This window comes from Dreissena polymorpha, chromosome 16 (assembly GCF_020536995.1).
Source record: "Dreissena polymorpha isolate Duluth1 chromosome 16, UMN_Dpol_1.0, whole genome shotgun sequence".
NCBI classification, from domain to species: Eukaryota; Metazoa; Mollusca; class Bivalvia; order Myida; family Dreissenidae; genus Dreissena; species Dreissena polymorpha.
The window spans coordinates 13,263,917-13,324,679 of NC_068370.1; the positions used below are offsets into that span (position 1 = coordinate 13,263,917).

General features: G+C 34.0%; 1 protein-coding gene and 1 pseudogene across 1 annotated transcript; one reads left to right on the top strand and one right to left on the bottom strand.

Moving 5' to 3' along the window:
• Window positions 1-17,659: 17,659 nt before the first annotated feature.
• On the bottom strand, window positions 17,660-19,840 carry LOC127861919 (zinc finger protein 2-like). The gene is made up of 3 exons (XM_052400651.1): window positions 19,773-19,840; window positions 18,941-19,095; window positions 17,660-18,172 (listed from the first exon to the last, which is right to left on the bottom strand). The coding sequence occupies exons 1-3, from the start codon at window positions 19,794-19,796 to the stop codon at window positions 17,893-17,895; spliced, it is 459 nt and encodes a 152-aa protein (XP_052256611.1). The 5' UTR covers window positions 19,797-19,840; the 3' UTR covers window positions 17,660-17,892.
• Window positions 19,841-23,865: 4,025 nt separating this feature from the next.
• On the top strand, window positions 23,866-43,146 carry LOC127861668 (uncharacterized; annotated as a pseudogene).
• The last annotated feature ends 17,617 nt before the right edge of the window (window positions 43,147-60,763 follow it).

Sequence of the window (60,763 nt, forward strand, 5' to 3'; positions counted from 1 at the left end):
CGGTGCTTTGATGCGAGTTCGAGCCAACCGGAAATTCGAGCCAAGCGAGTTCGAGCCATCGGGTTTCGACTGTATATCAAAGATATTCATTGCTTTCAATTAAACAATCAATTAAACTAAAATGTTTAAAACGTAAGATAAACGGATACTCATGTCATAAAAAGACACATGTACAAAATTGTACATAAAGATTTGACGTGTTTTTTTTAATAAAAAAACACATAGTTTTTTACATAGGGTTACACTTATGAAAAAAGTTCAAATACTGGTACTAAAAAATGTAAAGCCATTTATTTTATGGAAAACATCTCAAAAGCTGCAATTGCACTAATCTTAATCAATTACAATCAATTAAAGTGATATTATGGACATCTAACAGTTTATAGGTGTCTATCGCAACCGTTCTTCATTTTTGGTGTTTTCATTTCATATACATTTATAATTGTTAATGCAGCATCAACATACTAAAACAATATCCCGGAAAGAGAAAAATAATGCATTTGAATACCAACCGTACTTTCGTTTGACAACTGATCATGCATGTACGATGTGATACTAAATTTAGTTTTAATGCAGATTCGTTCATACGACACAAAGACACAATTTTGTTTAACAGATCAATTCGGCTTACAGGACTGGGTGGGTCACGTAAGATATCGAATATAAAATATTTTTTTTTTAAACAACTGGTAGAAAGATGAGGTGCAGATAATTGGTCAGTAACCACATTTTAACTAACTCTTTTGACCTGTAAATTCTTTTCAGCTCAATTCGACAGTGAAAAAATCCCATAATATCACTTTTACATTTTATTTGAAAAACAATTTATAATCTTTTTTTAGAATTAAAGGTATCTTATCACAGTTTGGTAAATTGACAAAATTGAAAAAAGTTGTTTCAGATTCGCAAATTTTCGTTTTAGTTATGAAATTTGTGAGAGAATAGTATTACTCAACATTTACCATAGTCTAATATAGTCATTATATGCATCTTTTGACGATATAAAAACCTAAAAATTATAAAGCGTTGCAACGCGAAACGATTGAATAATTTGGAGAGTTCTGTTGTTGTCGTTAAAATTTACGAAACTACGAAGATTGCTTATACATGTATAAGGTATTAAATACGTCCTGCATGAACACTCGACAGAATGCGTTTTTACTCCAGGACTCCGGGGGTCACTGGTGCGAGCTACATTTTTTTTCTTTTTTTTAAATTTTATTTTTGATTTTTCATTGGAGCTTTTAAGATCCAATGTTTACATTTATCAAAAATAAAGCATTTAATGACTAATTTCAAAATAGGCCAAAATCTGTGAAAAGGCCCCTTTAAGAAATCAGATCCCATTATAGACATTCCTGGACAAAGATGTCTTTTTAAATAAGAAGTGAACATGCTTATAATTTCTATTACATGTTAGAAATGGCAACAACCTATCTTCATTGACAAAAATATTGAAACATAAAAAAGTGTTAATAACAAGAAATTTGGATTATTAGCAATTGTGGAATTTTGAATTTTACAACTTTATAGATGTCTTTGATGGCTTTTTGTTTTCAAGTGTTTTGTGAAATGGTCTTTTCGTTTGAAGGTTGTTTCACAAACTTCGCATTTGTAGGTTTTGGCCCTGTAAATTACTGTCACATGCGTGCGAAGCGACGATTCATATTTGATACAGATTTCACACATTACTCTTCTGGGTACCGTTTTACTTACAATACTTAAGTATTGCGTAAGTATTGGCGTAAGTTGACAAGTTACGAATAACGTACGCATTTCGTAAGTGCGTTTTACTAACATTGCGTTAATTTGACATCGTACGTACGTGAAAAAAAATGATCGTAACTCTCCAACTTGGAGGTAACATGTAAACAAACAACAACTCTGACGGTTAAACTATACTATTTTTACTTTGTTGTTTTATGTAACCCATCTGCTTTTGTACGTGTGTTGTCACCTAGTGTCGTCTTCACTTGTTTAAGTTGTTACTTTTCACAATGGCTGCGGTAACGCTTAATGAGAAGAAAAAGAGAAAAAAGGAAATCGAATTGGACAAAAATAGAAACGGAGATGTTAGCAGCTGCTTACATCGAGCAGCATGCGTTGATTAGCGGAAATGTTTCATCCACATTATCTGGAAAAGATAAGGATCTTGCGTGGGGAAAGAATACAGAACAGTGAGTATCATATAGCGCACTATTTTATTTTCTTTGAAACTTAAATATGAACGCAATTTTAGATTAAAAAAAAAAACACAACGTTACATTTACTTACTGTTGTTTAAACGCTCAAAAACACCATATTAAGGATAGAGCTCATTAAAATGCCACTACAGCTGTAGCATGCTAAACGTATGTAAACATAATCTCATACAGAATAAACGCACTGGGAGCTGAAGAGAGGACAGTAGAAGAGGTCCGAAAAAAGGTTTCAGACACGAAAACAAAACTACGAAAGAAAGAAAGACAACGGCGCCTATCGATGAAACAAACTGGAGGGGGTCCATCAATCACACTGGAGCAGTGGGAGGAGAAAGTAAATGCATTTGTATTCACGACTTTACAAACAGAAAGCTATATCAAAGCATATCTCCATTTGATGAGTGACCTCAGATTATCGTTTTTAATTCATAACAAATGTTATCAAATGTAAATTACTGTATATGACTGATGGCTGTGATGAAATTAATTATGAAATGCAGTGTATCATTAGAATCAAATCAATAACAATATAATTCCTACCGTAGAAATCTAAAACATAATTTATTGATTAATTAATGGGTTTCATAAGTGTCTTTTCATATAATTTAGAATTAAAGTGTTTTGTACTCTTAATGCGTAAAAAAGTTGTGTTTTACTTCCGCTAACATCGCCAAAAATCAAAAAAGTAGGTCGTCGTAACTTTTTCATTGAACTTCTGTTTGACTTGTACGTGTTTTGTTCCACTAACAGGGTAATTCAATTGACAAGTCTTCAAAACATCACTGCAAACATCATTTATTATAATTCTAAGATTGCACAATCATTATTTCGATAAAATATTCCAGTTTAACAAATTTAATCAAAAACTGATTTTTTTGCTGTAAACTTGACTTTAAATGGCAAAACAAAATTTTAGGGTCGGTACAAAAAGTTTGAGTCGGTCGGGTTAGCGGAAACATACAACTTCTTTTGGCCTAAGTTTGATGCAAATTATATTATAGATGATAGAGGTTATTGGCGAAGGGTCGATTGTGGGGTTCGGCGGTGTGGATACGTTTGCAGTGCAACGTGAGTAACATACCTTTTTGCAATGACCAAATAGAAAAGTAATCTTTACTTAATGTCTTTAACTATATTATTTACCATACCGTTCCATTACAACAGCCGCCGTTGTGACAGTTAATGACACCCCGCTGCTATCGCTAAATGTACTTGTGCTTCTAATTCTCATGTTTTGAAATGCACTTTAGTTGAAGACACATTTTGTCTGTTTTCAGTAATGACAGGAACACAACAGCCGATGATTGAAGAGCAACATGGTCAATCATCCTGTACAATGTGTGAAGAGCCCACGGTAGCTTTAGAACCCCAGGTGGTAGGAGGAGTCGCAACTCCAAAGCAAAAACCAAAAATGTATGTGCAGTGCGTTATAACTAATTCTTTTTATTTCATCTATTTTTTTGCAAGAGTGTGTACTCAGCAAAGCAGTTAGAACATATAAATACTTTACAAAAATATGCTATTAGTATAAATACGATACATTCACTTATGTTAAACTGAAACAAGATAACTAGTTACTTTGGAAAACATTTCAACGGTATAATAAATATTATTAATATCCACACAATTCCTGTAATAAAAATGTAATTATTGCCAATTGATATAAGGTTTGTTTGTGTTTTTCCAATTATTATATCGGTAACAATCGTGTAACAATTCAATTCAATGAATGTTAATTTGAATGATTACAGGAGTCCAAGCACGAATATCAAAAGGCAGAAGACAAGTGAAGATAGTAATATATCAAGAAATAAACTGTTGAATTATGTAAATTTATTTAAATTTCGCAGTCATGTTGTTTTTCTATTGGTATTGTAACCATTAGCCCAATTAACAAGGGGCGAGTCGTTATGAGGCGAGTCGTTAATGGGGCGAGTCGTTACCTATTCCTACCTTTGTTAAAGTCCATTGTGCTTGAATTTTTTTCTATTACTAAAAATAAACCTTTTTTTAAAATGACCATGAAGAAGTCTTGCAACTTTTGAGACAGCAAAATGAAACACTCGATGCAATTTTATTAGAGCAACGAAGAACCAGAGAACTTCTTGCAAAACTGTTTTCATTTCCGCTTAATGAACAATAAATAATCGTTGTTTAAAGCCACACACCTTGAAATGAAATACATGGCATAGTAAGTTTAAGGATAAATGAGAAACATATTTGATCTATCCCAATAAGAATATATCTGGTGGTTACAAGGCAGTCATCTGTCTCTTTTGCGCTTTAAAACTTAAAAATAATTGCGTTTGTCAAAATGTATGTATATGTATGGAAATCCTACTTTTGGTTTTAAAATTAAAAAAAATAAATAAATAACTTGCTAACAAGGCTAGAGATTTAATGACAATTTTGCACATTTTGAAATTGCATATATATGTATTTATTAACATGATATGAATCACCGTTGAATAGGAAATAACAGAAATTGTTTTTTTCAACAAAAGGAATGTTTGTACACAAAAGTACATTGTATTATTGCTCACTCTCATAAATACATGTTATATAATGATTATTAACAATCTTTATACAAGATTATCTTACTAAACAATTACTAAAGTGTGTGTACTTTATTTTATGCTTTCCGGTGGTTTATAGAAAAATATCAGTGAATTAAAACTGATAATTTCACTGTTTCAATCAGTGAAAATTAACAGTGAAAATAATCGATAATTTTCACGGTTTACTTTTTTTGACAAAATGATGTCATTATCCCAGCAAAATTCTTTAGTTAAACTCTTTAACAATGTATATAAACTGTAATCAAATGCATAAAATAAAAAGAAAATTTATTGGATTCGGTTAAATATCGATTTTGATTCACTCGCGAAAATATTATTTTCTATGATCACTTGTGAACTAAAATCGATAATGCACAGAATCCAACAAATATCCTCTATAACATACATGTTAATGTACATAAATGGTTTGTCAATGGTGATGAAAAATTACCTTTGGAGTAAGAAGATATGGCTTCAGACCATAGCCGGAGTCTCCTAGTAGCCATCCTTTGCTGCCATCCACCAGCCAGTCCTTCAAGCTACAGTTCTCAAAGATTACACTGTCATGTGTGGACCCTGGCCACTTTGCCACAATGTTAGTTAATCTACAAAAAAAGTTTTCCGCTTTTTTTTTCAAACGTATAAAATCAGAAAACATGAATCATAAAATGGTATGTACACTGTAGTGTTGTGTTTAAATGAGCAGAGATTAGCAGAGTAAAGGATTAACAAAAATAAATTGTTGCGTTGCTTTATAATCTTTCTTAAGATTTAAAATTTGTTTCGTCTCTTGACATGATATTATATGCATTATAATTCAAATAATTTACAAAAGTGAAACATTTATTGTCAGTTTTATTTTATTCCACAAAATAGTTACTGAGAAACATCTACTGTCAGAACAGTGATACAGACAGATAAACAGTCGAACAGACAGAAAACACAAAAACAACATCCCTCCACCTTTGGAGATAATCATTGGATATGCCTTTTTTGTCATTTCTTTCACAAACTTATACAAAGAGAAAAAGAGTAACCTCATGTTTGCATCGACAACAGCTTGGACAATACAATTACATGTATGATTATAACGGATAGAGTAGGATTTTATACTTTACATATTTAAAAACATATCTTAACCATACCAATTCAATTGCTGTACACAGAATCAAACCATTCTGCACTAATTCCATTGCATTGTGAAATCCTCTTTGTTGGATGCCACAACAAGCTACACTATTAACATGCCATTATCTGATAAAATAACCTTAATGCATTTTGTAAAATTGATCAAAGAAATCAATTTCTTTTCAACAAGGTTTTATACCAAACACTGGCATATTCCATAGGTAACTTGTCAAAGAATGTTTTCCAAACAGATGCGAATGAGATTCACTATTCGGATACAGATTTCGGATGAAAATCCTTTTCACAGTAATAGCTCCTTATATCCAGTTAATATTGCGTTCTAACAACTCAGTAACACTCGAAAATCATAGATTTTACAAAATTAAAGAATACTTGTGTATTTAATATCGTTATCAGTTCCAAAAAGAAAAAACGCATTATTTAATGTTCATAAAAAGTTGACAATATCAAGGACGCCACAAGGGGAAGCAAGCGCTATTGACACGTACTTTTTCTAAATGCATAGGCAAACTGTCACTCTAACAAGTTGTCATTTCAAATGATACAACAAAATCAAAATATGTGTATCTATATTACCTTCGTCATTGACGACAATGGATGACTTCTGCTACAATGCGGCGAGACGTCGTCCTTAATTAATTCATGCACTGTGTAGATTTGTGTTTTTGACAGTCTATACTTTCGCTGTAATTCTTGCTCTGTCAGAACATCTAGATAGTTTGGTCGATCTCTAAAAATCCTTGGATTCTCTTTCGAGCGTTCCTTCTCGGAAATAACGCGGCCATATTTACGAAAATACTGAATGCTTACGCATGCTTTTTTTGTTCGTAAAGTTGCGTTAAAACTTACGTTAAGCTTACGTACGCATTTTTTAGTAAAACGCATTTGCGCAAAAATTTCAAACGTACGCAAGGAATTACGAAAATCGTAGACATACGCTAGCGTAACTCTGTTAGTTAAATGGTCCCCTGTTGCTCTGGTTGTTGCAAACCTTCTGATGAATGTTGAAATTGCACTTTATTTGAAATCTTTTCTGACATTTGTCACATTCAAAGGTGTCCTTTTCATGATTCTTCCACATATAAATGAACAAGATACATTCAGTTGTTATTCATGTTTAAAAGTTTAACTGCAGTCTCTACAATAAAAAGGCTTTGCATGGAAGTGCCTTGAGCAAATCCATCTTTCTTTGAATTCTTTACAGAGCATGAGTATCGGTTATTTTTTTCCTCCATCTTATTGCATCTTTTGATGTGGCGCAAGATCATAGATGTATGCCTTCGAAAACACCTTTCCGCTATGTTCAGAGGCTTTACGTTTTCTCTTGCTTTCCATTTTCTGAAAGAACAGTTACAAAACAAAAATTAATTTAACCGTTTGTATGTATTATCATCAATTATTGAAAGTTCTACACAATACCCCCAATCAACTGGTAACGCTTACTGAGTTTACAATAGAAACACCTAGTATTAAGAACGGGTACTTCAAGCCACCAGCTGAACCCCTACGACTGGAGGAACCTTGTTTAAACCCATTTATGTTAGCTTCTTTGCATTTACAGCCTAATACTTATTGAGAGATTCTCAAGTCTGTTTTCTGAGAAGATAAAGTCAGTCAGTCAGTCACACTTGTCTGGATCCTGCGATAACTTTAAAAGTTCTTAATATTTTTTAATGAAACTTGAAACATATATAGATGGCAATATGGACATTATGCACGTCATTTCATTTTGTTCCTACGTCAAAAATTATGGTTGCTATGACAACAAATAGACTAGAATTACTGCTTAAAATGGTGGTTTTCTGTATACTGCGATAACTTTAAAAGTTCTTAAAAAAAATTCATGAAACTTGAAACATGGATGGATGGCAATATGGACATTATGCACGTTATTTCATTTTGTTCCTACTTCAAAAATTCTGCTTACTATGGCAACAACAAAAATTCTGACAATGGTGGAATGTCTGACAATGGTGGAGCCGGTAGGGGACTATATTGCTTGGCAATAGTCTTGTTTCTTAAGAAATATATTTCAAGAGACGACCGAAAATAATTATCTTAATATTAAACTTGTTTTTAAGTGGTAAATTGAGATTAAGAGAATTGAAAATACAACGCATCATGTGGATCACTGCGACTGTGTTCAATTGAACTTATAGCAGACATCTAGATAAGGGGTCTTAAAGCGGCCAATACACCTCATAAAATCCTTTATCATCGTTGCTCATTAGATACGCATCATGAAGACGATACTAATGCGTAGCCACACAATTCAAAAGAGATTGGAAAACTCCCTTTATATTGAGCTATACTTACAGGAAGCACTTCCCTTGACACTTCTTTTTCCTTTTTATTCTTCCTTTTCCTTTTATTATCATATTCCAAAGGGATGAGAACATGTTTCGGTAATTCGTTTTTAATTTACGTCAGTGCATACATATGTATTTATTGCCTGCTTACTATAGCAGTATTCCATAGCGAATTCTGCATTTCTGATTCACTAAATAGAATGTGTTATATCTGGTACAAATTGTCGAGTTATCTGGAAACAAAGTGCCATTGTCTTTGAGATGATCGGTAAAAGAAGTGTCCATGAAAATTTGGCATCCGACTCTAAAAACATGTGAATTTCCCCAAATACGTTATTTAACTAAAATGTAACATGTTGTAACATTAATGGAAATATTGATCGTTTATTTCAATTAGTTGGCACGTTCTTGATTTATTTCCAATTATTTTTATTTTGTTGAAATACGTACTGATCCTCGAATTCATGATGATTATCGATGAAATTTTATCTCTTTGTAATAATCCACTGTTGTTGTTTTTTCACGAATTTCTTGCTCCGCAATACGAAGTATTATACCATTAATCGACCAAACAATGTTACGTGTCTGAAAACCAAATGAACAGAACATAAATGCAAAAAAAGCTGAAGAACTCAACTCTCGCGCGTGGCTTTTGTTGTTAACTGGTTTCGAAGTACCATCTGTTATCAAAGTATTCGCATACCGGCTTGTATTTGTTGAGAGTTAAACACTCGCTCATACACAACTATAAAAGTTAGGAGTTAGAAGGAACATTGACGCAAAGGATGTCGCAAAGTCGTTTGCATTGAACATCAGTGTCCGCAAATGACAAGAGATAGAAATAAACATATTATTTCGTATTGTTTTAATTGCCAGATGTCAATAGATCTGATAAATATGTGTGTAAACTAATAAGAATAAAAACACATATGCTATGACGCCAGTTAATATTCTTTATAAATGACCACCAATAATGACAAGAGTTAGGAAACATCGCTTAAATAAACTTTTAGGTCGACATAAGTCATTATACTGTGTTTATTTATAGTGTCCTAAGACTCCAGCTGGCAATATTCTACATATATGCATATCCAAAATAGCACGAACAATAAAACATATGCTTCAATAAAGTGTCAGGTCTCCAGGAGTCAATGATTGTACACTTGTGTGCGTGTGTGTGTTTGTGCGCGCGTGTGTGCGTGTGTGTTTGTACAGCTATCAAGGTGGAGACTCGGACTAAACTGCACACCAACGTGGCGAGGACTTACCTACAGTGCGAGGACTTACACCCTAGTCCTAACAATGTTTTCATTTATTTACGTTAGTTTTGTTGTTCTACTTCAGTTAAATACAACACTACATGGTCCTCACGATTACGGCTACCTATGGAACTCACTCAGATAACGCACACTTTACTTCAGTCACCTTACCGAAAAGTGTAAAGTCGACTAATATCCGTTTTTCCCGCCTTTATCGTTATTTCCGCTACAGTTTGGTATCCCGCTTCAACATGTGCTCGAAAGGTGCGCGTCGTCATTTCCGCTATCAATCTCCATGCAGAGTTGTCTTTCCTTGCTTTGCTGGTTTCAGTCACATGTCTGCGCGGAGGTTGTTCCGCTATAGTCATGCACCATGCTCGAAACTTGTGCTCGGCAGATCATGTCCTCACTAAGATAATTTTTATATGAAATCTTAGATTCACGATCATGCCGACAGTCACCTGGGCTGAAGGTTTTATCATATTAAAAAAGGCTGGCAAATGTGTCTTTGAAATACTTTTTGTATTGACAAAAACATTTAATTCAACGTGGACGAATCGTATACAAGGCTTTATTTATTCAATCTTAGTGATATAAAATAAGTCGCCAACTTCGTCGTAGTGAGCCGGTTTAAAGCGATTGTTGTGAACATATTGTAAGTTTTCTTTTTATTATTTTCGAGCTATTTTTTTTTGATACACGATATTTAATGTCATGTTTTTGTTTGCATTTGAAAATGTGTTAATGGTGAAATAATGTGTGTCATACTAAACATGGACTGCTTGAAGTTGCTTACATTCTTCATTGTGGCTGTAAGTAGAACTCCTAGCATTTTTTCGAATGAAAATACTGGGAACGATCTGTACCCCAACGCCTTCTTTACATCATCTTATCTCAACTTGTGATGTCGTTTGATCAGTGACTCAGTATGCTTTTACCTGAACTTTGTGAGAATATTTTTGTTTTACAATCAACTGATGTTTTGACATGGAAAAATGTGTAATTGTACATGCTGTTTTTCACAGTTAGTAGTTCTTTTTTTTCAGATGCTAAAAATGAGATTAACTAAAAGAAACAAATCAAGGAGCGGCGGAAGTCAACTGAGAGAACTTGCACACTTATTTGTTAAGATCAGCACAGTGAAAGCTATATTGAGCCTGCTTGAATGTACACTTGTTGACATCCTAAATCTGACAGTGTGCTCAAGTAGAACCTGACACTTGACTACAAAATCATTTCTATGACTGAGCTATTCTTTCTTTAATTAAGCATATGAAATTTCCCTGTGTTTTAGTATTTACTTATTTTCATTGATTACTTTTAAACTTTTTTGTATCCAGCGTAATGTTGGCATATAGATGCGAGGAATAATTAGAGCACAGAGCATTACTAGGTTGCTATATACGTGATGAAAATCATGTCATTTGTTAGCGTCTTATACCCACGCGTAAGCATTACATGTTACTCCAGTTTTATGATGAATGGAGTAACGGAATGGCTGAAGATACCCGGTGTCTAAAGATGTGATTTGCTAAAAAGCTTATCATATCAGTTTTTAATTTAGCTCAATTGTATTAAAAATATTAATGAGTTGGCATTGTTTCTCCTGACCCTTGAATGCAACTCACCTTTATTTTACGTTTAAGCGCTAATATACGTTTGATTATTTTTTGCATTTTAACACTCAAACGTTCAGTATCTTTAACTGGATATTTATTCACAGGCAGATGTGTAAATACTAGTAAACGAATTAATAAATTTGACTGTTAACGGAAATATGAATGATATCTTTTCTCTGAAGAGCCACAGGGAGACGATACACACATATTTGAATTCAAATGGAAAGGAAACACATACTGGTAGGTAACTGTACACTGGGTAATGTTTGTGTCTGGACAATTTCTGTTATATGGCATATTATGTTTGTCAAATAATGATGAAAAATTGGGTGAAATATTTGGGTTTTCTTTATGTACAAAATATTGACAAGTATATCAGTGGCGAGTGTGCATGACGGTCAAAAGATTAAATATTTGGACCTGGTGTATGTTTAACAACAAAGGGGGAACGATGCTGTTGACACAAGCCTTAGGCTGTATTTGCATTATTTATTATTTGTATCACAACGCTGATTAGCGTGTACATACTTGAATAGTTACTTCATCAATCCTAGGTTGTAATTCAGCCAATCAAAAATAAACACGCATAGAACACTGACCAATGGGATTCATAACAGAGTTTCACTGGGCAGATGTTAGAGGGAAACAAGGAGTTAGCGTTTAGACTTGGAGGCGTACGGATCGAGAAAGATACGATCATGTAGCTATCAGACTGTATTTGTATAACCGAAAATATAAAGTATGTTAGACATTAAATTGGACTAGAAACTGATATGTGTTGTTGAATATTTCATCCTACATTATGCAGAGAAATGAACATAAAGAGAGATTGGTCGACTTGTCCCATGCGTGACACGAGAAAATGGTAGTTAATGCAAATCTCGTCATCTTGGCAATATGCGCATGACGAGATATCGAATGATAGGCTACACACCGGTAATTTAAGAGTAATGAACATTGCTAGTAACTATGTGTCGTCCATGAATTATGAACGATTACGGGACACAGGACGTTAAATGGTGCTCGTGAGCCAAGGATTCGAACAAAGAAATACTTCCACTTACGATTACGAAGCCATGAAAAACAACGCGAGGAAACTCCGTTTCGGCAACTTCTGTAACCAGTAACAACGAACGTGAGCCGGGAACAACGACATCAGACCGCACATATTCTGCAACTTCCGGTGAGTGACTGTTTTATTTCCTAACGCTTGTATCAAAATGGCAAATCAAATAATCCATGAGTTATTTCAAAATTTGAATAAAAAAATTAAAGATGTTAAAACGGCAATAAGCACTCAGACTATTTCACAGGTTGTACAATCATTTGATGGAAATTCAAAAGAATTTAAAAATTGGATTAAAAATGTAGAAAAATATGGAACGCTTACCAATTTAGATGAGAATAAATTAAAATTTGTTGCTTACCAATCTAGTAAAGGGCTTGTTAGTGATTACATACATCGTTTTTTGACTGATGATCCGACAGGGACGTGGACAGATTTAAAGGAACAGCTTAGATTAAGATTTGCAGAAATTCAAGACCCACAATACGCTTTCTCATTATTAAAGACGACTAAACAAAAGACCGACGAAAATGTTCAAATATACGCTGAGCGACTTTTATCTCTTCCGACTGATGCATACGAAAATATTGAAGGTAATTTAGACTATATAGAAAAACAGTTAGCAGAAATTTTTATCGACCAATTATCGCACGATTATTTGAGACTTAAATTAATGCGCGAAAATCATGCAACCCTATCAAATGCTTTAAAAAGCGCTATACAGGAGCAAAGTGTCAGAGCTAGATTTGAGTTGCTATCACAGGTAAATAGACTTAATAACATTACGACCGATAATATTCAGACATATATCGATTATATAAGGTCATCTATTGTTTGCACATATTGCAAGAAACACGGTCATTCTATTGAAATCTGTCGCCGTAGGCAACGCGAGATAAGTGCATATACGGTAGGGCGGAACGGTCATACGATAGATCAAAACGGTAACAGGCGCAAGAACGAATATGACATAAATTGGAAAGATAAAATTGATTGTTGAAATTGTGGTAAATTAGGACACTTTAGTAGAGAATGTACTCAAAGAAAAACGTACATTAATCGAAAAAACTAGGAAATTCTTACCAAAAAGGGGTCTATGGTAAGAATGAAAAAGTCGAGACATATAATATCGCTTTGTGTGGTAGTCCAAATTCTTGTGTTATTTCAACAGGTGGGTTTCAATTTAGAAGCCTGATAGACTCCGGTGCTGAAGTTAGCATCGTGAGTAAACGTACTTATGATATGTTAAAACACAAACCAGCACTGATAATGAAAAAAGTAAATCTTAAGTCGGTAAATGGAAATTCATTACATGTCCACGGAAGTGTAAAATTGAGATTTAAAATAGGGAGCATATAAAAAGAGCACATGTTTTTTGTAGTAAGTAACATAAATAGAAATGTTATTTTAGGAAGAGACTTTTTACAAGATAATGGTGTCCGTTTATACTTTGATTTAGGATGTTTGAGGATTGATAACTGTTATGTACCTCTAGAAGAAGATGTACACCTTTCAACGATAGCGAGATTAACTAGACATACTGTGTTAAAATTACAAACTGCATATAGACTCTTTGCTCAAGCTTAAAGAAACTGCCTACGTTCAAATACAAATTATGAATTCAATGGGATAAGCAATTCTTTCTATGATAATGAACCTGGTTTAACAATTGTTAATTCAGTAGTCAAGACAACGCGTGATAGACAATTTCCCATTTTAATTATAAACAATACGCACAAAACAATAAGGCTTAGACGACACTGTGCCATAGGGCGAATAAAATCGGTAAATGATAATGAAATATGCTCAGTACAAGAAGTTATCAAAAATAATCAGCCGAAATCAGGTTTATCTAAAGATGAATTCTTATCAGATTTACGTGTAGATGAAAATCAAAAAGAAAATATTCTACCGGTACTCTTAAAACACAGAACTCTCTTCGCAAGAAATAATTTAGAATTAACACAAACTTCAGCGATAGAATTTACCATAGATACAGGGGATCATCCGCCCATTAAATTGAAACCGTATCGAACACCATTAAACAATAAGGTATTCATAGATAAAGCCATCGACGAAATGCTAGCCGCAAACATAATAAGTCCATCAAGAAGTCCGTGGAGCTTCCCTATTGTTTTAGTAGATAAAAAGAAAAATAACCATGACTCAAACAAAGATAATAAAGACGAGAAAAGGTTTTGCGTCGATTTCAGACAGCTTAATAAAATTACAAAACCAATTGCTTATCCATTACCATTATTAGATGATATATTGGCGTTATTAGGTAAAAGTAAATATTTCACCAGTTTAGATCTGATATCGGGGTATTGGCAAATACCAATAAAAGAAGAGGACAGAGAAAAAACGGCTTTCGCTTCGGGATTCAGGAGTCTATTTCAATTTAACGTTAGTTGGTTGAAAGTCGCTAAACAGAAGAAAACGAACTTATCGCAAATAATGGTTGAAGAAATTACAGATCCAATGTCGGCTGCTATTGCAACTACCCATTTCTGTGAGGTAGTTGAAGTTCAAATGATACGGAATGGAGATTTGCTTGCTGCCGCTCTTTGCCGAGATGTACGAAACTGGTGGAAATCCGAAGACCAGGGCGGGATAAGTGCCGTAAATCGAATCAAAATGCGGGAGCCTCTGAGAGACAGACTGCTGTCGCATATTAATCTTAATAGGTAAACTATAATTTGATGTTGTTTCTTTTCATAGTAATCGATTGGATATGACTAATTCGTTTTATAAGCACTGATGAAAATGATGATTATGAAAATGATGATAATTGTGATGATAATGATATTGGTGATGACTATCGAACATGATGATGAATATGGTAATTTTTTTTAACTTGACCTTGAAGGATGATCTTGACCTTTAACCATTCAAAATGTGCAGCTCTATGAGATGCACATGCATGCCAAATATCAAGTTGCTATCTTCAATATTGCAAAAGTTATGGCAAATGTTAAAGTTTTCGGACGCCCGGACGACGCGGACGGCGGACGAGCTGGCTATGACAATGCCTCGGGTTTTCTTCGAAAACAGCCGAGCTAATTATCATGCTTATAGTTATAATGATAATTATTATAATGATGGCGATGATGTGATGAAACCGATACATATAAATTATACGTTATTTCAGATTCCCACCTGCGGGCCAATACGTCGGCGGGTGGCCACAACAGCTGTGGGAAGCCACTCTAGCTAATATAGATGCCAAGGCGTACCTGTATGGTCTCGTGCATGGTGGGACTTACAATGTTCGCGCGTTCAGCTCTTTGATCGGGGAGACGTTCTTTTCGGAACTAACCCTGAATGACAAAAGAGGTCACGGAACAGTATCATCAAAAGAATTCGGAGAATTCATCGGTAGATCTATCGAACAGCTGCAAGTGCGACTTGATCCCGAAAGGTACTTCAACGCCAATTTGACTCGACTAATATGAACATCGATTACGATAAGTTACGAGTTAACGTATGTCTGAATTTGTTTAGTATCCGACTGATAATAAGACTGTTGAATGCGGTAAAACAAACCAATAAACACATAATTAAATAATTCTTTTTTAAAACAAGATTATATTTTATGAACTGGTATTTTATATGTGTGATTTATTTGAAAGTATATGTATGATTATGTAAAAACATATCGACATATATTTGCAGGACGTTTTGCTTCTGCACGTCCAAGAAAAAGGTTTACGATACAGTGGACGAGGCATTCGATGAGCAAGAGCTCGTCTGCAGTCTGATGAATGGCTCCTCTAGACCGGCAAGCGATCTTCCAAATGCAATTTCGACAATGTAATTAAAACGTATTGCTTGTGGTATATAACAGACATAGTATATTAACATTGGTAGCGTATCTTTTATTCTGTACTAAACGGTCATATGACGGCAGTCAGTTTAAATATTCACAATTTTTCTGGGTAAGCGTGTTTACCAGTACTAAGCGCATATTCTCATTACATAACGTAGAACTACTGAACATGCATGAGAGATGATTTACCGTTAAACGGCTTGATCTCGGGATGTATTGCCGAGCTGGATCAAACCCGCATCCTTGACCTGTTGTCCATCAGTCCATCAAATGAGCTAACCGGCCCGGACAATGCGAATTGTATAAAAAGGATTTAAACATACATTTTAATATATTTTGTTAAAGTAATGATTCTTCAGCCTACCAATACCGGTACATTAACATTGTTTATCTAAGCTTTCTGAAATATTCTTACATGAGTAGACAATAATGTAAGTGTTGCATATGTCATTCATTTTATTTACCTCATAATTAATCCCTATTTTAACTTATAATGAATTAATCCCTATTTTAACTTATAATGACAGTGACCACGCGTTCGATTTGCCTGGAAGGAAGCGATTGCCCGGGCGTAAAAGAATTGACCATGTCGCCACAGAAAGAAACGCTGTTCAGAAAGGGGCGCTTGGGGTGCGTTGGGAGAAGGCCCGAACTAACTGCAGCAAAATGCTACCAACCAAAAGAATGGGCATCGAGTAAAACTGGCTGTGCCAATATTTAGACTTTCCGGTGGAAAGCCTTAAAAAAGTGTGCATTATTTTTGCACCGCCCTACATGTACAATGTTTCATTACACTATTCCATGTCCAATTGTCACTGCAGTTTTATGTATATGTTAGGTTGATCATATTAACAAAAATAGTATTAGTCCCACATTGTAAAATATGTTTACCAACTTTCATATCCAAATCTGTTTTTATTGTAAACACTAGTTAAGTACTTTATTATTTGGTATTTACCATCTGTGTTAAATTGAGGAGGTCAATTTAGAATGTCTCTGTATAAACTACGAACGATTGTACTTTCTGATAATAACTGTAGTATGTCTGCTCAAAGTGTTAAATAATTATGAATTTGATAGGTTTGTTTAGAACTGTCAAACCCATCGTCAATGTTGTTCTTCTATCCGCCAAAAAAATGAAACGTCCATAATACCTTCTCCCTTTGGTTAATGATGTGCTTGTTTTAACTTATAACTTCGTGGGTATACTTCACCTGATATTAACAAAACTTATTCATATGTGATATTTTTATTTCAAAGAGGACAGGAATAACATCGAACCATTTACTTCAAATTTGTGTACGTGTTAAGTGTTAAAGCAGTGTAAATTAGCATTCACCTTATCTTTATTAATTTTATTAATTGTGTCCTTTGCTAAATTATAAATATGTATAAGTATATTCAATAATGCATATTGTTATCAGCCTGTGTTAGTTATATATCAGGAAAAAAGTCAGTATGTTTATTATTTCAATTCGTTTCTTTAATCACAACATATTATCATATATTTCAAATAACATGATATAAAACGGGTAGTAATTCAGAAACATGTAACATAATATAATTCTCAATAACAAACTGACAAGAAGTTTTTTAAACATCCGACATATTATTGTAAATTTTTGTAATACGACCCCAAACAATATTTGAGTATTATTGGTTTTCAATTGCACAATATAACAGTAAATCACAGTTTCAAATCACATAAATCAATATATAAATGAGATTAACTTTAAATCACAGCTTTAAATCACATAAATCAATATATACGAGATCAACTATAAATCACGGTTTTCAATAACATTAAACAATATATATGATATCGATTAATGTAGAGGCAGTTTACATTAATTAACATAAAATGAAGAAACATAGCTTGTACTGTCTAGACACATTATATGTTTAGTGTTTTGTTGATTTTTTATGCCTGTAAAGGTTTGTGGCGTGTCGGTATTCTTTACCGCAATGGCAGGCATGCGCTGCCCGACCCTCGTGCTGACTAGCAGTGTGATCCTGGAGACCCTGCTTTGACGTGTAATTCGCACCACACGTGTCGCAAGTAAAGTTTTCGGAATTTGCGTTGTGCACAACAGCCATATGTTTTGTTACCTGTTGTCGGGTCGCAAAGAGTTTCCCACACTGGAAACATGCCTCGCGAGCCGCCTCTCCGTGAATATGATTTCTGTAAAAACAATAATATAGAGCGTTAGATGTGACGTGTTAGATATAGTCAGATTTTCAACAAGTCGCTTATTTAGCGTGTGCGCCAGCTATTTACATTTGTTACAACTGTTTGCTTGGAATTGACTAGTCGCCAAATGCGCGATCGCTCCGCCCACTAAGTTGTGTTTTCATAAAACGCTTATTCCATTACTCCGACAGTCTTTGTTTGTCGGACCATGTGGTCGCAATAAACGAAATCTGATTGATTATTATATGAATTTGATTGACAGCTGGCGAGTGGTCAATACCACTCACTGTACTCAAATGTGGCGTGTTCTGAGAAAACTGGGCAAAATGCTTGTGCGTAAAGTGTCATCCCAGATAAGCCTGTGCAGTCCGCACAGGCTAATCCGGGACGACACTTTCCGCCTAAACTGAATTTTCGCAAAACAGAGACATCATTTAAACCGAAAATTCCATAAAAGCGGAAATTGTCGTCCCTGATTAGCCTGTGCGGACTACACAGGCTAATCTGGGATGACAATTTACGCACAAGCATTTTGCCCAGTTTTCTCAGAACACGCCACAAATAATAATCGATTATGAAATATGAATGTAAAACCCACAAGTTTATAGACATTTAACAACGAAAAAATATCGATATTCATCGTACATTATATTCCCAAGAGGTACACGTAATACTATTTATAGAGTTGGTAGCAACTTGTCTTATGTATAAAAACACACCAACACATCGAGAGCTATTTCACAAGATGGTTTTAAATACCTGTGCATTTTTAGTTTATCCTTGTCAAAAAACATCTTCCCGCAACATCGGTATGGGGCTTGTCCTTTGTGCTGTCTCATATGGCGGCTGTGGCCACTCCTGGACTGAAACTGTCGGCCAAACTCAGTACAAAGACGCGTCGATTCCATATTCACCTGAAAATTTCGGTTTGATAGTTGAAAACACATTTTGTTCATTATTCATTTACGCGTTTGCATGCTAATATTACATGAAAAGTTGTAGCAACACATAGCAAGAGGAATCAACAACTATGGGTGACATTTCAATGTTGCCATACTTTACGTCTTATACGTATGCCTAAATACCCACACATTTACACAAATGCACACTCGCATATAAAGCTGCAACCTGTGTGATTACCGTGACGTACATGAGCTCATCAAAGATAAGTATCAAATGAGGAGTCCTGTTTTCCTATTAACGGGAACCCTTTGTGATCATCTCAAAAGCGGGACCCATTTAGATCATACACAATTTTGGTTCATAAAACTGTTTAAGACAAGTTTTAGATGTCTTCTTTATACAAGACCGCTGTATAAACATCAAACGAATACTCGGTTACAGATTTTAAATATAAATATGTCTCTTTTTGTATGCGGGAGAGTTATTCAATAAGTGAAACCCAGCAAACATCACAAATTACATGGCGAACAGCTCCCGCTAAGAAATTTGTTACCTGGTAAACTCGAGATTTAGAGCGAATTTTACTACGAAATAAACACTAATCACTTTCTTGCTGATATGGCTGGAAACAGAGCGGCATTTAATAATTAAATACAAGTAATAAAGGGTATAAAACGGCGAAAAATACCTGTTTCGGCATTGACGTCGCCATCTTGATTGCCTTTAGATCATCACGTGATTACCTCCTCTGATATATAGTTCACCCCTTTGAAAACATACTATCCACCACACGTATCATTTTCACTTACTGCTGTTGAAACGATGCTTCTCGTAGTTGTGCCTAGACAAACCTATATGGTTCACCAATAACGAGAGCAAGTATTGCATTTTCTTGCATTGAAAAATTATCTGCCTTCTGTTTTGCCATTTTGATTTACGATCGTCTGCTTTAACTTCCGGGTTTTTCCAAATTTGTAAATGTTTATTGTTGTTGAAACAAGGTCGACGAGAAAAAAATGGTATCGATTCAGAAATGATTTATCGATTTCTTCGTATGTCAGTATTGTTATAATACATAACTGCCGTACTTGGTAATCCATCCCTTCCGGCCCGTCCAGTTTCCTGAAAGTACTTTTCGATGAAAGTTGGTGGCTTTTCTTTAAAATAGCATTTAAATAATGGAATCTCCCATCCATCATTTTACGGAGATGTTTTGAAGCGTGTCCGCAAATTAAAATATGTTAAACCAAATGTTCATATTAAACTTTTCAATTTAATTAACTTGTTTTTATTGAAAGGATACGATGCTTAAGTACTTACAAACACGTGCTTGATGGTTTTCGATTCACTATATCTTTCTTCCCTTAAAATTTGGAATCATTAGTGATATTATAGGCATTTTTCACTGTTGAATAAAATTGTGTCATTGTGTCGTATGAACAAATCTGCATGAAAACTACATTATAGGCATTTTTCACTGTTGAATAAAATTGTGTCATTGTGTCGTATGAACAAATCTGCATGAAAACTACATTTGGACTCAAATCGTACATCAAATCATTTCTGTCTTCAGTTGTCAAAACACCTATATACTGTTTGATTCCAATAATGTCGCTTTAATGGAATTACCATTTTTATTCATTTGCTTCTTAATATTAAATCACTTAACTTGTTTTATTAGTAGCACAGCCCCATTAATATTTTTATTTAGTACTGCCCCTGGAATTTGTTCACGTCATTATGTCATTATGGATTATTGTGACGTCATACGACCGACTTTCCCAGTTGTAATCTACATGCATAGGTCATTGGGTTTATAACGTTCCATTTTATTTATATTTTCTCTCTGATAGGCGTTTCTTGTTTGATTTAATTATTTTTATTTTTTTATAAACAACCAAGCTATGTACTATGGAATTTTTACACCCATTATTGCTGCTTCTTCCTGTATTTGCGCGATGATTATCTGAGATATTAACTCCATGACGCTATATTCTCAAATCTTTTTCTATAAAGAAGGAATGTAGTTGACATTTGTTAATATTTTTATTTGATCGTTCGTCAAAAAGTTGTAACTCTGTTACTCTTGTATCTTCAATGCAATTGAGTAATTAAATAGTAATTAAATTGAATGCGTTTTAATTCCCTTTTATTATTGTTTAATTTGAGTTACAATGCTATGACGTTAAATTTTATTTACACTTAAATGTATTATGAATATTGCTGGGCCAAGTGTGAGGTTGAGCGCTCTATAACCAGGTTTAAACCCCCAATGCTTTGCATTGACCGTTCCAAGGCGGTGACCCCAACTTTATTCATATTTTGTGTTTGTGTTGGTTTGTATTGTGCTGTTTTGTACTGTTTGGGCAATCGGTCACTTGCCTTAAATAAAGGACCAACTAATTGTTTTTAATGAAAATTCAATACTGCTCCAGCAGCTGGAGTTTCACTTCTTTATATTATATTGTAATGAATAACAATTCTGATATTTGATGCATAATGTCTCATTCCAAGGGCTCTAGTTGCAAATATGAGTCTGATCTTCGAATTTTCTTTGCATATCTCTTTGACTGTGTGTTGTTTCATTTTTTCTGAGTATGTTTGGTGGTACTGAGCAAAAAGTCTGTTCTCCGGCACGGCATCTCCCACATACTGAACGTCACCAATTTTTTCCTCAAAGAAAGCATAGGCATAGATTATTACATATGTGTCCGTGTACATGATAGTAAGTAGATATTGATGTTTTTCTTTGATAAGCTGTTCAACCATAGTAGTAAGGATCTCATCCAGATGGTCTTGTGTGTTTTAAGAAGACGGTCGTTCAGTTTTAATACATTTAATGTTTGATCTATCAGGATTCGATGATATTATCTTTGGACTTTTAAGTTTATCACTGAATTAGTCACATTTTATGCCCAATCTATGTAACTTTGTCAAAATGTTTGTCTTAATGACATGTTGGTTGAGTTCAAAAGTGGTTGCGGTTCCGTTGAAAAACATGGCCGCCAGTGAACGGGGCAGTTTTCCTTATTTGGCTATAGAGAAACATTGTAAACACTCTATAAGTCACAATTTGTGCCCAATCATCATGAAAATTGGTCAAAACATTGGTTTTATTGATATCTCGGACGAGTTCGAAAATGGTCCAGATCGGTGAAAAAACATGGCCACCAGGGGACGGGGCAGTTTTCGCTATATGTATATAGTGAAAACATGTTAACACTCTAGAAATCACATTTTTGGTCCAATCTTCATGAAACTTTTTTATAACATTTGTTTCCTAGATACGTGAGTCAAGTTCGAAAATGGTTCCGGTCCGTTGAAAAACATTGCTGCCAGTGGGACGGTGCAGTTTTCCTTATATTCATATAGTAAAAAAGGCTTGTGAACAGTCAATAAGTCACATTTTTTGCCCAATCATCATGGTCAATACATAAGTTTTATTGATATCTCGGACGAGTTCGAAAATGGTCCAGATCGGTGAAAAAACATGGCCTCCAGTGGGCGGGACAGTTTTCTATATATGTATATAGTGAAAACATGTGAACACTCTAGAAGTCAAATGTGTTGGCCCAGTTTTCATGAAATTTGGTCAGAACATTTGTTTCCTCGATACGAGAGTTGAATTCAAAAATGGTTCCGGTCCGTTGAAAAACATGGCTGCCGGGGGAGGCGCATTTTCTAGCATTTATATAGAAAAAAGGCTCGTGAACACTCTAGAAGTCACATTTTTTGTCCCATCATCATGCAACTTGGTGACAAAATTTATATCTCAGATGAGTTCGAAAATGGTCCCGATCGGTCAAAAAACAAGGCCGCCAAGGGGGGGTGGGGCAGTTTTCCTTATATGACTATATAGAGAAACCTAATGAACACTATAGAAGTCACATTTTTGCCTAATAATCGTGAAACTTAGTAAATACATTGGTTTTTAGCTCTACTGCCAAAGGCAGAAGAGCTTATGGGATGGCATGGTGTGTGTGTGTGTGTGTGTGTGTTTGTTTACCTACTGATTCGAGGACGTGCTATTGACTATGACCAACAAAGTGAGGACATTTTGGAAACAGAGGACTTAAACCCGGGTCCTCACATTGTTTTTGCATATTAGCAATCTAGACGAGGATCTACGTTAACTGTATGAATATTGCGATGTCCTCACTTTGAATGGAACTAATATCTTGTATACACACATTATACACAAATCCTCAAACCACATGATGTAAAAAGGTGTATACATTGCTCCACCCTCTGTAAATATTTCTCCAATTAACTTTCATTTTGCAAATCTCATGACTCCTTTGTTCGAATCAATCTGATTGGATGCACTTTTATCCCAGTTGTACGTGTCTAAAGACCGAATCAACTCGTATACGTTCCGGGCGAATAGTCTATGTTAGCGTTCCCAGCAGCCGAAAAAGCCCATGACTACTGAAATCTCCAAATTGGCTACTAAATTCTGAAATTGGCTTCTAAAATGTATGTGCATTATTGAGAACTACAGCAGATGTTTACCCTTTAGAAGCTAACATTCCAAATAACATGAATTTGTATTCAGATTTCTTAGCGCAAACCTAGATAGTGTAAAGAGATTTTAATGTTGAAATTCATTCAACAATTAAGTTTCTTTTAAAACAGGTTGGTAGGAAATTATTTATTCATGAAATAAAGTTCGTTTATTATTTATAAATGCTAAACGTGATAAAATATATATATCGAATCACATTCGAATCTAGACAGTGCCGGTTAGATTTAGGTGCCGCGTTTTGGATAAACATTTCAAGATGGCGTATTCGTCGGATCAGGTATTGTAGTAGTCCAGAATACGGCCATCAGCCAAGGCATTACTGTCGGAATAAACTGATCAAACTCAATGGTAAGTTATTAATATATATTAAAGTATATAAACAATATAAATTTGTTATAAAAAATGCGTTAAAGTAGTTTAATTTCAAATTTTATTTTAATTTATTTGATTCTTTGCTAACTACGGGGAGAAGATATTATAATGTTGAACCATGCGCTCGAACCTGGATTTAAATTCTGTTTGAAAATTAAATTTCATGAATAATTTTGTTTTTCAGAAGACGCAGGACTACGTATTAAAGGTTCTTGGAGTCTAAATCATTCTCATTTAATGGGTATGTACCATAATATAGAAATCATTATATAACTTAGCTTATGTAGCAGCATATTTCATGAACACTTCAAAAAACCTGATTATCTTGTATTTTATGAATACCTGTCCGTCATTCTTAAATTCAAACAGTCTGACACACGTAAAATTATAAATAAATATGGTTTAAAAAGTACTTTATAAGCAGTCTTATTTTTAAGATGTGCAAAGATTTAATTTTAATATTCAACTAAATTATTTGGTAAGTGTTATCAACAAAGTAATGAAGAGTTATAATACCAATACTAAAAGCTCCAAATATTATCAGTTTTATAAAAAGTAGCTCAATATTTTTAGAGTGTCAACCTGTTGTACTTCTTTAAAAGTAGATTCATTGACCTGAATAGCAGTAAGGGCCTTGGCTGATGTGGCCGTATTCTGGAACTAGATTAGCTAATATGTACTTCCTATCATTAAATGTAATCATATGTGCGTGTATTGCGAAGTTTATGAGGTCCCTCCGCTCCTGAGGCTGCATTCTGTGTGCTCCAGCAGTCCTAATTTATTGGATTAGGCTCATTAAAGGCGGACTAATTTAGAAATGATAACTGCCATTCCAGCTATTCAATTTTTACTGAGTGATTTTTATTTCTGAGGTGATCTTTTGATGTGCGGGGAAACCAGAGTACCCGGAGGAAACCCCATCTGTCAGTATGGTGACCTCCAACCAGTCTCGCATGCACCAGGAGCAGGAATCAAACCTGGGTCTCCTAGGTTATAAGAGAGCATGCCAACCAATGCGCTAGTTGGAGAGCCGCATATGAATACAGTACATGTGTACTCCTTAATAGGCAGCCTGAATAGCAGTTATGACCTTGGCTGATGTGGCCTTATTCTGGACATGGATCAGCCAATATGTATTTCCTATGGTCGAATGTGATTTTATGTGTATTCCTTTAGCGGTATTATTGACCTGACTAGCAGTTATGACCTTGGCTGATGTGCCCCTATTCTGGACCTTGATCAGCGAATATGTACTTCCTATGGCTGAATGTGATTATAACTGTATTCCTTTAGTTGTTTTACTGACCTGAATAGCAGTAATGACCTTGGCTGATGTGGCCTTATTCCGCACATAGATCAGCCAATATGTATTGCCTATTGTCAAATGTGAATACCAGTGTATTTCTTTAGTAGTCTTATTGACATGATAGTGATATTAAGCAAAGTTTAAGTTTGTATGATAAATATATGTTTTTTTTTAATGAGAGTGAAGATTGAGACCAATCGTGAAATATAGTGAAGCAAAATATGAGTTTGTTGGTGTTGAGCAAAAAAATAAGAGGAAGATGCCCATTGCCTCTGATAGTACTTCTGTCTTACTGAACATTCCTTGCTTGACAATATTATATTTATTTTTAATTGTATGGTTTTTATATATTTTGATTATATTTAGTGTTTAAATTAGGGATGGCAACGGTTAATCGGTTTACCGGTTATCAGTTTCTTAAGGAGGTTAACCGATTACAAAATTTATATTCGGTTACTATTGCAGAAAACGCATTTTTTTGTTGAACGAAATTAATGCTCAAATCGTAAGTTTTGTTTTTACTTCATTTCACTGTATTTGCTAATTCGCTAATCTGATAGCAAATTATCGGCAATTACCACCCCGTGATGCCCCCCTGTTGATCGAAAGCGATTAGAGTTGTAAAACCTCGGGGTGCAGCGGTATCATGAGCAGGCGCACGAGCACCTACTCTGCAGTGTGTTTGTTTAGCACTTTACAGTCTATTGTGTTTCAATTATTCAAATATTGATAAATTTAAATTATAAACCGACCAATTACGCTTGTCAATTAGCAGATTTGACTGCGATATGTCCTTTTTTTTATAAATAAAACATCAACGTGAATATCCAGTATAAAGTCGGTAAAGCTTGAACAGATAGCACGTATTTAAAAAGTAAAGCGACAATCTATAATCATGCTTCTATCAGCGGATGCCTGGAAAGTTTTCAAACGGGCTGCTGAAATCAGCTACATGCATACTATGCCCAACGACACTGTCGTTGCAGGGGGGTACATCCAAGCTCAGTAATCACATGAGTTTAAAACACCGCTGAATTTCGATGTGAGCCATCTCCAGTAAAGCTGACATCACTGGACTACTATGTAAATACTCCGAAAAAGATGACTGGCTCAGTAAGCGAGTCAATTACAATATTTTTTGCATGATATGATATGTCACAATTTACACGTGCCGTGAAGTATGCCATTGTTTTGACTACCATTTCTTAATAAAAATCAATAAAGCGTGACACTGATTACACCCGATCACTTTTGTTTTAACAACTATTGCAAACTTTAACGATTTGCCTCTGCAAAATATATTTACGCTAATTGACAATTGTTATTAATCAGCAAACTGATAATGCATGTAATTCTTAAAGGATAATGGGTGTTAATAAAACACAATTGAAATACTGCACTAGCTTTTATTGATCGAGATGTAGAACAATAATTATGTGTAAATGACCAATCTCCACGCAGAGTTGTCGTTCCTTGCTCTCACATACAACTCTGCGAAAGGCTCAGCACGCCATTTTGTCTATGAAATAGCTAAAACCGAACAAACGCATTCAATGTTTATTTGATTGGATATTTAAGATCGCATGCATTAAATTAAGAAATATGACTTTTAAATGTACGATAAATCGTGCAAATACTTGCGAGTTTTAATGCAACTCTTTGGAACTATTTTATTGCCCATTTACGCAGATGGAATCATTCCACGCACTTTACATATGAAAATAATTGAACATAATGTGTATTGAGTGACGTTAGGAATTGCTTCGACGTGTGTATGTATGTTGGTTTCTTAACAACAAAAAACCATATCAATTTTATAATTATAAATTAAGACTGATATAAGATATCATGGTATGAGATGGTTTTCTTTAATGCAGTGAATGAAATGTAACCGTCTTGCAAGAGATTGTTTAGTATACTGTAACCTCAATGATAAACGCTTGGTATGATCATGACATGAATGAGACGCTTTCATAACAACAGTCCGGTCTGAGCCCAACACAGAGGTGAATGTAATGTAACCGTCGTGCAAGAGATTGGTAAATGACGTGAAGCTAATATTACAACAAAGAAATATCACAGTTCACCGACAAGCATATGAAAAATTGTTTATAAACTCATACGTTTTTCGGATGTTGTTTTTTATTTATGTGGTACAAAGACAGGCGGTTAACCGGTTAACCGCTCGAATATCAAAACAGGTTAACCGGTTACGGATTTGCTTAGGTTTGCCATCCCTAGTTTAAATACAATAATGCAATTTAAAATCTTTAACCAAAATTAAAGTTTTATCATAAAATTTGCAATATTGAAGATACCAGCTTCATATTTGGCATGCATGTGTATCGCATGGAGCTGCACATTTTGAGTGGTGAAAGGTCAAGGTCATCCTTCAAGGTCAAAGGTCAAACAAAATTTAAATAATCAAAGCGTCGCATTAGGGGTCGATGTGTTTCTGACAAACACATCTCTTGTTTTTTGTTAGTGTTTTTGTCCTACCAGTATATGTCACCAATTGCAAATTACAGTTTTATTATTTATGATGTATTATGCAGGTTTCATAATACATGTAAATCATTTTAATATATTTTAAACATTTACTCACTTTTGCAGACTCCATAACAATTTATCATAAAACATTGGTGGACCTCTAGCATGATTGTTCAATTTATGCCCACTGGGGTGAAAATTTGCCCGACTCTGTGTTTATAGTGTTTGTATATTTTAGTAAAAACTTCAAAAATCTTCTCCCAAACAATGAAGCCAAAAGCATAGATTTTTGGCATGAAACATCCTCTGGTGAACCTCTACCAAGAACATTTAAAATTGAGGGCAAATACCGGTATGTTTTCCCTATACAGCTGAAACCTGTTATCTTGAAGTTGCTCAAGTCACATTTCTGGTTTAGTCTAAGTAGTTTCAAATTCCCAACTGTCACTGTTTCTTATTTCAAATAAAATATGTTTGTATATCTCGAAGTTATAACTCGAATTATCGGATAAGTCAAAGTGAATAAAATTCCCTTCCTGTATTTTCCCGCTTTCAAATGTTATTTTATCTCGAAGTGTGAACATGTTCTTCGACTCAACCCTGATATTTAAGGTCCCTTTGGAAACAGCAGAGCACATTCACACTTACATGTATTGGCCCTTTGTCTCTCTAAGTTCATCATTCAATTGGTGGGCTTTACGTTCATATTTTTTAATGATATAACTAGAAATAGTGTCGTGGTATGGAGCAGTGTAAAGATTCTTCAAATGACTGAAGTTTTTATAAAAAAATTATATATATTGCTTTATTAAAAGAGTTTGTGTATAAAAGACTTAGTTAATAATAGTACATATTGTTTATACTGATGATAATTACATATCACGTTTGAATGTTTTACTCAGTATATAAACTTTACAATATAAGAGTTCAGATAAGTAGAAATATGAATATGTCAAAGTCGTTGTGGCATTCCCATTAACTTTGAGTTTACAGGATTCAACTGTATGTGTATAGCGAAAACTTAAAACTGCTTTTTATCTGAAAACAAAAAACCTTGAGCATAGATATTTGGCATGAAACATAATCTAGAGGACCTTTACCAAGATTGCTTGAATTATATCCCTGATGTCAAAATTTGGCACACCACAGGGGCGAATGTGTCCTTATATCCTATGAACATAGTGAAAAGTTTAAAAATCTTATTGTCTGTAACAGCAGGGATTTGAGTTACAGTCTTTGGGTAAAAAACATAAGTGCAGTGAGCGATATAGGGTCATCATGGCTCTCTTGTTGTTATTGTCTTGATAGATTCAGCTCGGGGACGACCTGGCATATCTTCACCTGCTGAAAGCATATAATGCTGTAACACCGGTGGATGAATTCTACCGTGCTTTTGTAATGCAAGATTTCAACTTCGCAACAAAGAGCTTAAAGGTGTGTTACCTATCATTGGTTTTACATGTACAGTGGTAACATATGTAGCATTTTTCTTTGTCCACATTTACAGGGATTGAAATTAGTGGTTGCCCGTGAGCCCGGGGGTAGTAGATTTTGGCCTGGGCAACTCAATTTCAAAAGTTGGTGGTCCGGCCAGGCAACTATAATTTTTTTTAAAGCTTGAAACAATTTAATGCAATAAAATGGGTGACTTTGGATCAATAATGGGTAAAATAATATTAATTATTTAGACATAGGAAATGATTCAATTCAGGCTCATAGTAATACATTATGAATTGAAAGTGTGTTAAGTAAGCAATGTTATTTTATTACATATTATTTTATTTAAAGAATCTATTAGATACACATGAGACGACATACATATTTCTGGGCTCGTTACTCTTTAGCTGGGCAACCAAAGTACTGAAGATGGCTTCCCGTGCGGGACACCAATAGTAAAAAGTTAGTTTCCCTGATTTATGTAATTTTATTGAAATTGAAACGATTTGATTGCTTCATTAGATTTTTTATTTATTTAATGAGAAAAAATACATATATTGATCACAGTGTACCCCTGTCTATCTGTGAGTGCATCTGAGCATCCAAAGTTTTCCGATGTGCATAGCTTAAAAATTACAAGTTACATTGACTTGAAATCTCATATGCTGAACTCAGTCAGGGGAAGTGCAAGGAAAAAGAACTATGACTTTACCTTGCACACTCGAGTTATTGCATGAATATGTATGGAGAATGCTTTGAAAATCAGCGGGGCATCTGTGTCCATGTGCTATGGATAGATTTCCAGTTGTTTAATTGCTACACATCTAATTTTAAAGAAGTTTTTTTAATTAATTTTGAATATTTTCCATCAGGTTAAAAAATGCAAAATGCTTTGCAATTGATTGGGTTTCTTGTTCAAGAAAGGTGTTATTACAAATAAAAAGTAAGGCAAACTTTAATAGTTTAGTCCGACTGCAAAATATACACAACTCGTTACCAGGTGAATGGAACTTATAACAGCCTTTTTGTTAATTATTTATTTTTTTGTTAATTATTTAGGATGAATTTCTCATTATTCGACGTCAAGCGACCAAAGTTCCTGAAGGATACTTGTGGTTGTATGGATGTAGCTGTAATTTTGCACGGCAAACGATACTTAATTCAGTTTCCTTTTCACTATCAGGACCTGTTGAAGGTATGATTACGATCATCATTTCACAATGTTTATATTGATTTATGTTGTTTAATGTTTTTAAACTTTGCTTAATCATATTTTTGATAATATACTTCCAGATATGCTTCACGACTATTTTTTTTGTCAGCTACAAAATAGGAAAGAAAGTCTGTGTTATGGCATTTACAAATGAAATAAACAAAATGAAGGCCAATATGAATTTATTGCCACATTTTTTAAGTAATTGAGTTTTGAACATTGTTGGACTCCACTGTTACAAGCTTTTATTTAAAGAGACGGTTGTTAGTCTCAACTTTATGAACTACATATTTATGTAGTAAAATCTTTCTTTAACATATTTTACTATTACGATTGACCACTAATATGTTTTTAAAATCCTAGAGTAAATTGTTATTAAAGTACACATAACCTTTGCATGTCACGAAATTTCAATGCATTTTGTAATAGATCTATGAGTATTTTTTTTCATTATTATAATTTTCAGTGGTTGCAAATTTCAGATTTTGACCATCCTTACAACAAGTGTTACCATATTTAAGCCATGGAAAACATTGCATCTGAGTTTACAGATGTGAACTTGGAAAATGAATTTAATAGACGTAACTTTGTTTTATTTCAACTTAAATATGTGTCTTTCATGCGTTTCATGCCCCTTCTTCGAAGAAGAGGGGTATATTGTTTTTGATCTGTCTGTCTGTCTGTCAAAAACTTTAACCTTGGTTAAAGTTTTGTCATAAGTTTAGCAATATTGAACATAGCAACTTAATATTTGGCATGCATGTATATCTCATGGAGCTGCACATTTTAAGTGGTGAAACGTCAAGGTCATCCTTCAATGTCAAAGGTCAAAAAACACATTCCAAGGAAAGTAATAAGCTGTAAAGGGAGATAATGTCTATACCTGCCAAATGATAAATAGAAATATTATTTCAAAGCGGCGCATTGTGTTTTGGACAATCTCTTGTTATACATAGTTTGCACAATTCTCTACGCTTTTGTATTGGTATCTGTCGGCTCATTTTGTCATATATCTGTGTTTTCATTTGCTAGAGTGTATTATGAGACTAGCTTTTTTCTGATGAAGCAAGTCGCCTACACAAAGAAAAAGTGGGCACCGTTTGTTTGAATGGTTGTGCCGAACATTTATAATAAAATAACCGTATTCTATTTTATTGAATAAATGATACCTTTTGTGTACTTTTATTTGCCTAATTTGAAAGACAATTGAACAGAGAATTTATACCTTATTCCTTCTTTGATGTTGCATTCTTGAATAAAATCTCGACTTATCTGCGCGCATGAATTAATATGTTACCAGCCATACAATTTTGTGTCCTAATGTGAATCATAGTCAACATTGATGTTTAATATTTTTTATAACTGTAAAAAGTTATAAAAAGCATTCCTTATCAACATGAAAACATACAATAGCCTTTTATTGTTTTTTTGCAGGCATCGAAGAAATGAATGGCATTTCTGTTGAACACTCTTATGAGAAACAGGGCCCAAAGATATTATTTTAAAAAAAAGTTTAATGTCATGTTTTCGGTAATTTGGTCACAAAGGATGAGCTATAGTGACAGGTCTTTGTCGTGTGTCGTGTTTCAACATTTTTACTTAAACATCTCCTACCAAACCACTGATGCCTCTTTGGTAAAAATTGATCCCACCCTGGAGGCAAATGTGGTTTCCTTATATGAATTTAGTGAAAATTTTGAAAACCACATATCCTAAACTATAGATATTTGTCATGAAACATTGTTGTCAAAACTCGCGTTTATAATCTTTATAACGGAAAGGAATACATTTCCAGTCTGTAGAAAAACGTAATCGACTAAGGCAGGTGACTAAGGCAGGTGAGCAAGGTCGGGCCATCATGGCTTTTCTTGTTTAGTTTTTTGACACATTTTTGCCATGCATGCACATTTTTTTTTGAGACAGTTTGCCAAATATGATAAATATACAATCATTTGCATATTTCTGATGCAAGTTCTATGTTTTGAATTTTTATTGCAGGTTATGATATACCCGATTGAAGGTCACAACCATGCTGTTGTTGTACATTGTGATAATTCCTACAGCATTGTGAAAATTGATTTTAAGGGCCCTAAAACTGTTCTGAAATGTTCTACATGTAAGCATATTAATTTGTTTTTATTGTGTAAGCTGTTTTAAATTTCTAGGAACATTTTTTTTAACTTAATTAACTGTTATGCATCATGAAGTGGATGAACTGTACAAATGTTATAGGAAGATAATGATTTATCTAAAATTAACGTTAATTTATGTACATGACTCTTTATTAAGAAAGAACAGTATAGGTCTACAAGCTAAAATATGTTATTAAAAAACTGTTTTCAATTTTGTCCGAAACAAACGTCATAATTAAGGAACTTTACATTATAGCCTACTATGACTTGTGAAGCAGCAACAAAGGCTATACTGTATGCTTATTTAACAAAACATTGTTTTCTCAAGGCTGTAAAAAAAGGAGTGCGAGTCAAGCTGCATTCACATTGATTCCACTCAACCTTGCTGTGTCTGATGTCACACAGACGCTGCTACAGCAACTTAATATAAAGCCTAAGTGGCGTTCTCGCTATATCCCTATGGCAGTGTCATCAACAAAAATACCATTCTCTCCAGCTCCAGAAGAGCAGAAAAAAATAATAAAGATTTTAGAGACCTGGTTCATGAAGATGGATCCATTCATCTTATACCTGGTGAAACAAATTTTGCTCAGAGATATCATAAGTTGAATACATACATTTATCTTATGCTTTTGGGATTTTTTAAAGAGAAATATCAGTGAATTAAAACTGATATTTCACTGTATTAAATATTGATATTTTTCACTGTTTTACTGTGAAATGACGCCATTTTTTTGACGAAATGACGCCATAAAGCCAGTACCCAGTTAAACTCTTACAATGTAAATAAACGGTGAAAAAAGCATAAAATAAACAGAAAATTTGTTGGATTCGATGGAATATCAATTTTATTTAACAAGTGATCATAAATAATATATTTTTTTGACTGGTGGCTGCGCCATTCGGGAAAATTATATTGTATATGATCACTTTTGAAATAAAATCGATATTCCATCGAATCCAACAAATACCCTCTATGTAACTGTGTAAAGTCCGTAAATGATCGGCCTAGTAAATGGTGAATAAACAATTTATATTCAATGAATTTCAATATAAAATGCCTCAGTCTGCATCATTTTTTTCTTGTATCTTGATCAATATTTCTTTTAATATTCATCTGCTTGAAATACAGGATATTTTAATTAATAATTAATTGAAGTTATCATAGCATGTAATTGTAAATGAGTTATTTATTTGCTTTAATCATCATAGTGGAAATAGATGCAAACTTTGTTTACATGTCATTTAATTATGTATTTGGGTTTATAAGATGATTGTATAATGAAATGGAATATACTATAATTTTGTTAAATTGTATTTATTTCACTTGCAAGATCTTTAAAATAAATATCATTACAAACATGTGCAAAACCACCCATTGGATCCCCTGATGTATAAAATTATAATTTGGTAGACATGCGTTACTTTTGATCAGATGTTATATGCGTTAAATAAAACTATAAAAAGCATACACTCAAAATACAGTGAATTATTCACTACAGACTCTGATGGCAATTGTGCATGTGTCGGGGACTGGCTTGAAGAAACTGAGCTAGAATGTACGAGAATCATAAGTGCTATGGATATGTTGCATGCTAAAGGTATATTTATCTTAATTGAGAAGGACCAAGCTATATGTATCCTGCTCATATGGGCATCTGCATGCTAAAGGTATATTTTTCTTAATTGAGAAGGTCAGAAGGACTAAGCTATGTGTATCCTGCTCATATGGGCGTTTGTTTCACAATGTTTAATGCTGTTTCTAAAGAAAATATGTTATTAAATATTTGGTCATGCTATCCATGTTACTATATATTTACATAAATTTGAAAAGCAATCAACTGTAATGTCTACTCACAGCTCGCCATGGTTTAACATAGAAGGGAAACCATTTTACAAAAGCAAATAATTCTGAATTTAAATTGATCAAAATATTGTTGTTTCATTGACTAGATTAATTTATTGTTTAATTTGTTGTCAAGGTCCGTTTTCCAGAAACCTTCAAATAGTTTTTAGTTAAAACTGCATGTTAAATGTCACAAGAGAAATCCATGAGGGCATATTCCACTTAATGTAGTTTCAATGCAATTTCTCTCCTTTCATTTAAGTGTATATCACAAACTGCAGCATTTGTGACAGATTCAAAGACTACGACGGAATAGAAGACCAACTTCTTAACATGGGCGTTTACTTGATCAGTCATGATTTGTTACGAAAGTATCGTCACCAGTTTATAACTGAAGGGTGTGTATCTGTAAGAACTTATTTTTGCAGACAAAAATACTATCACAATAGTGCCATGATAGCTAATATACTGCTAGGCCGTTACCCCACCCAGTTGGTATTGTATTGCGTAATTTAAATAAGGTTCGTTTCCGATTAAATATCATAATCAAAGTAAGAATTTATATGAAACATTAAATATAAATATCTTATTAATTGATTGAAAGTCATACCCATTGTTAAACTTGTGAATTTGTCCACGATTTAACTTATTATTGTTGTTCGCGCTTGCATCTTATTCATTCATTAAGTCCGCCATTTCGTATGACGTTCATTGGTAGTTATTTTTATGTCGTCACATGTCATTGACGTCACGCACGGTTTAAATATAAATAGCGGGGTCAAACGTAAACAAGTTTCACTTTCGAATACAGCAAAAACGAATACGGATAAAATTTAGTAGATAACTTTAAACATACTTTAGATTATTGATAAACACTTAGGGTTTGAAAATAGTGAGATGCAGGTACGAATATTTTATTATTGATTGTATACGATATTTTGATATATGCTTTTGTTATAATGAAACTGATTATGAAACTGAAAGTAAAAAATACAGAAAAGTTTATAACCCTTTGTTTTATCTTGTTATACGGCATAACAAATTGGTGTCAGAAATAAAGGATAGTCAAAATTCGGGAAAAGGGAAAAATTTGCTAAATTTGGGGAAATTTCAATGAGAGCCTTTTTTAGCAGGGATTTTGAATTTTCCACAAGTAAAAAGAAACACACAGAAAATTGTTTATTTTTATAATACAATATATTTCAAATGCAGAAATTTAACTAGCACCACTTTGGAAAGTTTCCTCATCAGTAACTGAAAATAGAAAAATATATGATAGAAATTTTTCTAAGATGGATATGTCAGTAAAATTTTTAAGGTAAATGACAGTGATATTTTAATCAGTTAGTTAGAAACTGTTGCAAGGAAATTTTAATTGATATTGTGTTCACATATTAAATTTTTAAAATGGATCAAGATACATCAACTGCTGATAGGTCAGATAATTTAGAAACAGATTGTAGCTCTAGAGTAGAAGCGAAATTGTTTGATATGTCAAATCAAATGTACTCAATTTCGAATACAATTAAATGTTTAAATGATACATTACAAAATCGAATGGTTTCTTTAGAATCAAAAATGCAAACTGTGTGTGGAGAGGTTTCAGAAATGAGAAATCCTGATCCAGAAATTAGTTTCAATTGGAATAGAAATGTACACAATAATTGCACTGTTCCAAGTCAGTTTCAATCACTGCCAAATTTACAAGTAACGAAGAACTTGAACACAAATCAGTTCACAAATCCCTCAACATCAGAAATTGTTCACACAAATTCATCATTTAGTTTCAAAATGAAGCCACAAACATATGATGGTTCAAATGATATTGGTGAATATTTGACACAGTTTAATTTGATCTCTGAGATAAATAAGTGGTCTTACCAAGCAAAGTCGTTGTATTTGGCAAGTAGCTTGTCAGGAATGCTAGGTCTTCACTTAGTGAGTTGACAGAGATACAGAAAAGAGATTTTGATAGTTTAGTGGAAATACTGAGAACAAAGTATGGTACTAGAAATAAAGCTGAAATTTTTAGAGCTCAGTTAAAATCAATGACTAGGGGGAAAAATCAGTCAATTTCAGATCTTACTCAACACATCAAATAAATTACACGACAGGCTTACCCAGATGCAAATTCAGAAATGATAGAGATTCTGTCCTTGGATTGTTTCATTGACAGTCTGTATAACTCTGAAATCAGATTGAGATTAAGAGAATGCTGTCCAAAAACTATGGCAGAAGCAGAAACTATTGCTGTTAGATTAGAAACACACCAACTGGCTGACAAGCAAAGAAGTCAACCAATTAATGTCTTAAAAAGTGTTGAAACTCAGGGTTATTATAAACCTACATTAGAAAATGTGATAATTAAAATTGAGACACTGACAGCTCAAGTATAACAATTAGAGTCACAGAAAACTCAAGGAAATCGATACAATACAAATAGAGCAAATAACAGTGGATATTATCCCAACAACAACAGAACTGCTTATAACAGACCACACAGATATCCTAACAGAAATCAGAATACAGATAGAACTGTTCAAAACAATGACAATTTCAAAGATAGAAGGTTTAAGGGAAACGGGAACAGGTCAAGTTGGGGGACCACAACCCGACCACAACAGATGTAGGGTCCAGCAGTTAAGTGATTCAGTTTAATAGTTTAGGGGCTGCGAATGGTTATTTTTGTGATGTTATGACAAATGAATTTCTTGTGTCTTGTTTGTGTGATTCTGGTGCAAATGTTTCTATAATAAATTCTAGAATTTTAGAAAAAATGGGAAAAAGATAGTAAACCTGAGATATAACCAGTTAATATGATGATGAGTACTGTTACTGGTGAAATCAAGCCTTTTCTTGGAAAAACAAAAGTGGATATAAAATTAGGAAATCATATTTGTAGTCATGAGATGTTAGTTTCAGACATTGCACAAGATGGTATTCTTGGTATTGATTTCATGCGAAGTCATAAATGTGATGTAATCATTAGTAAGAATTATATGTTATTGAATGGTGACAGAATTCCTTGCTACATGAAAAATGATTTCAAAATTATAGCTAGTTGTTGTAGGGTAGCAATTACAGAAAAGATAGTAGTTGAACTTAATACAGAAACGATAGTTCCAGGAAAAGTTTTAGATCACATAAACAGAAATGTATGTTGTTTGTTGTAGGGTACAGAAAGTTTTTATGCAGAATACTGGTTTAATAGTAGCTAAAGTGCTGGTCAATCCTAATAGTTGTACTGTACCTGTGATATTAATTAATTTGACAGATAAACCAGTTACAGTCTTTAAAGATACTTCCACTGCAAAACTGGAAAATGTTGAAATTGTTGGAACAAAGGTAGTTAATTCAGTTAATATAGAAAATAGTCAGAACAATGATACTTTGTCTGAACATTTAGCAGAAATGTTTCAAAAATCTTCTAGAAACTTAGATTCTGATCAAACTGAAAGTTTGCGGAAATTTATAATTAAACATCAACATGTTTTTAGTAAAGATTCTGGAGATATAGGTCATACATCTTTGATAACGCATAAAATTGATACTGATAAGGAAAAACCAGTTAAGAAATATCCTTACAGAATTCCTTTATCCAAGAGGAAAATTGTTGAGCAAGAAATACAGAACATGCACAAAGATGGTGTTATAAAATGTTCACATAGTCCTTGCAATGCTCCAGTTGTGATGATTGCTAAATCTGACAAATCAGTAAGGTTTTGTTGTGACTATAGAGGATTAAATGAAGTTACCGTAAAGGATTCCCAACCTTTACCTAGAATTGATGACAGTATTGAGGCACTGGCAGGTTCAAAATGGTGGTCATGTTTAGATATGAAATCAGGTTATTGGCAGGTAGATATAGATGAAGAAGATCGTCATAAAACAGCTTTTTCTATACCCGGTGGATCTCAATGGCAATGGAAAAAATTAGCTTTCGGTTTATGCAATGCCCCTGCTACATTTACAAGGTTGATGCAAATGGTTTTTGATGGTTTGTTATGGTCCACAGTCATTAACTATTTAGAGGATATTATCTGCCATTTCTCTTCATTTGATGATCAATTAGTCAGGTTAGAAATTATATTTGAAAGACTCAGAAAAGCTAATTTAAAGCTTAACCACAAAAAGTGTATATTGTTCCAAAAAGAAGTTATATTTCTTGGACATAAGATTAACGAACATGGTGTAGGAACAGATCCTAGGAAAATTGAGGTCATTAAAAATTGGCCAACTCCTAAAAATTCAAAGAAAGCTAGAAATTTTATATCTTTAGCAATCTGGTTTGGGATTGTGTTTGGGTCATCTGGGGTCAAAAACTAGGTAACTAGGTCAAAAACTAGGTCAAATAATAGAAAAACCTTGCATAGACAGTAGAGACCACAGTTTTCATCCAATCTTTATAAAATTTGATCAGATTTTTTATCTTGATAAAATCTGGGTTTGGATTGTATTTGGGTCACCTGGGGTCAAAAACTAGGTCACTAGGTCAAATAATAGAAAAACCTTGTGTAGACAATAGAGGTCACAGTTTTCATCTAATCTTTATGAAATTTGGTCAGAATGTTTATCTTGATGAAATCTGGGTTGGGATTGTATTTGGTTAGTCTGGTGAGCGATTCAGAGCAATCATGGCCCTCTTGTTTACTAGTTCGTGCATAAGTATTTTAATCGTTGACACATGCCATTGCCTTTCATAACCCCATGCATTTTATTAATATACCTAAATGTCAATTATTTTCATTACATTAAAACTCTTGAGTTCTTATATTATGGACGAGAGGTCTTACTTTACAAAAAAAAGGCATTGTTATTGTTAATAACTTTATGCAACACAAGATTGAACAAATGATGAACTATGCCTTATGTTCTTTAAATAATGAAAACAAATCAGTACGGTTAATATACCAATTATAATAATTTTCATTGTAACAAAATACTTAAATGTATAGTACAATGTATTTTTCTTTCTCACACCTATAACAATATCATGAGATGCACAAGTGGCTTTAGTATCTGTAACGTGTGTTTTATACAGAAGCCTCTGTTTTATAGCAAGTTCCAAATGATCAGAATATTGTTTAGCTACATCTTCCTTGTCTTTTTCTCACATTCTGCTACTGTATCTAGCTTTGTCAAACAATTTTGACAGACAAAAAATAAATGTGTAGCTGGTGTGGTTACATTTATATGTGGACAAAGTTGTTTCCATATTGTTCTTAAAGCGAGATTATACGATTTTTCACATGTGTTTAATTGTAGTATTTTTATAAAATATGTTACACCAACACAAAAAGGCAAGAACAATTATACATTGAAGACGAATTTCATAAAATGCAGCAAATACAACTAAGGGCCCACGAGCCGATTGGGACGAAAATATTATACATGTAGTTAGTGTTCGTGTGTCGTATGAATTTATATCGTTGCAGGAATTTCAAATGAATCGTTAAACCTAATTTAGATTCACGTCGTACATGCATGATATACATGCTGGCGATTTCGACTGTACATACGTTTTCGATTTCAGAATGATACAGATACAAGAGAGCGAGCAAAACTGACATTAAGTGTTCCTGGATCAAGCGTCCGAAATCCGCACCACCCAAGAAAACTGTGACGATGGCGGAAATGTATCCACCAAATCAGCCTGGATACAGGTAAAGAGCAAAAGAATTTTAAAATGATTAAAAAAATGTCATCTCAAAGCTGTTATTTTGATATAATAAAATTGTGTACTCTATATAATTCTTATTCGAACCATCCTAGATCTATTCATTTACTCATGAGAATAATTGTTTTCATAATTATTTTTTAATGCTATGTACCTTTTTTACTCGTTACTCAGGGCTCTAAACAGATCTGTCTCAGATGATGACAGAACTTTTATTTATAAACAACTTGGACAGTTGGGTCGCTTTACAGGTTCGCATAAGTGGTCCCTGTTAGAATGTTTTGTTCCTGTTATCATGATTTTTTCCTGTTAGCATTTTTGGTTACTGTTGAGCGGTTCCTGTTAGTATGAGTATTTCAGGTATGTGCGTTTGAATATATATGTATATGTTAAGCAATAATTTTCACGTAAAAAAATTATGCTGTACAAATAGTGAGATATTACTTATTAAGCTATCTCATTGGCAATTATGTAGTTGTGATAGTATGACTTATAAATAATAATTTCAAAAAATCCTTGGTATGTCAACAATTATCTATACCACATGGTATTGTTTATTTTTTCAAATATCATGAGCATTATTTTAATGGTCTTTTGCTAATATTTGACCTGTTCTTTTTTATGTTTGAAGCTCTGCATTGGATTATGGCAGAGGAGCCACATACACCGGATGTACCAGTGCCTCTCCTGGATGACTTGATGATCCATCCTGATTATCTGGGAGCTGAGCACATGGCTGAGACGACAGTTGCTGGTGTCGCACGAAAAGGTCAACCAAACAGCTGCAGCAACTATTGGACAAAGGGTAAATGCCTTATGGGCAGCTGTTCGCAAGTTGCGATTTACCGCCTCTAACTTCGGACATATCTTGTCAGCGTTTGACAAAAAAAAGTAAGTGCTAGTACTTATTGCTATAATTTTAAGATATATGACGCACATGTCTTCATTTTATGTGAGTTAATATAAATTTAAACTGGGTGGTCAATATGAACTTCTTTTGTATGTTTCTCGACATTAAAAAATAGACTTTTTCTGCCATGTTTTTAATGCATTGCAGTTACTTATGCTCGATTGGTCATTGTCGGCTCGGGTACTACTTACATGTACCCCGGGTACTCTTAAGTATACTTACATGTACCCCGGGTACGGTAAATATACTTAAACGTACTCGGGAATTTGAACGCTAAATCGGTCGTTGTTGACTATTTTTGTTAAATTAATTTTGTTAACATAAGTGTCTATTTTCTGTTAAATGGCCTCTATATCATCAAAACTCATACTCAAAAAGCATGGTGATGTAGTGTTTTTTTTAACCCATTTATGCCTAGTGGACTCTCCCATCCTTCTAAGTTGGATAAATTTATTTCCAAAATTCGGGATGTCTAGTATATTTATTTCTATATTTAGAACAATTCTTACAGAAATTCATTTAAGCAAACAGCGTAGACCCAGATGAGACGCCGCATCATGCTGCGTCTCATCTGGGTTTACGCTGTTTGCAATGTCCTCTTTTCAGGACGCTAGACATGAATGAGTTAAAGAGAAGTTTGTTTAACGGTATCGGTAGCATTTACTACGACCTCAGATTTTGGGCGGGAAAACAACTCGGGTACAGTCTAATATAGCCCGGGTATTTTTAAGTATATATTACCGTACCCGGGGTACATATATATATACTTAAAGAGTACCTGGGGTACATGTAAGTAGTACCCGAGCCGACAATGACCAATCGAGCGTTACTTATACTGTTGTTTATTTGTAAATAAACATACAAGATGAATAAGTGTTTTATATGTTTTTCAAGACTGACAGTGTCTTTGAAAACATGACTTCTGAGCGCGTATAACCTGGAAAAAAGGGCACCTGTGCAGTGGGAAGTAACACATGAGCAAGTGTGCATAGCTGAATACTGTAAGGTTGGAGGAGTCGCTGGTCGCCCGACAGGCAAGTGAAAAATGTGTTTTTTTATAAGTTTGAATTGATCTTTGGTTGTAATAGAATTTCATTATGTGCTTATTCTGCTGTTAATGCAGTTATGCTTTGTAACAAAAATGTTAAGGTCATATCTTATGTTGTATCATTTTATTACAGGAATTTGGCTGCACGAGTCTGGTGTCTTGGGTGATGCACCAGATGGTTTTGGCGTGTTTAGGGGTTTAGTTCATCAACAACATGGACAAGCAACATGTAGTGCAGACATCATAGAAGTAAAGTGCCCCTACACCGCCAGAGACATGACTATCCAGGAGGCGTGTTCATCTATCAAGGATTTCTACCTAGGTAAAACTATTATTTCTACATTTTCAATGTTGTAATGCATATTGATATAGTATATACAATTAAAAAATATGCATCAATTACCCATTTTTGCATACAACGTGCAATTACATCCATTCCTATAATTAAAATCAGTGTGATGTAAAAGATGGCCTTGCTTTTACAATCTCTTTATGTATATAACACTACTACAGGGATTTCAATAGATTTGTGTAAACCAGGAGTCAAATTACCCCATGCTTGACTTTTTCAAGGGTCTAAAAATGAAGTTATCTGTTCCTGAATAATTTTTATATGGTCTGTAAATGTTGATATGCATATACTAAAACAAAATACTATGCAAACAATAATTGTATAAGAAATATATTTTGAAGTTAGCTTCTTTGTTACATTTGTGTCAAAATGATGCTATGAAGATTATTTGCAGGAGTCGAAAGACCATCAATTTCAAAATCAAAAGCATAAAAAAGCATGATTGTGCTTCAATTGAAATTCCTGCTACAAGGTGACAATTGCCTTATAACACATGGATGAATACTCATTTCAGATCAATCTTCTGATGGACGGCTTTCCCTCAAGCAAGCCCACAACTACTGGCATCAGATTCAAGAACAGCTACACATAACAGGAACTAATTCATGCGATCTTGTTGTGTGGACAAATAAAGACTTGCAAGTGATCAGAATAGCAAAGGATCATTTGTTGTCGGTCAATCTGTCAAAAATGATTGATTTTTATTTTTCGAGCTTTTTACCATCACTATACGAATAAAGGTTACATTAAATCTGAGATGTTATTACTCCAGGACTCCAGGGGTCAGTGGTTCGACCCCAGTTGATGACTACACCTTTTGTTTTTATTCATCTTTTTGTAACTGGAGCTTTTTAGATCCAAAGTTTACATTTATCAATGTAAAAGCATTATTGGCAAACTTCAACACGTGCCAAAATCTGTGAAAAGGCCCATTTGAAGAAATATGTTAATACATGTAGTACCAATTAGTTGGTTATTTATATATTGTTTATATAAAGATAAATGAACCATTTTGTGACAGTACAGATATTCTTTAATTCTACATTTTCAGCAGAATGTTGTTTTTATGTCCCCCACCACTATATTGGGGGACATATTGTTTTTGCCCTGTCTGTTGGTTGGTTGGTTTGTTTGTGCAAACTTTAACATTTGCCATAACTTTTGCAATATTGAAGATATCAACTTCATATTTTGCATGCAGGTGTATCTCATGGAGCTGCACATTTTGAGTGGTGAAAGGTCAAGGTCATACTTCAGGGTCAAATAAATGGGGACATAGTGTTTCACAAACACATCGCTTGTTTTCATTTGTTCATGTCGTCGGTAATGCATGCCTTTCAACAGCAGCTTTATCATGGTCAACTGAGTTGCCATAATCAATAAAATGTAATTGTTTTTATTTGGTTCTTTGTGTTTTATGCCCCCCGATAGGGTTGAATATACCAGTCATACTTTCCATCTGTTAGATGTTTATGAAATAAAAATACAGAACAACAACCAAATGTGCATTATTTGCTATTTAAACAATACACACACAAGTTCATAAAAATACAAGCATCCCATATACAATCGGCATAAGCATATGCTAAAATTAAAAATACAAATTATGCCTCCGATAGGGTGGAATATACCAGTCATACTTTCTGTCTGTTAGATGTTTATGGAATAAAAATACAGAACAACCAAATGTGCATGATTTGTGATTCAAACAATACACACAAAAATTTACAGGCATACAAGCATTCCATATAAAATTGGCATGAGCATATGCTAAAATTAGAAATGCAAATTGCTAACTGCAATGTAATAACCATTCGTCTGCACTGTCTTCAGAGTGTCTGAAGAGGTTCGCTCCTTTCAACTACTATGCTCGCTAGACTGAAACTTGCCTCAGCAAAGAGGATCAACTCTTTATGGTACACACAAGTCACAACTTAATCCATTCTTTTTACAAAAAGATTTAGAAATACAGAATCATATACACGAAATATTGTTTGAAGGAATTTTACAGGTACACAAAGTAATTCAAGTAGTTTTCATCCGATCTTCACCAAACTTGGTCAGAAGCTGTATCTAGATGATGTCTAGATCAAGTTTGAATATGGGTTATGCCGGATCAAAACCTAGGTCATTGGGCCATTTAGTGGGTTTTAAACATCCAGCATGTTGTCTGCTCTCTAATTCAAGTAGTTTTCATCCAATATCTTTACCAAACTTGGTCAGAAGTTTTATGATCTCTACGCCAAGTTTGAATATGGGCCATGCTGAGCCAAAAACTAGGTCATAGGGTCACTAAGTGCATTATTTAACATTCAGCATGATGTCCGCTCTCTTATCCAAGTAGTTTTCATCCTATCTTCACCATACTTGGTCAGAAGTTTTTTCTAGATGATGTGTAGGTCAAGTTCGAACATGGGCCGTGCCGGGTCAAAAACTCAGTCATTGGGTCACTTTTACTGTGACAAAGCTCTAGTTTGAATCAATTTCATATTTATCTGCTATTTCCTTTAAAAGAGGAGCCTGAAGATTAACAAGACAACAACACAATTGAAATTTTTTTGTCGATAAATGTCTGTATTGTGCAGGAATATGATCTAAAATATCATTTTTTTTCCTTTCATTTGCCCTTTCTACATGAATTCGGCTCCTTCCAATTTTAAAGCAAAGTAAAGCTTCCTCTTTTGTGAAATGACCTTGACTAGAAAGAAAAGGAGGAATGTTTAAAGAAACTCCAGCAGGAAGTTTATCAAAAATATTGAAGCCCTTATCAGCCAAAATCAAGTCACCTGGTTTAAGTTGCTCTAATATTTTCGAGTGATCAACAATAGCTGCATCTGATGTAGAGCCTGGATAAAGATCTGAACAAAAAACTAATGCACCATTTGGAGCAACACATGTAACAGTTTTTACAGTATGTCTACTTTTATAATTACTATAAGAAAGTGTTTGATGGTTCATGTTACAAGGAATATCCTGCACACTTTATGTAGCATCCATTGCAACTCTTGCAGAACTAAAGTCTTCAAATGACTTCGGCATGGATCCCTTGCATTTGAGTTGGCTTGGAATTCCTACTTTAAGTAAAATTCCTTCAAACAGTTCCTCTGCTTGTATCGAATCTAACTGCCAAATCAATTCAGACGTAATTTCATAAGGGTGATTAATAGTTGATCCTCTAGGCTGAAGCAGGCTACAATCCAGCCAGCATAGTAGTTGAAAGGAGCTAACGTCTTCAGAACACCCACCAGGACATGGAATACATCGACAGCAAAAGATGTGTAGAGCAGCATCTGAAATAAAACAGTGTGACATGAACATATTGAGTTGTGAGTGAGCAATGTTTTAACTGCGGTAGGAAATAAAAAGGATTAGAAATTATATACAAATAAAGCTTTTTAATACAATCAACATTACATTTGTACTCCACTGACTTTATTCCATATTTTGTGTAACAAAAAATCATTCGGATTCAGTGATATAATTATTCTATATGTTCCAACTTAAAAAGAAAAGCAATTAGCCACTTATAAGTATACAAGAGATGTGTTAATCAGAAACACAATGCCCCCTACTGTGCCGCTTTGAAATATTTTATTTATTTTTTACATTTGACCTTGAAGGATGACCTTGAACTTCCACCACTCAAAATGTGCAGCTTCATAAGATACACATGCATGCCAAATATCAAGTTGCTATCTTCAATATTGCAAAAGTTATGACCAACGTTTGTTTTTCGGAAGGACGGACAGACTGACCTACTGACTGGCGGACAGTTCAACTGCTATGTGCCACCCTACCGGGGGCATAATAAAAGTCATTCATATACTTGTGCACAGTATCGAAATGATGGATTGTACCGAATTGCAAATGGAACAACAATAACAAAAAAAGAAACTTGTATTATAACCAGAATGAATGAATGATATATTTTGTTATGTATTTTTTCATTGAGTACATTTTACAAGTATAAAAACAAATACCTTATCATTGTCACCAATAATGTCCTGAACCGACATTTTGGATGGGCGCACTTTCATGCGGCCAAGTTCACCCTCTAGACGGGCTATCTCCCTTTCTAACTCTTGAACTGCAAATAAAAAGTAATAAAAACTTTTATTATTAAAATGTTGCTGTATATTGAATGTAAATCAGTGATTTTTACCAGCAAGTCCTGCATTTTGTACTCACAAAAACCTCTAGGGATGCAAAGTTTCGAATTATGTGAGTCCAAAATATGCATTGAAATTTCTAAAAAAATAATATCGTTTAATAATTGGACTCATTCTTTCATTTCTGGGGCTCATAGATTTGCCAGTTATTGAGTCCCAGGACTGAGATTAGAAAATTTGTAAAAAAAATATCACTTGTCACGAACACTGTATTTTGTGAATTTGGAATAAGACATCAAACTGGGAATGGATATCCTTTAAGTGATTTTCTCAAACAAAACTAATCATTTTAAATCTGAATTTATTTTATCAATACTTCAAGCTTAAAAAGCAATTTTCCATGACTTTCATTAACAGTGATTGTATTTTTATCATTTTAACTGTATTTTAAAACTGTGTTCATGCGCGGCATGGACACAGTCTTATTTTATGAGGATTATAATAAAAATTCATAAAAAAATCCAGTTTTGTAGTAAAATCAATTTAAATGAAGCTATTATATATGCAAGTATCTATTTTAATCATAATTTGTCAAACTATATAAATACAACATGTAAAACTGTATATTATGCACTGTTGAAAAAACACAATTTATTCCCAAGTTGATGTCTTATTCCAACTTCACATAATAGAGTGTTCGTGTGAGTATTAAAGTAAACATAATTGAAAAAATTCTGTAGCATACTAGATTTTGTTGGTAGTTCAGCATCAATGTCATCATAAGCCCTGTAGTCATGCGTGTAATAATTATGGTCCTGGGAAATTGTAGTAACATCTACTGGTATGCTTTCTTTCACATCTTCCCTTTCCTTCAACTTCGGCCTTTTGCATCTGTTGTAAGAAAAAAAATAATATAGCAAAAACTGAAACTGAAGAAACCTTATCAGAAGAGAAATTATTGTTTTTATCCACTTCTTTTATTACAGGATACCAACTATAAACATAAAATAAGGACATCTGGGATCAGCACCATTGAATGGTCAATGTGAACCATGATTTAATACTTAGTACATTCTACTACAAATTCTTTACTCAAATTTAAACTGTTAAATGAAAATTTAATTTGCTTATGTTAAAAAACAAAAACAAAAATTAACATGTTATAATAAATATTCTACACTTTTTACTATGATATTTAAAACAAGATATGTGTTTGTCAGAAACACTATGTCCCCTTTTGCGCCGCTTTGAAGCTATATATTTGACCTTTGACCTTGAAGGATGACCTTGACCTTTCACCATTCAAAATGTGCAACTCCATGAGATCCACATGCATGCCAAATATCAAGTTGCTATCTTCAATATAGCAAAAGTCATCGAAAATGATAAAGTTGGCGCAAACCAACCAACAGACCAACAGACCAACCAACCAACCAACAGACAGGGCAAAAACAATATGTTCTCAACTATAGTGGTGGGGGACATAATAAAAACAGAAAGTTAACTTGAACAATATTTTGTTCCGTATATAATTTTAGTACTTTAACAATATTTTGTTCCGTATATAGTTTTAGTAATTTACCTTTTAGGTGTGTTCATTTCTTGGAAATGTAGATCTTTCTTCTGGTAATCAAGAATGGTTGGGCCATTTTCTTTCTTGCCATCTACAAAATGACAACTACAGATCCGGTCATTCCCGTTTACATCTCTGTCCGCTCGTCTGGAAATAATTAATTTCGTTTTCATTACGTATGATATTGGTGTAAATAATATCTGCAACATTCCATTTGATATAATCATTAAACAAGTTATACTATCATAAAATGTGTTTTCTTGTTAATGGATACATGTTATACCAATCAATTCACTAAATAAACTTAGCCGTCTTTGATTCAAAACATATGCTTCAAACTTGATACTTACTCTACAAATATAAATGTTTAATGTATGTAAACAAAAAAGTTGGTGTAAACAATCCGAAACGTATCATATCCGAAAGCGTTCACACTCGTCAAGGGTAAACAAACTGGTTTGTGATTGTGCAAACAAAATCACTATACCTGCATCTATCAACCCATTTCTTCTTCTCCTTGAGGTTTATGGGGAACCTGAACAGACTACAGGTTCCATTGCCCCCAGTCCTGTGCACACAATGAATGGCAAAGCAATACATCATTTCAATGCTACATCTGATGTACCCCGAAGTTCAAAAGCAAAAGTGAAAGTAAAAGAGACTTACATACCCTATTGTTTATCTTTATTTACAAAATTTTGCACGATATTTTCGTTAATCTTTAGTAGTAATGGGGCTTTTAAGGTTCAATTCAAAATCATTTTCCTCCATATAAACAACTTACATATAACGTTCGTTGTCAAAAATGTGTATCTGTGGATTTTTTTATATTAAACAAATGTTGTTGCTATATGTTGAACATAAGCTGGTACATTGCTACATTATTTACAGAAATTGTGGACTTGTTTATTTGTATGTTATCAGATCCATTTTGACAATGCCGTCGGCCAAAACAAGAACCATGCTGTCCTGTGGTAGTGCATGAGGCGAGTGATTCGATATTATTTAATGTAAAAAATGGTACTTTGTTGAACAGTTATTAATCAATTGCATGAAAGAATAGTTAGGAACAAATGCATATTGTATGTTTTTTGTTAAATCATTTTGACATTTGTTATAAATTTTAAATGTAATTAATGTTAAATGATAAATATTGATTTGAATATATGCAACTTATATTGAGTTTATAGTGTTAAAGTGAAATAAAGATTACTTTAAATTAACATTTGTTACTCAAATATTGTTAAAATTGCATTAAATATTTGAGAAAAATTAATAGCTGTCAATTAAGTTTTACAATTAAATAATACAGGGGGTATAATAAGACACACACTTATTGTTTTACGCTTATACTTGACACATTTAACATTTTATTTTTAGGCCTTCATGAATCCGTCAGCATACACACCATTCTAGCAGGCCACACAAAGTTTGCTCCTGACTGGCATTTTTGTTTTTAGAAAGTGAAGTGGAGGGCGAGTGATGCAGAGACAATGCAAGACATTGCTACAATCGTATGATAATCATCACGGTCGGGTCACAACATTCACCATCTCGTGTCTGACATAGAGTCCAGTCAAATTCTTTGATTGGCGGTCACACCTTGAAGTTCAGGAACATAAAAAAGCATAACTATATACCATCATTTCTTTGTTTCCAAAGATGAACCCGGTGTTTTGCATTGTAAGGAGTATGTTGACTCTACCGAGGAGTGTTTTGTTCTTTTGAAGTGTGCAACAAATAAGAATACCATGCCTCCACTCAAGACCATTCCAATTCTTCCTTTAGCAAGACAGTGGTACTTGTATGATCACATTTCGATATTTTTCAGGTCTGAGTAAACATGTCCCAAACCTCTTCAAAGTAATCGTTTATCTGGATAGTACAGTTTTGAAAAATTATTGACAATGTGGGAATTTGAATCTATGGATATGAATTCTAGTTGCACTTTTTCCTCTTTATACTGCAAGTTACAAAATGAGATGTATAAAACTCGCCACAATACGGTTTATGGATAGAACAGTCTGTTTTTTTAACTTTTGGTTCAGTTGTGCTTCGAACATGAAAATATATTTTCGTATACCCTGTGGTGTATGGGGTTATAGTCCTAAGAGTGTGCCGTGATAGTACAAAAGTAGGGGTTGGAATTCGGAATGCAAATTTTTCAGACAAAATTACTTAAACAAACCAGGCATTGAGCCTGCATCGTAGACTAGGGCCCGTATTCACCAACAATTCTTTACTTGAGAATAAAGAATAAAGAAAATTCTTTATTCTTTACTTTTCTAAGAACGTTCTTAGGTCGATTCTTTATCGGTATTCACCAACGCTATTTTTAGCGTTCTTTACTAAGAATTATTTGTTATTGATGTAAGCGACCTTGGTACCCGGCATTTTCGTTAACGCATATAAAACTCGGAACCGTTTACGTGTCTTCTGTCACAACATACAAGATGGCGGACAACAACGCTAACGTTGCTACTAGTAGAAATCGTTGGTCCGAACAGGAGGAAACTGTTATAGCCCAGGAAATAATTAAAAACTATGATTTCCTGTTCGGCCCAATGACCGGTTGTGGCGCACTCAACATTGGAGAGGTTCGAAGGAGAGGCTGGGAAGCCGTGGCAAATGTTCTAAACTGGTTTGTACTTTTGGTGTTATCAATTTTCCAAATTTTGGAAATTCTAGCAGAAGGAATATTTGTACAGTTAATTCATTATTTTGTTTTTTAATTATTGATTATAATATAATATAATAAAATTGTTAATTTGTGAAATGTTTAAAAACGAACAGAATGTTAAATATTATGTGACATAAATATAAAAAGCAGTAGATGATTTGAGCACAAAATATTTACCATAATATAAAGTTATAATGCTTCACTATGGTAAAATTATTGTGCTACCCGGTTTCAAATATTCCAAAATATTCAACTAAACCCATATTGTGTCATTTTTCATTAATGATGTATTTCTACTAATTCATTTGTTAATAATTCATCAACAAAATTGTTTGTGTCAAACACACATGAAATGAAGATTGCAATGTGGAAAAATGTTTTGAGGAATAAACAAATCATTTCTTAGACTCAAATTCTGATTTTAAAAAATGTACCTAATTGCATTCCATTTATTTCAGCCAATTTTCCACCTATAAGCGCGCAGGTTCAGAGGTGAAGAAAAAATATTATAACATGAAAGACAAAAGTAAGTGAAATTTAAGAAATGTACTCCTGTCTTATTTTCCTTGCTGCTTCTTATGTAATGAAGAACTTGCATTTGGCCTAATGCAGAATGTATCATACAAAACATGAAATGGATACAGTGATAAAAATTACTGAATAAAAATAGTGTATAAATCATTTGATTAAAAAAAATCACATCAAAAAATTGTTGGTCCTAACTGCGTATGTTGTTTATGCAATAACGACGACAATGCCCCCACAAAAATGAAGTGCAAGTGAATGATTTCCCTTGGATAAATGTTCTCAGTCAAGGTCATTTAGACAAACACAAATCTGGCACTCACCAGCAATGGACTGAAATCTGGATTTTAGAGTTTTGCACTCTTCCCTGTCAGGAAACCGTACGTAACGGCGAGCTAGTCGAGCTATTGCTCGTCCAACTCGTCGGCAGCATCTTGATACGGATGGCTGACTGACTCGAACAGTGTCTCCTACGACGAGTTGGAAGGATCCAGTCGCCATGGCACGAAGAAATATGCACAGCTGCTGGATCGGCAGGAGAGGAGAATTCCTCAGCGTTCCAAAGTCCAGAGAATCGGCGACCAAATTTAATAAGGTCAGTATAGTTGCCGGAATAAATCGGTATCTCCTATAAACCTCCATTTCCGACAAACCGTCTAGAGGATTTTCTCTGTCAAACAATCTTCTACGCGGGACATTTTCGACGTTTTCAAACAAGATATTGGCGTAACGCATAACGCGAACGGCCATCTTGGAAGCTTAAAGAATTATTCTAAGAATGCCCCGAAGCATTCTTAGAATTTTAAAGAAAATTCTTTATTCTTAAGAATTTTCTTTAGCAAAATGAGTTCGTGAATAAGACTTAAGAATTTTTTCTTAGACTTAAGAATTTTCTTTATTTTCAAGTCTAAGAATTGCTAAAGAATTGTTGGTGAATACGAGCCCAGATAGGTGTTTTTTTAAACATTTGAATGGAATAGACAAACAAGAAATGATTTAGCTTCGAACTACTTAAGATTACATTTCTCGGAAAGAACTGAATGAAATTAAAGAAAATGAAATTTTTCAAGAGGAGGATTTGGACCGTATCGATTGGTTAAAATAAGCACTGCCCTCTGAAGTTTTGGGTTCCTTCCAAAGATTTTTCAAACGAGTGATAATACACGACTTGTATTCAAATTGAAATGTTTTTTTAAAAAACGCTAGTCACAACAGCGTCCATTACAAGCCTTGTTCCCCTGCATATTGCTACAAAATTCAACTTTTATTAAATAGCCCCAATATTGAAAATGATAGATTTAATAGTATCGTTAATGAAACTCGTTCGTTTGCACCTGCACTAAGAGATTTAATTTGCGAGTCTTAAATAAGTAACACTTATTCCTTAATAAGTAATATTGCCAGATAACATAAGATTATTTTTTCAATATCTAATAAATGAATCAATGTCATTGCAAGGTTCTGAACCAGAACCACCTGTACCTCAACTGGGCACGTGCAATCCTGAAAAGTTTGGAAGGGCCTATTATTTTAATGAGTCTGTGTTTAAGTTAAGAAGTGTAAGAAATTTTTCAATTGATAAGGACAGTTCTGTTAAAAGAAATTTAGACCATGACGATACAACTTTGAAATTTGAAAAATGTCAAAAGCTTTATTCTAAAGTTCAAACATCTGCTCAAGGAACATCAACATCATTTCCTTGGTTCTGTGCAGACCATGGACATAGCTTTGGTTTTTACCTGACTGGGGCAGAAGGAAGAAAAGATCCCGCATTATCACTCTGTAGCTATTTAGAAACCTATCCACAAGACGTGTTTATGACTTTTCATGTAATTTACAAGAATATTGCCTAAACAGAGAAAGTGGTTACTATGAAATAACATGTTTCATGGCAACTCCTACAAATGTTCTTGTGCTTTTACAGTTAGCAGACTTCAAGACTTTGAAGCTGTAAATTCTGAAATATGTGAACAATTCAACAGCTCTAAACAGTGCATTAAAAGGTCGCCCGTCAGATGTCAAAGTCACTCTTTTGCTTTTACCTATAATTATTTTTAAATGAATGGAATAAGAAGAAAAGATTATCATATTTAAAAAAAAATAAGAATTTCTTCAGCTGGGTTAGTCTAATTAGAGACTTAATTGATCAATAATTGAAAATTTTCATCTGAACTTTGAATACTTACTTTTTCATCTTTTGCTGCTTTGTTCTATTAAAGACTGAGAGAGTTAACACATACATAATATTTACTATTATGCAATAAAGATTTTGTGTTTATGGCCCAACTGAGCACCAAGTGCTCAGGGGAGCTATTTGTGAATGGTCTTTGTCCGTCATGGGTCAACATTTTTTACAAATCTAACATCTTTGCCAATCTTAATAAAACATGGCACGAATTTTCTGGCATAAACCTCCTTCAAAGTCGTTAAAAGAAATGCATCCCATTCAAAAATCTGGTTGCCATGGCAACCAAAAGGAAAGCTTATATATTTGGCATAAACATTGTCTCGTTGACCGCAACCATGATTTCAATATATGCTCTCCGAGTCAAAATTTACCCCGGCCCGGGGGCAAATTCTTGTTCCTTATATATGTAAAGCGAACACTTTCAAAAACCTTTTTAAACTTCAATTCCGAAATTGCAAGGCCTAGAGCATAGATATTTGCCATAAAATATCATTGTTTTAATTATGTTCCTGAAGTCATAGTTTGGCCCAACTCACGGTATAAGCACGCTGATGGTCATAAATATAAACTATATGATGCTATATTCTTAATCTTTTTGTAAAAAGGGATGTAGTTGACACTTGTTCGTAATATCATGTCATCGTTCCTCAAAAAGTTGTTGCCCTGTTCTCCTTACTACCATTGAGTAATTAAATGATAATAAAGTTGAATGCATAACAGTTTAATTTGAGTTGCAATATATGCGTATATGTTTCATGAATATTCCTGGGTAAAGTATGAGGTTGAACGCTCTATAACCGGTTTGAACCCCTAGTGCTTTGGCTTGACAGTCCCAAGGCTATGACCCAAGCTTTATTCTTCTATGTGTGTATGTTCTTTCGTATTGTGCCGTTTCGTACTGTTTTGGCGATTGATCACTTGCCTTAAATAAAGGACCCGGAAATTGTATACAATACATATGCAATACTGCTCCAGCAGATGGAGTTGTACCTCCTTCTATTGAAAATAGTCTGAAGTTCAAATAATTCTTTTGGTAATTAAAAACTACATTTGTGTAACTTTTCTTGTAATACTTATTTTATTTTAGTTTTATATTCAAAACAATTGTGATTTGATTAAAGTAATACGATTAAGCTATAAGATGGTATATACTATATATAAAGGTTCAACAATCCAAATAGGTTGTTGTTCATTACCGGTTAATTTTTTTGCAATGGCAATCAACGGCGTATTATTATGTTCAGAGGGGAAAAAAATGAACACCTTGTAGGTTATGAAGAATGTCGTTGTTTCTCCCCCTTTGGTGAAAGACGTAGATAGAGTTAGAAGAAAGTTTTACAGCATCGCATTTTTACTTCTACACTCTTCAATGTTGTTATATTTTCAGCCTTCAGAGGCTGGTAGCGGTATTGTTATTATTTTTGGAAACCTTGCTTAAAACCTTCCTAGTACTTACAATCGTGTACATTCTCTGATTTATAATACTTAAGTTGTATGTTCATCAGTTGTGAGTTCTAAGCGGAATATTTACAGACCATTAAAATCTCTATATCGCTCAAAATCAACGAAAATTGTGTAAAGTATTTCGTAAAATAAGGTCAACACCTAAACAATAAGTGTTCCTTATAGCAATAGCCACAATTTCAAAGCTAGATGTGTAATGATTACATAGATTTTTGTAGATACAAAATGCTCGTTTTTATTCATTTGTGACGCCAATAATTCCATTTTAATTTCCCGCGAATATATCTATTCATACGACACACGAACACCATATTAGTTCATGTGTCGTATGAATATATATCGTTGCGGGAAATTAAAATGGAAAAACAACGAGCATTTTGAATCTACACACATCTATTTTACCAGACGTCTGGCGTTGAAATTTCGGTTATCGCCATAAGGAACACTGATTTTTAATTGGTTAAGTTTATTTTACGAAATATTGTACAAAATGTTCGTTGATGTTGAGTAGAAATGTTACTTTAAGTTTTATTCACCAACTCATATTGCTAAAGAAAACTCTCAAGAATAAAGAATTTTCTTTAGAATTCTAAGAATGCTTTGGGCATTCTTAGAATAATTTTTTAAAGTCTCTATAACGCTCAAAATCAACGTACATTTCGTATCGTATTTCGTAAAATAAAGTTGACACCTAAGCAATCAGTGTTCCTTATAGTAATAGCCACAATTTCAATGCTAGATATGATATGATTACATTGATTTTTGTAGATACAAAAAGCTCGTTTTTATTTATTTGTGACCACAATAAAATCCATGTTAATTTCCTGCTAATATATCTATTGATACGACACACGAACACTAAAATGGTACCATGTTAAAACCATAGGCCGACTTCGATCGTAAACCATTGTGTCTATAGTCTGACTAAACTGTGACTTTGGTTCGACGAAAGTGACGTCATCTGGTCTCATTGGATGAACCAGGCAAAAGCGACCATTCCTCTGGAACAAAGATGGCGGCAAAAGGTAACACGTGTGATAGCTGATTCTAATTTGTTAAAATTGTGTTTATATGTCGTGCAATCAGAGACAGATGAAGTTGTCCAGATGTGTTTATCGATTTTGTAATGCTACATTAAATTAATATATGTAATATAAATAAATATTTTGAGAGAAAATGCCCATTCAACTGGATTAATGTGTTAAACTTTTTGTAAAGCATCTACACATGTATCAGTATCCTGTTTCTGAACACAAAGCGTTAGAAATAAGGTTTTAGAAAAACTCAAATGTACACTTGAAAGAAATATTCTTTATTATAACAAATCACATAGAATCTACCTATGATGCAGATGCCTGGGTGAATAGTACTCCTTTAAATATGAGGTCGATTTACATCGGTAGATTACGTCTAATTATTTTGACTAAGGTGAATAGTATAGAGTAACCTGGGCTTGTATCGGACACCCTCAGGAAAATTGCCGTGTTTTGTAGTGACATCACGGTTTATTTCGGATAGCTTTTCTTTTTACTGTTAAGCAATCATTGTTAGAGGAAGTACAATAACTTGTCCGATACTAACCGAGACATTAAACGAACAATTTGCGTTTTAATATGTGTCTGTGCACTAGGTTTTGATCGGACACTTCCCGGCTTGTATCAGACATCAATAAGGGGTTTATCGGACAACTATTTTTTCAAGGAATTGATCGCACAGACCGCAAAACGTATTTTCATGTATTGAATTAAATTGTTGCTACTGAGTACCAAAGAAAGTAGAGTGTGCGGGGGAAGGGGGACGACCCTTCCGATAAAACATGCGGACCATAAATCGTTTCGAACACTTCAGGTTGATCAATACGGAAAGTGTGTCCGATAATCCCCGGTGACCAAATTTTAATAAAATTACACCAGGGGATATTCAGACACTTAATTTTCTACATTTATGACGATTTATCCAATTTTCTTTACTATTACAATATTTAATTTAGTTCCAAAAACAACAAAACGCACCACACGTTAAATACACGTTACTCTCTATCTATGCAATTTATCATTCCGACTAAACAGATGTCTTTAAACTTGACCTTTTGATTTTCGCGCCACAATGTTTTTTAACAGATCACGGAAGAGACGCCGCTCTCGGAACATATATCTCTTCCAATCAATATTGTGAATTCTTTTTGTAAACCAATCAAACAACCTTTTACAAATCGCAAATACTGTTTTTGTTTATGAGGTAAACAGCTATCAATAGAATTTAAAACAGCCAATCTATACTTGTATTTAGGCGTTTCTTGCGTCGTCCGAAAAAACCCATGTGTCCGATTCAAACCTATGTTACTCTTGTGAGCAACAAAAGTAAACCTCAAGATGTAATACATAATATTTAAAAAAAAAAAAGGTTGTAGTCTCGAGGCTTGACAGGCTGAACCATGTAAATGAAATTCAAGCATCACAAATGCAGCAACTGTAAATACAATTTGTATTTTGTTGTATCTTATGACATCTACTCTATAAATCTTTGTATTTCGGTGTTAATTCTGTGAATTACTAGAATTCAGATGAGATTTTTGATAGTACTCAGTCTATTAGACTATCTCAGGTAGAGTTGGCTCAGTATCATTTGAAACAAATAATCTAGAACTAGAAAACTGTACATCTTTACAGATGGATGCTGATACCATTCAAATAAAGTGGACCTGCTACATATGTCATAAGAAAGCACTAACCTGCTACATTTGTCATAAGAAAGCACTAACCTGCTACATCTGTCATAAGAAAGCACCAAGGCATTTACTACCTTCTTTGGAGGCGCAAGCGAATTCCAATCAGAGTGAAATATTCAGTGACGGGGATTACACGTATTGGTGCTGTAGTAATAAGTATTAGCCTGCCATATAAGGAAAGATAATTAGTAGATTCATAGAAACATATCAAACTTTTTACTGGAATTGCCAATATTATGCTATGTTTTACAGTATTGTACATAAAGAAAACAGTGTGGTATAGTCTACAATGTTCTTACGGTAATGTTAAATGATAGCTTATTCCAACACATATCATCGGTGGTTATAATTGAATCTGTGAATAAATGTCAGAACTTGCTGCTAATTAAAACAGGAAACATTACTACCTTCCCAATGGATTGTGTTATTGCAAATACAATATTATTGATGTGATTGTTTACATGTAATTCTATTTGTTATCATTGTTATATGAGCATTTTTTTACACCAAGTATATATTTAATTCAATATAAAGAGTTGTAATGTAATAATTTTTCATTTGCTAGAATGGTAGTAATTATCATTCATGTATGGTTCATTTTACAGAGGCCAGTGTCACTGTTAATATATGCAACATTTCAGGATATACCTTCGATGCCCTCAGTGCAATTTGTGTTTACATGCCACCTGTGCCCAGTACGAACTGGAACTTTTCATAACGAAGGAGCTGAGGGGTACTATTTGCGAAACTTGTGCAACTGCTTGAGGTAAATGTTTGATAAAAAACAAATTTTGAACACTGTTTATATCAAAGCGCAGAAGCCACTGAAGTTGTTCGCTGTTGTCGTCCTTGATTAGCTTGTGTGCATTGCACATGCTAATCATTGTGCAAAGGTTAATCTTATTTGACATGCTTTAAGCCCAGTTTTCCCTGAAAGCAGCCAATATGAACAGATTTCAATGATAAACTGTAAACACTAGACTGTCGTCTTACAAGCTGGTAAATACACACTGAAGTAGTAGAGTAGACGCTCCTTAGCATTCGTCGTCGTCAGTGCAGACAGGCAGCGGTAATCGTTCCTAGCAAAGTGAGTTACTGTCCTTAGCGTACTTAAACAAGCTAAGCACATATTGATTTGCAAAACATGCTGTCTAAGTTTAGTCGGCCGCTAACGCGAGCAAATAAAAATGTCTACACGATAGGAATTTTTATATAATTTTCATGTCCCCTATAAGCACTTTAAAGGGGCCTTTTCACAGATTTTGGCATTTTTTAACTTATTCATTAAATGCTTTATATTGATAAATGTAAACACTGGATCGTAAAAGCTGCATTAAAAAATCAAGAATAAAATTTAAAAAAGGAAAAGAACATTGCCCGGAGCAGGTTTCGAACTAGTGACCCCTGGAGTCCTGCCAGAGTCCTGAAGTAAAAACGCTCTAGCATACTGAGCTATTTCGCCGAATACACACCTTTGACGTATTTTATACGCTATATAAGCAATCTTCGTAGTTGCACAAAATTTAACGACAAAAACAGAACTCTCCAAATTATTCAATCGTTTCGCGTTGCAACGCTTTATAATTTTTTGGTTTTAAAATCGTTAAAAGATGCATGTAATGGCTATATTAGAGCATGGTAAATGTTCAGTATTACTGTTTCCTCACAAATATCATAACTAAAACGAAAATTTGCGAATCAGAAACAACTTTTTTCAATTTTGTCAATTTACCAAAGCGTGAAAAGATCCCTTTAATAGAAGTTATGAGCATTTTTCATAAACTTATCACACATTTCGAAACTTAGGCAGTACTCGCACTGTGTTTATTTGTTTCACAGTTTGAAGTGTTATGTTGTGATCATCTTTTCTTTTGAATTAACTGCTGAAGCTAATGACTTAAACTTGTTTTTATTACTGTTGTAAACAGAATGAAGACTTTAAAGGGATCTTTTCACGCTTTGGTAAATTGACAAAATTGAAAAAAAGTTGTTTCAGATTCGCACATTTTCGTTTTAGTTATGATATTTGTGAGGAAACAGTAATACTGAACATTTACCATGGTCTAATATAGCCATTATATGCATCTTTTGACGATTTTAAAACCTAAAAATTATAAAGCGTTGCAACGCGAAACGATTGAATAATTTGGAGAGTTCTGTTTTTGTCGTTAAATTTTGTGAAACTACGAAGAGTGCTTATATAAGGTATAAAATACGTCAAGAATGTGTACTCGGCGGAATAGCTCAGTAGGCTAAAGCGTTTTTACTTCAGGACTCTGGCAGGACTCCAGGGGTCACTGGTTCGAAACCTGCTCCGGGCAATGTTCTTTACCTTTTTTAAATTTTATTCTTGATTTTTTACTGGAGCTTTTACGATCCAATGTTTACATTTATCAATATAAAGCATTTAATGAATAAGTTAAAAAATGCCAAAATCTGTGAAAAGGCCCCTTTAACAATCAGAGGCCCCAGTGGGATGCAGCAGTTTCAGGTCACGGACAATGTTGCAGATATTTTACTATCTAAACATTCAGGTAATATACTCACAAATACTGAATAAAAACTGTTAATACTGTGAATACTCAAAATATCCCCTGCTGAGGCGGATATGGGATTGTGACTGTTCATTTGTCCATCTATCCTGCTTGTGTCTGGATCATTACTTATATTTATTAAGCGAGTTTCATCATACTTACTTAAAATGTTCCCCAACATTAGACGATGTGTAATGACCTGTATTGGGCTGTAACGACCTGAATAAAGCTCACTGCCCAGGCCCTGTTGGAGAGGAAATGTGTATGCCCATGGAGTTCTTGTACTGTGAATAAATATTAATTTGTTGCCATTAACTATAAGGAATTTATAGAACTGGTCTATCCATGTTGACTCAAATCTGTGGATGATAAACTTTTTATGCCCCCTTTCGAAGAAAAGGGGGCATTTAGTGATCGGACTGTCTGTCTTTCCGTCACACTTTGCGTTTAGGTTTTGAAAAATGCTCATAACTTCTTTGTCCCTTGAGATATAACCTTCATATTTGGTATGCATGTGTATATGGGCAAGGCCTTTCCATACGCACACATTTTTTTTACCACTGTGACCTT

What these genes read in the sequence shown, in the direction of transcription:
- LOC127861919 (XM_052400651.1), bottom strand. Translation starts at nt 19,796, where the DNA reads ATGGCGACGTCAATGCCGAAACAG. An exon ending in CGACGTCAATGCCGAAACAG is followed by an intron (nt 19,096 to 19,772) that starts GTATTTTTCGCC and finishes CGAAATTTTCAG; the next exon opens with GTGAATATGGAATCGACGCG. An exon ending in GATAAACTAAAAATGCACAG is followed by an intron (nt 18,173 to 18,940) that starts GTATTTAAAACC and finishes TTGTTTTTACAG; the next exon opens with AAATCATATTCACGGAGAGG.